This window comes from Lytechinus pictus, chromosome 13 (assembly GCF_037042905.1).
Source record: "Lytechinus pictus isolate F3 Inbred chromosome 13, Lp3.0, whole genome shotgun sequence".
Lineage (NCBI taxonomy): Eukaryota > Metazoa > Echinodermata > Echinoidea > Temnopleuroida > Toxopneustidae > Lytechinus > Lytechinus pictus.
Genome location: NC_087257.1, coordinates 13,895,996 through 13,968,084, shown reverse-complemented (window position 1 = coordinate 13,968,084; position 72,089 = coordinate 13,895,996). Strand labels below are relative to the sequence as shown.

Genomic DNA, 72,089 nt, shown 5'->3' with positions numbered 1-72,089 from the left:
AATTGACAAGCAAAAAAAAAAAAAAGAAAAAAAAAAAAGATCTTCACGTTCAAAAGAGGGGACATAAGTCTTTTTTTTTGGTTGCATTTTGACATTACAAATTATTAATTTGGCTTCTCAAAGGGGGGGGGGGGCACGTCCCCTAGCTGGATCAGTTGTAAATCGTCAGGGGGCAGTCTGCCCGGTTCCATGACAATTGCTCCGCCGACATTTGCTCCGCCGACAATTGCTACGCAAAATACGACAACTGCTCCGCCGAAAATTGCTCCGGACATGCAGTTGCTCCGCCGACAGTTGCTCCGTCGACACTTGCTCCGCCGATATGTGCTCCGTCGACACTTGCTCCGCCGATATTTGCTCCGCCGACATCTGCTCCGCCGACATCTGCTCCGCCGAAAATTGCTCCGCCGACAATTGCTCCGCCGATAATTGCTCCGCCGACATCTGCTCCGATTATACGACAATTGCTCCGCCGATATTTGCTCCGCCGACATCTGCTCCGCCGTAAATTGCTCCGATAATGCGACAATTATTTTTTTTTTTATTTGTACTTTCATACGCATAACAATTTTAGCACAGGCTGAAGGCGTCAATTTACCATGGAGCATAGCTCCATGAATTTACAAAGTAAACTTAAACTATGCTTGCATGATATATTAAATGTCATACACTGGGGCCGCGGAACGGTTTTCAAAGTGAGGGCTGAGTCAAAAGTGGGGGCTGTCCATGCTAAAAATCACAATCATAATATGGTCATTCTTACGTTTTTTGTACACGGCTTTGGAAAATTGGGGGGCTAAAGCCCCCCGGCTCCGCGGCCCCTGATACATGCATATAGAAAGAAATAGAAAAAAGGGGTAAGCATAAAGGAGGGATAGATATTCTTAATGCTTATTCATGGTGGGGGGGGGAGCATTTGTGTAAGTTTTATTACGTGCCTGGCGATTAAAATGAAGAAAAAAAAACGCGTTTTCATGTCATTATTATAACCATATAGCTCCATGTTATAACAGTAGAAACAAATTAGACATACCCCATTCTTAGCGTCAAAATCGCTCAGACTGGCGAAATATGCTCCGAAGTGGAGACATTTGCTCCAGGTGAAATTCAACGGTATACCCCCGGGGGGGGGGGCACTCAGTATATAATGCATAGTGGGTATGTGCCGCGGAGGGGACCCCCATTTTTACACTCAAATTTTCGTTCCAAGGCATAGCATTTCTGTCTTTTTGAGAAAAAGAACAAAGAAAGCCGCTCCAAGGCATAGCATTTCCTTCTTATCGAGAAAAAAGAAGAAAGAAATCCGCTCCAAAGCTTCGCATATTTTTCGTTACGCCGTTCCGGTCGCATTGATAAGCGTCCGTAGAGCGCTTTTCGACCATCGCCTAAGCGCGAGCGCACCCGGCAGAGGCCGCGCTAGCTGCGTCATGCACGATTGCCCGTTCCATAGGGATGCATACGCACTCACAGAGATACGGAGATCCGTTCCGAGGACCCCCGTTTTCACAAACATTTGTAGTTCCGAAGCCCGTTCCGAGGACCCTCCTTTTTACAATAAGCCCGCTCCAAGGCCCCCGTTTTTTGCCTCGTCCGCGGCACACCCCTACCACTTTTTTGGTCGAGTGCCCCCCCCCCCGGGGGTATACCCCACCTTATTTTGTCGAAAACCTGTACTGTAGTCACGCAAAATGTTTACTGTCGGCAAATTTTGTGCCATACAAACATGACCAAGACATTAAGTAAGTAAAAATTAATATTCAAGAAAATACCAACTTGTGAAAGGCTACATGTCGTGTCACCTTCTCGGCACACCCCTCCACTCTGGTTTTCATATCCTCTCGTACACACAGTGCTCTCAGTCTGGTCTCCACATCCACATCATGTCATACACACCGTAGGTTTTTAGATTATGATAATACTGTATATAATAGTGAGTTGCTTTTTTGTTTTATGTTGATCATGATTGTTTTCTTCACTGATAGAAAAAGGATAATTAATTTTTTTTTAATAATCCAAAAATAAAATCCATATGTTCTGTTTTATATAGTTATTAGTCAAGGTTACTTTAGTTCGCATTAGTTCTCATTGTTTATACGTTCTAATTCTTATGCATTATACCGATTGATATTGTACTTTAAATTTGACTATGTATTGTTACTTTGATTTTGTTGTGCTTTGTGAACGGAAAATGAATAAATCTTAATCTAAATCTAAATATGGTCCGCCAATAGTCGAATTATATTCATTATGATGTTATAATGTAAGTAACAATTTGTTGTTGATGGGGGATATAATTTTACACGTAGTTTCAAAAAATAAAAAAAATCAATCAAACAAGATTTTCTTCTATAAATGATATACCTTCATGTGTATATGACCGCCTATGTATTTTCCAAGAATGAACTATATGAGAAGAAAACGTGTGTTCATGTACTTATTATCATTATCATTGTACCACCATTATCATCATCAGCATCATTATCAGCATCTTCATCATCACCATCATTGTCGTCGTCGTTTTGCTTATGCGGAAATCAAACAAAAATGATTGTGAAAAGGGTTATGGAGGGAAAGAGAGAGAGAGAAAGAAAGAGGGGGAGTGAGTGAGAGCTTGAGGAAAAAAGGAGGTGTATGACTTATTTTTTCTGAATATCGCGATTTCTGTTTATTCATGGGATTGAAAAAGAAGGATAAACTTAACAAGTTCTTGTCATTATATTTTTTTATTTGATTTACTGATCAGAACATGAGATAAATGAAATCATGAAGACTGTAAGTTCTCGACAGTTTTATTAACGTTTTCCAACCAAAACTACACTTTAATGACTGCAAACACCTTCATTTTCACACACTCGCAACTATGGACACAGTATACATGTAATTGAGAGTAGTGTCATTTTCAAAACCTTTCTTAGCTGCAAGGAATACTGAATCTCATTTCCACAATGTGCATCTGAATGCACAATGCCTGTGTTTCTAACATGTACCCAAATTACCCAATTTAAAGAACACATGTTAAGATCTAATGAATCAGCAAAATAATCCACATTCTATCATGATCAGCAGGCATAACAGCCTATATACTCTTCAATACTTCAATTACAGTTTGTCGAAAGAAATAACACAAAGAAAAAGAAATATATAGAATTGTAACTCTGGTAAATATATCCAAAATATTAAATTAACGCATCGTGCTCTCATTTCTTTTACGAGATATCCCCCCCCCCCCCGAGATATGCTTTATGTTTACAATTTTAAAAAGGCGTATAAATGTCCCCCTTCCATGTCAATAACAGCTCGTGCTTTGTGCTCGCATTATAAATTCAGTGAGATGCGTATTGGGTTTCATGAATTTGTAACTATATAATTGCTGGTATATATATTATTGTCTTTTAAAAATAAAATTATTTGTTTAGACGTAATGAGAGAGATACATACATATATTCATTTATTATAATATATTTATATTGTCGCTTTGCACAGAATAGAACAAAAATACAACCGAAGTCTAGTTTTATAGTAACTCACCAGTAGCGTAATGAGCCAACAACAAAAAATGGAGGGGGCGAGACAAGGATGACATTTATTTTCCTTTCCTTTATTCTTTTTTTTTTCATTGGTAGGGAGAATGGGGGGGGGGGGATCCGTGACCCAAAGCACGCCCCTCCCCCATCTGTCCGTCAGTGATGATCATACTTTCGTTTGAAACAAATTGAAGGAAAAAAAGTGCAAGGGTAGATAAGGCCGAAGACGTAAATAAAAATTATTGATACAAATATTAATAGTTATAATACTGATAAATATACAATAAATCAAGCGGTCACCAATAAAAATAAACAACGTGAAAGAACAAAACGAGAAAGGGAGAGAGAGAGATCCCGCGCGAATGTATGGTGTATAAGTTGCTGGAAAGCAGAAGAGATATTGTGTCCAGCACCCCCCCCCAAAAAAAAAAAAAATTCTCTCCCCGCTCAAGACCGGAGTGAAACCAATGATAATAATATATGGACAAAAATCCAGATTCACAATTTCAATGGGGAGTGTGTCATTCCCCTTCTCCGTTACAATTTGTCAAGTGGCAGCGGCAGGGAGAACAATTTGTTTTGTTTTTTAAGCAGAAAGCTGTGATGATAGGGGGAGAATAAAATAAATAAAACATTAACGAATAACAAGAACAAAACAACGACAAAACAATTTGTATCAGGATGAATTTCTTATCATTTGACATAGACCAACTTGGAGAAATAAGATGTTCATGCAATTGTCGTATAATCGGAGCAGATGTCGGCGGAGCAAATATCGGCGGAGCAATTGTCGCGGAGCAATTGTCGTATAATCGGAGCAATTTTCGGCGGAGCAAATATCGGCGGAGCAATTGTCGTATAATCGGAGCAATTGTCGTATAATCGGAGCAATTTTCGGCGGAGCAATTGTCGTATAATCGGAGCAATTTTCGGCGGAGCAATTGTCGTATAATCGGAGCAATTTTCGGCGGAGCAATTGTCGCGGAGCAATTGTCGTATAATCGGAGCAGATGTCGGCGGAGCAATTATCGGCGGAGCAATTGTCGGCGGAGCAATTTTCGGCGGAGCAGATGTCGGCGGAGCACATGTCGGCGGAGCAAATATCGGCGGAGCAAATATCGGCGGAGCAAATATCGGCGGAGCAAGTGTCGACGGAGCACATATCGGCGGAGCAAGTGTCGACGGAACAACTATCGGCGGAGCAATTGTCCGGAGCAATTGTCGGCGGAGCAACTGTCTTATTTTGCGTAGCAATTGTCGGCGGAGCAGATGTCGGCGGAGCAATTGTCGGGTCACCGTCTGCCCCCACCCCCCTTTGGTACACTTGTTCCATGCTGATACAGCGTATATCAGAGTATAGATCTAGAGACTAGACTAGAACTAATATATATTTTTTTAGATCTAGGACTGGTTCTGTATACGGACTAGACATATTAAACCATGGTAAATAAAATCAAACGTAAAGTTCGGAATTTACCGGTTCGAAGTTAACCACGGCATTAGTCGGCTATTACTATTTAGTATTAGGCATTAGACAGGTCCAGATTTGAGGTAAAGTTAAAGCGCTAGCCTAAGCTAGCCCTAGCCTAGCACATGTCTTGCCATTAATGGCAGCTAGTTTGATAAGTGTTTAAGAATTGGATAGATCTAAGCCTGTAAGGCCTATGTAACTATGTAGGTACCGGTACTTTGGCGATGCTAATTCATTCTGAGCAACTGAACGTAAATGCTTACGACCGGCACTGGTTGAGGCAAAGTCCACGCGCATGCGTACTCTTAATCCGAAGACGCAAGTCATGAATATTCATATGTTGCAGGGACCTGAGAAGCGGGGGTGCTGGGGGTGCTGAAGCACCCCCAAAAATTATCCTGGGGGTGCTGCGTGTATTATTTTCCATAGGCAGCACCCCCACGAAATCAGGTTCCCCCTGTATTTTTTTAAATATGTTATAATGTACATAATTATCACATCCGACAATCGAAAATCATTTACATAGTCGTTCACATATTCCAATAACATCCCTCATATAACGCGACTCAATCAAGCTCCGGCACTAGCTCCGTCGCACGCGATACGGACATGGCTGTGATTGGACTTGAAACTTCGAGGGTTTTATGCCGAATCAAGTGTGCGCGCGCCCGTGTTTTGTAAAAAAACAATTACAAGTCAGACAATAGAAATCAAATTTCACAGTCTTTTTCGCCCAGCCCCATGGCCCTTGGAAGCGGGGGTGCTGGGGGTGAAGCACCCCAAATTTTGGGGATGCTGCATGTGTTATTTTCCATAGGCAGCACCTCCTTGAAATCTAGTGGTAAGTTGATGAATGACAGAAATGTAATGAAAATAAACGATATTTTGTACACCCCCCTTCAGAATTTTCCGACACAGTACTTAAAATAGTGTTTAAATTCACCCTTTTACAGATCGGAATATCAAATATTTTCTGCTCGCGCTTCGCGCTCGCATTATTCATTTTTTAAATAAAAAAATGTATTTACAATGCTCATGCAGATACTAGGGCTAACTCTTAACACGCGCATGCATGTTTATTCAGATACGCAGCTTGTTTTTGGTGCTACTCCGGGCTGAAAATATTTATATCAAATACAATGTTATGAAAATCTGATAACAAATAGTTAAGTTATTTAATTCTAAAGTTTAGCAAAAGTTTATGAAAATGGTGATATGCATGTCGTCATGAATATTTGATAGGTGGATTGACATGTGCGGAAATCTTTAAAGAAAAATAGAATAAACTTAAAAGAGGGTAGGGGCTATTTTATCTCCGCGACGTTGATTTCATCATTATTTCTTGGTGAATTAACTACAAATGTTGACATGAAAATGAAGAAAAATTATATATTTATTGAGAATAATACCTTAACGTTATTCCTGTACAATCAGGAAGTATTTCATGAGACTTTTCTTGACTAATATTGTCTTTAAAATGATGCTTGAAAAGAGGAAATATAGACTTCGAAAAAAGATGAGAGTATTGTCATTTTTTTTTAAAGAAATCTCTGTAAAGACGCGCAAGCGTATATTGCAAGCGTATTTGAAGTCAATAAATTGACTCAATCTCACTCCTTTGCCACACCTCCTGGCGGAATGGATTTTCATTGGTTGAGTGATATGAGAGAGCTATAAAAGCGCATTTCTAATTGCATATTGATTAAAAAATAGGTGTGTCTTACAGAGATAAAATGAAGATAAAATTGTTCTCAGAATACCAATTCGGAGAGATTTTAAGGGTATTTTATCTCACTGATTTTAACGGAGATAAAATATTTTATTTTATCTGAGATAAAATGGATCTCAGAATACCACCCCAGGGCCTGGAAAATTTGACAAGCAAAAAAAAAAAGCAAACAAAAAAAGTTTTTCACCCAAAATATAAGGGGTGGTATTCTGAGATCCATTTTATCTCAGATAAAAAAAATATTTTATCTCCGTTAAAATCAGTGAGATAAAATACCCTTAAAATCTCTCCGAATTGGTATTGAGAACAATTTTATCTTCATTTTATCTTTGTAAGACATACCTATTTTGTAATCAATATCCAATAAGAAACACGCTTTTATAGCTCTCTCATATCACTCAACCAATGGAAATCCATTCCGCTAGGAGGTGTGGCGAAGAGGTGAGATTGCGTCAATTTATTGACTTCAATACGCTTGCACTATACGCTTGCGCGTCTTTACAGAGATTTCTTTTTAACAAAAATGGCAATACTCTCATCTTTTTTTCGAAGTCTATATCGCATCTTTTCAAGCATCATTTCAAAGACAATATTAGTCAAGAAAAGTCTTATGAAATGCTTCCTGATTGTACAGGAATAACTTTAAGGTGTTGTTCTCAATGAATATATAATTTTTCTTAATTTTAATGCCAACATTTGGAGTTAATTCACTTAAAAATATTAACGAAATCAACGTCGCGGAGATAAAATAGCCCCTACCCTCTTTTAAGTTTATTTTATTTTTTCTTCAAAGTATAACTTGGGCGCAAGCACATCACCCGCGTTGCAATGGCCAGATACGCGATGGGTATGTCTACGCAGCCACTGCTCTGTTGCGTATCATCATAGATACGCAAGATAAAATTTATACGCAAGATAAAATTGTAAATTTAATCTGAGAGATAAAATGTCATCTCAGAATACCAATTTCATTTTAAGAGATAAAATAAAATATTTTAAAGATAAAATGACCTCAGAATACCGCCCAAGGTCATTTAGTCCAAAAGGTATTATTTCGATTGTGAAGTGATGTATTTTTCTCCATGGAAGACCAAAAATAGTAGGGGGACATTTGATATTGTGTCCCCCTACTATTTTTAGTAGGAGGGACACGTCCCCCTGTCCCTTCTGGGATTTCCGCCCATGCAGGTTGAAGATATCACATCCCCACTATCCTGTTTCTTGTGTTATTACATGGAATCAAAATTGTTTCATTTTTTCATACCAGTGTAAATGATATGTCTCCCTAAATTATGTATAATGAAAGACTAAATCAGTTGTCAATTCAACTGTTTTTGGTTCTTGAAGGGAAAATATTAAATAAACCTAACTTTATATAATAAAATACAAAAGAACAAGTGGGGATATGACATCATCAGTTTGCTCATTGAATATAAATGAAGACATGCTTAAAACTGTTTCACCGGAATAATGCTAATCTTTAAAATGCAATAACTTTGATATTCCTTGTCGGATTTTGATCATATCTTTATTATTCTGTTCGTCTGATTTCTCTTTATCTGTTCAAACAATATTAAATTCAGTGTGGAGTTTCAGATCAGAATATCAAAAATTTTCTGCTCGCGCTTCGCGCTCACATTATTAATATAAGAATATATCCAATTACCAATCTTTTTCTTGATTTACAAAACGTGAATAGAATGTCCCAATTATATATGTAGGTCTGAAATCTATTTTGTTTATGCTCGCGCTTTGCGCTCGCATCAATTGTATAGTTATATACCTATCCTGTTCCATGATTAGAAAAGTGCTTAAGATGTCCTGTTTTTAGGTCTGAAATCTCATTTTCATTTCCGCTCGCGCTTCGCGCTCGCATCAATTGTATAGTTAAATACCTATCCTCTTCATTATCAGAAAAGTGCTTAGAATGTCCAGTATTTAGGTCGGAATGTCAATTTTTTCAGCTCGCGCTTCGCACTCGCATTATTTGATTGTTGATATATGTATCGTCTTAATGGGTAACTGAAAACAGTCCTTAACACTTCCCTCGATCAGACCAGAGCGTATATAAAAAATATCTGCTCGCACTGATCACGTTTGCAGTTATTATTTGTTACATACGCATCTTGTTCAGGACCACAAACATTGCTCAAAATGTTCAATTTTTCAGGACAAAATACATGAATTTTCTCCCCAAGAAAAATCGCTCGCGCTTCGCGCTCGAGTTATCTAATTATATATCTTTGTTCTTTTAAAGAAGAAACCTAAGAAGTGACTGTCATATATATGTATATATATATATATATGTGTGTGGGGGGGGGTTGGGTGTGTGTGTGGTGCCCTTAGAGGTGTGTGTGTGTGTAATTATGGAAAATTCGATTGGGTCCCCTCCCCCCACATTTGAGGAGAGATTTCAGCACCCCCACTGAAAAAATCGTTCCCAGGTCCCTGATATGTTGGTCCAGAACTCGGTGGGAAAAATAATTTCGCGGCCAGGACAGCGTCAGGACAAGGCGCAGAATGTAAAAATTTTAATCCGCGACCCTTCCGCAACCTGTCCGGACATTCCTAGGGGTGTCCGCACGTTGTCCTAAACCCTTCCTGGTGTTCGGGAAATCAAAATTTGTCCGCATCCAAATTTTGGTCGAGACCAAAATTTGGACGCGGATTTTGAATTCCTGACACCTTCGGGACCCTGTCCTGACGATGTCCTGATGATGTCCAGCCCTTCCTAAACCCTTCCGCGTGTTCCGGAAACCATCCACGATCAGGTCAGCTTCACGAAGCAAAGAATGATGACATGCGGAATGTGTCAGGAACATTCGGACTAGAATAAGAAGGCAAGAGGAATGCGCGGACAGGAGTAAGAAGGCAAACGGAATGTTTCAGGAATGTGCGGATATGCAGTGAGCGAGTTGACGAAAGCAGCCAGCAGTGGTCATTGTAAAAAGAAAAGAAAAAGAAAGAGGCAGCGTATCAAATGATTAAAATCATGAACAATATGTTAGATGCATTATCCTGCCAATTAGATGATATGATAAGATGACATATGTGATACATCATGGGGCGCGTTTCCATATAAGAATATAACACTGTTCTGACATGTCAGGCGAAAAGATATATTTTTCCTCCCATTCATTCGTATGAAGGCATAAAATATGGACATGATGGATGAATTTCGATTTGAAAAAAAAGGAATTATTGTAGCAAATGTAATAGGAATAACTACTTTGAAAATTGTATTTTGATGACGAAACACTTTTATATTCTCGCCAGCTCTCGAATGGGTCAAAATCAAGGTTGTTTTGGAAACAAGTGCTTTCTCATTTAATAACTTGACGATAACTTCCTTGTATATCGGGTGGTTGTCCATATATTATTCTGATTATCCGAGTCCTTGATTTACCTCTCGGGACGTTGTCCTAAGTTTGTCCGGCTTTGTACTAATACGATCTGCATGCTGTCCGCGCCAAACACCGAAAAAAATATTCAGACATTGCTGTCCTAAAACACTCCAAATAGTCCAGGATAGGCCCCATAGGAACTTGACCAAACCTTGATTTTTTATATATTCATTATTTTTTGATGGTTTCTTGTCAATTCGAGGGTGCTGATTACGAATCTGGATGATGCCACTCGTGTAACCTTGAGCATTTTCTGCAAATTGGCAAAATCCAATATGGCCACCAAAATTTGCAAATTACCCATGAAAATCCTAAAATTGTCCACACATTGGCTATGAAATGCATGAAATCGTGTGGCAGGAGTGAAGTACTCTCTGAAAAAATAATTTTTGACAAAATATTTATTTTCCTGATATTCAAAATGGCCGCCATAGGTCATTGTATACTCTATTATGTACAATATAAATAGGGAAAAATAATTTTCACAAAAACTAGCACTAAACCTAAAAAATAATCGCGATGTAGGAAAGAAGTAATATATGCAAATCATCATTACTAACGAGATATATCATATATTATGTCATATATGGGGATATTGCTGTATTTTGATATCTAAAATGGCCCATAGAGTATGTACAATGGCAATGGCCGGGGCCAAAAAATGACAAGAGTGAGCACTAAAATGCATATTATTAAGAAAAACGAGTGGGTTTGTAACTTTACATACATGTATGAATTCGTTTATCTCTTGGCTCATTCTAAATTTGCTATAATCGTTAGTATCGATCAGGAAGGAAGTGTATATTATCATTTCAAGGATTGTTTGGTTTATGACTCTCATTGACTTTATATGTTTTCCACAGACAAATGGTAACAGGTGACATTGTGATTAGTAGCAAGTTTTTAAGAGTACAAGTGTACAACAATCACAGCCTCTTCCCCCTGATGTTCAAAGTATGCTAAAAGATCCTCTCACCAAATACATAATAGTTGGTGAGATAGAGAGAGAGATTCTGATTCGGAATAACTTTGTATACGCCGTTCTTGGTGAAATAGGTAGGCCTTGTAGGGCCTTGTACTAATTAACCTGCATAGGACCCGGCCTCTATTATTTATCACTGGAATCATTATTTTAAAGATTTCACTGTCCACTTTTGGTATCAATCCATTTTAATTTATGTAGGTGTGGTTAATCACTGTACCCAGGGAATGAAAATACTCCTTTTCATTTTTTTTACAATTTCACTTTGAATTTTACAATTCCGGATTCATGGTAGGGCGCCCTCTTTAAGCGATACTCAAGTCACCAATTGAATTATTAATTTTGTACCCCGAGCACATACTTTTCTTGTTTGTTTGCCTGTTTGTGTGTTTGCTGTTTGCTAATATTTTTAATTATTGCTGAAATTTTTCTAAAACTAGTTTCTGAAAATTTGAAACCTATTGTAGAATTAGAAACATGTAATTTCTTCTCAAATGTTAACAGCCAATCAGAAAACAGTATTTTAACGACGTCATCAATATTTGAAAGTACTTTTATTGAATTCTACGGGTGAAATTACCCCTACGTACCAAATTTAATCGTACAAATTTGTGAATAATGGGTTTTGGCGCACTTTGGGTTCATTCTGGCCCACTGTGCACAGTGGGCCAGGAGAGAGCAAAAGTGCGCCAAAACTAATTTTTGGTCATGGAACAAATTTTGTTTTTTTTCATGTTCTAAGCAAAGATAAGAACCTGTAGAATGCCTCCATACAATATTTCTCCATTAAATTGATTTTTAGTTGCCCAGTTTTATTCAATATTACCGGGAAATGACTCTTTACGGCTACCGCATGTGTAAATGACACGTTTTAGATATTTCACTGTTTTAACAAAACGGATTGCTTAATTTATTTATAATTCACGGTGCTCCAAGTTTGGAGTGCCGGTCGTAAGCATTTACGTTCAGTTGCTCAGAATGAATTAGCATCGCCAAAGTACCGGTACCTACATAGTTACATAGGCCTTACAGGCTTAGATCTATCCAATTCTTAAACACTTATCAAACTAGCTGCCATTAATGGCAAGACATGTGCTAGGCTAGGGCTAGCTTAGGCTAGCGCATTAACTTTACCTCAAATCTGGACCTGTCTAATGCCTAATACTAAATAGTAATAGCCGACTAATGCCGTGGTTAACTTCGAACCGGTAAATTCCGAACTTTACGTTTGATTTTATTTACCATGGTTTAATATGTCTAGTCCGTATACAGAACCAGTCCTAGATCTAAAAATATATATATTAGTTCTAGTCTAGTCTCTAGATCTATACTCTGATATACGCTGTATCAGCATGGAACAAGTGTACCAAAGGGGGGTGGGGGCAGACGGTGACCCGACAATTGCTCCGCCGACATCTGCTCCGCCGACAATTGCTACGCAAAATAAGACAGTTGCTCCGCCGACAATTGCTCCGGACAATTGCTCCGCCGATAGTTGCTCCGTCGACACTTGCTCCGCCGATATGTGCTCCGTCGACACTTGCTCCGCCGATATTTTCTCCGCCGATATTTGCTCCGCCGATATTTGCTCCGCCGACATTTGCTCCGCCGACATGTGCTCCGCCGAAAATTAGTCCGCCGACAATTGCTCCGCCGATAATTGCTCCGCCGACATCTGCTCCGATTATACGACAATTGTTCCGCGACAATTGCTCCGCCGAAAATTGCTCCGATTATACGACAATTGCTCCGCGACAATTGCTCCGCCGAAAATTGCTCCGATTATACGACAATTGCTCCGCGACAATTGCTCCGCCGATATTTGCTCCGCCGAAAATTGCTCCGATTATACGACAATTGCTCCGCGACAATTGCTCCGCCGATATTTGCTCCGCCGACATCTGCTCCGATTGTACGACAATTGCATGAACATCTTATTTCTCCAAGTTGGTCTATGTTAAATGATAAGAAATTCATCCTGATACAAATTGTTTTGTCGTTGTTTTGTTCTTGTTATTCGTTAATGTTTTATTTATTTTATTCTCCCCCTATCATCACAGCTTTCTGCTTAAAAAACAAAACAAATTGTTCTCCCTGCCGCTGCCACTTGACAAATTGTAACGGAGAAGGGGAATGACACACTCCCCATTGAAATTGTGAATCTGGATTTTTGTCCATATATTATTATCATTGGTTTCACTCCGGTCTTGAGCGGGGAGAGAATTTGGGGGGGGGGGGTGCTGGACACAATATCTCTTCTGCTTTCCAGCAACTTATACACCATACATTCTAGTCTAGTTCTATACGATTTTAAACGAATCTATTTGCACCACGATATAATACGTTCTATTCCGTGCGTACGCCCAGCCGAGTGTGCGCGCAAAACCGAGAACCTGTACTCCGAGGATGCATAGGCCTATAGTTATTTCACTCAATGTGCATATCTTGGTTAAATCTGTGGGTATGATGTTACCATCATGATATATGAAAGAAGGTGCTAATGTACCAAATTTCAAACTTCAAAACAATACAGACTAGTTTTTCCACTTTATTCAGATGGAATAATTAATATACAAGTTTGAATGATATATTTTATATTCTTCTTCATCTACACATGTAATTACATAGAGGTAATTTGTCTTAGTATGGGTATTGAAAATTAAGACTCATAAATGTAAACTCTCATTCTTGTGAATGGATCACATCACGGTACATTTTACTGTGGGCACTTGTAAATATATCATTTTCAATGTCTTCTTCACATATTTCACTGTCAGAGAGTATGACAAAAAGGGTTGAGAAGTACATGTACTTTGTACAGATTAGTACAGAGCTGTGAACGGGATAAGGAAAACAGAATAAAAATCATTAATGATTTTTAAAAGTAGATTAATCTCAGGCTCACAAAAATTTTGTATGCGGATTTTGATGCGTGCAGTGCATCAGATTTTGGAAGAAAATCTTTGCAGTTGTCCTTGGAACTTTTAGTTTATTTATTTAATTTACATGAACATCTAGATAATGCGTACAATTATTTTTGTTGTTCAGCTACATTATAATCTAGCTACATGTAGCCAGGAAATGATATTGCCAATGATGTACATGAAGCCTCTTCGATAAATAAAGGCACCTTTTCTCATTACATTTGAAGTACAGTATTTATGAAATATATTTTTGCAGCCATTATGAAAGAGCATTATGTTCAGATCTACATGTAACTTGCCAGTTAATTAAATTGCTAGTAACTATTCCATTGCAGTGTAAGTTTTACATGTCGTTTGCATAGGCGGATCCAGCTTTTGGCGAAAGGGGGGGGGGGCACACTGCCGAGCGGCGCACATAATTATTTTTGCACTTCACCGGCGCCATAAAAGAAAATGTTGAAAAAGGGGTAAAGTCTGACCCTGTCCAATGCTTTTTTCAAAATGTAGGATTTTCAGTCATGCCATTTTGCATGACCACACGCAGATAATATTTCCGGGGGGGGGGGAAACTCGAACATATTTTTGAAAAAATAAAAAATAAAAACGATAGAGTAAACGGACCGAGCTGCTCAATGGGGCGATTATTTTTTTTACAAGTGTAATAAAAGTATTTGGTGCACATCTCACATTTGCACATTTTTCATAGTTTTCATGAAATGTTAAGGGAAAAAAATGTGTTTTCACAACAACTGATCGGGAATTTGCCCCCCCCCCCCCTTCCCCCTTGCTGCGTACGAACATTCCCTGAAGTCCACTTAAACATATATCATTATAACAGAAAATATACATGAATTTAAACATATAATCTTTCTAAGACATATATAGAGAGAGATTGAAAAACTTATTAAAGAAAGAAACAAACAAATTATGCATGTTATGTGCGATTTCAAAATCTCGTGTACTAACCCTTTTATTGCGATGAGGCAAATACTTGTGTATATTAATTGAGATACAATGTTTTTTTTTACTATATATACACAGGGGCGTCGATCCTTTTTTCAGATTGGGGGGGGGGGCAAAATCATTAATCAACTTTCCAAAGGCGCTCGATCACACAAAACAAACTCACACACACTCATATGTATATATATATATATATATATATTTCAGCGCGAGCTGAAATTTTTTAGTATACTGACCTGAAAACAGGGAAAAGGTGCCTTTTTAAAGACTGTTTGTAGTAACTCATGAGGAGAATACATATCTCACTACACAGATAATGCGAGTGCCGAGGGCGAGCTGAAATTTCTTTATATTCTGACCAGAAAGCTTGATATCTTATATGCATTTTGGTACCAATGATTAAGATGGGTATCTAAAAAAGACAATAGATGCGAGCGCGAAGCGCGAGCATAAAATTTTAATATTTCGATCTGAAAAAAATGAGTTTAATGGACGTTTTTAAAAAAGAACAAGATTATATCCAACAAAAGATTATTGCAAATCGAAGCGGGACTTCTTTTGAGGTTTAGAACTGAGAACGGGACATTCTATTCACCTATATAATCATGAAAAGTATGGGGTTTTGCTACAGAAATGGTGCGAGCGCGAAGCGCGAGCTGAAAATTTTTATATTGCAATCTGAAAAGCGGACAATTTGAGCACGATTTTAAACAAAGAACGAGTTGTGTAGCTCAATCTTGCTTGCTGATTTCTGTGTAACATTACCATCTTATTTTATTTTTGTACATGCGGAATTATTGGGGGAGGAGGGGGTGGGCAAAACGATATATGATCGACGCCTCTGTATATACAATGATACTACATCATGAATCATTCGGAATACATCACCAATCCAGGTTTATATATTATTCAGTTTTCATGTACATGATGTATACATCATGTACAGAATTTAGTATATATTGTGATGCTTTTCACTAAATCTAATGCAATTTGTAATGATGAGTAATTTTATCTAATTAATTTGATGAAACTGGATATGATGGTTATGACCTGAATTCAGAAAGAGATCCTTCAAGACAGAGCTTTGGAAATAGTTCTCCTGTTTTACAGGTATCGTTATCTTTGTTTTTAACTTCTTCCTGAGTGATCAGATGAATAATATTTAACTTAATGGAAGATGAAAATAAATCAAATTTTGTGGCGTAAACATTTAAACGTTAAAACAAAGATATTGACAAACTGTATTAATACATTGAAAATGATATTTAGTGGTTTAAGGTCTAACGAATATACGTCTGGTTGCGTAATTATACACTCCCTGTAATAGCAACGGGTTTTAGCAAAGTTTTGGACTAAAATATCGAATCATCTTCATAAAACACTTTAGTAGCTGTCTTACACTAAAGGCCATACAGGTGGCACAACGTGGAATGTGTAAAGAAGAAAAGTGACTGACCTTTTTTATTAAAGCATTGGAAAATAAGATCAAAATTAAAGGATTTGCTCTACGCTTTTGTATGATTCTGGGATATTTTTCAATAACAAAATTTTAGATTTTATGACATCTGTGTGAAACTCCCCCGCCCCAGTCCACTCTGTAAGGGCATGTGATAAGCTTTGTTATGACCATTCAACAATAAAATGTATAACCAAGTGCCACTGACCATTCTTGACCGGCGCCGATCTAGATTTGGTTGGCAATAGGCCCTTCTTAATTATTCTACCGGCGCCTAATTATTGGAACCAGGGGACGCTGATTATTCTTGACCGGCGCCGATTTAAATTTAGGTGGCGCCGGTTAAGACAAAGGCAGCGCCGATTTGTCTTGACCGGCGCCGATTTAGAACAAGTAGTGCTGATTATTTTTACCGACGTCCAGACGTCACGTAAGATTCAGGCAGCGGCAAATGATCGACTGGCGCCGATTTAGAACCAGGAGGCGCCGATTATTCTTGTCCGGCGCCGATTTAGATTTAGGTGGAGCTGATTATTCTTGATCGGCGCCGGTTAAGACTCAGGCAGCGCCGATTTATAATCAGATGGCGCTGATTATTCTTGACCAGCCCCGATTTAGAATGGCGCTGATTATCCTTGAACGGCGCCGGTTAAGAACTCAGGCAGCGCCGATTTTTCTTTACCAGCGCCGATTTATAACCAGATGGCGCCGATTATTCTTGCCCGGCGCCGATTTAGATTTAGGTGGAGCTGATTATTCTTGTCCGGCCCTGATTTAGATTTAGGTGGCGCTGATTATCATTGATTGGCGCCGGTTAAGAACACAGGTAGCGTCGATTTTTCTTGGCGCCGATTTATAACCAAATGGCGGTGATTATTCTTGTCCGGCGCCGATTTAGATTTAGGTAGCGCTGATTATTCTTGATTGGTGCCAGTTATATGCTGGCAGCGCACAGCTGATTATTTTTTACCGGCGAAGTTGTTGGGAAAAGGGTAGTTAAAAGAAAAGATAAGGAAGATGATATGACATTATTGTGCTTTGCTGGGGGATAGTATTTCCTTTACTGTCGCTAATATTATATCAGTGTATATTTTTTTTAAGCGGCGCCTTTTCTTTTCTTTCCTTTATTTTTATTTTTCAAGCAGCGCCTTTTCTTTCTTTTACTTTTCTTTTATTTTTTTAGGGGGGGGGGGAGCGCGCCCCCTGCGCCATCCCCCTGGATCCGCCACTCGTTTGTGATTTTTTTTATTTAGAAGCTGTAGTATTAAGAAGTAAATATCTTAAAGTCACTATAGCGTATCTAAGGGGGGGGCAGTCTGCCCCCCTGACGAGCCACAACCCATGCATGCAAAGGACGTATCCTGGCCCCCTGACGAGATTGAAAGGCCTTTTTTGCCCCCCCCCCCCTGACGAGCTTGAAGACCTTTATTGCCCCCCCCCCTGACGAGCTTGAGCTTGAAGACCCTTTTTTTTTGCTTGTCAATTTTTTTTTCAGGTACGAAGTTCTTTATTTCACGGTGATTGAATACTTTTTTTTTGTTTTGTTTTGCCCCCCCCCCCCCTGTGGAAAATTCTAGGTACGCCACTGTTTCAATTCAATTCAAATTTATTTATTTCACTTCCATCAAACCAAAACAAATTGTGTACCATATATAAACATAAATATTTGTATCCGTTGTAAACAAAATTAATGATACATCTGTTGTGAAAAAAACACTTAGACAATTTGGGCAACACATTGTAGGTTTTAAATATGTATACTATTTTTCAATAGAAATTAAATTAAGATGGAAATGGAGGGACCCACTAAAAAACAATGCTTGTACAATGTGGGCCCCTCAAGAAATAGATAACACAACAAATAACAAAATAACAAAGTAAAAATACAGATAATCAAATGAGAAAAAAATGAATAAATGAGAGGGAAACACTCACAAAATAAATACAAAGTTATCAAAAATATATAGTTTGATAAAGGACAAAACAACCCGTCATCAATATCTACCCTTCCCCACCCCCCCCCCCCCCCAGAAAAAGAGAAGAAAAGGGGGAGAATGCCCTGAGAAGATGGATGGGTGCTGCTGTACGTAGATAGAACACATGCCTCAAGCAAACTGGATTCAATGATGTGTATTAAAGGAGAAAAAATATATAAAATAACCTGGAAAGAATATAATGCACAAAAAATATGATTGATGCCGTAAACAAATAACCGGTAGGAAGGCGGATAAGCGGACAGGAGATGAGAAAATAGAGGAGAGGATATACACAATAATGAGCACATCTGAGAAGGACTTGTGTCAGATTTTTTTTTTTGAATAAAAAAAGGATAATAATTATTTTATGTTTTAATTGTAGTTTAAAGTAATAATGATGACTTGACAGAGATGATGAATTAAACTTAATTTGGGAGTATATTATAAGGTTTTAATAGAGATAATTTGAATTTAGTCTTAAAAGAGTTCAAAGATTTTGCATTTGTTATATCATTATGAAGTGAGTTCCATAACTTCGGTCCATCATATATAAATGTGTTCTGAGCCCGCAAAGTTCTTAAAAGTGGTAAATGAAATTCACCCAATCGCCTTGTTGGATAGTTGTGAATGGATTGATTTTTTTGAAACATTGAATTAAATACATTTGGGAGGTTGTTGTTGTTATAGTTATACATAAACTGACCGAGATTAAAGTGATTAAAGTGATATACTGTACGTACAAATATGACCGACTTGTTTCGAGTTTTGTTTTACCGCATTCAGGTCATGGTTCTTTATGATTTTTTTGTTCCAGAGAGAGTTTACTCAGTCCACTTCAACATATGCAAAATGGAGACAATTACTGTATTCTTGTTCTACTGCAAATGCCAATTATTGTTTGGTCAGCCATACTATGAAAAAACTGTACATTTCAGATCAAACTTGCCAGTTAAAGGACAAGTCCACCTCAACAAAAAGCTGACTTGAATAGATAAAGAAAAATCAAACAAACATAACTCTGAAAATTTCATCAAAATCGGATGTAAAATAAGAAAGTTATAACATGTTTAAGTTTCGCTTAATTTTTCAAAACAGTTATATGCACATCTTAGTCAGTATGCAAATGAGGGGACCGATGACATCATTCACTCACTATTTCTTTTGTATTTTATTTTATGAAATATTTTGATTTTCTCGTCATTGTCTGTGAAACAAAGTTGTCTGTGAAACAAAGTTTCATTCCTCCCTGAACACATGTAATTCCATTATTCTCACATTTTGTGGTTCGAGCAAAGGGGTACTAATTGTCGAATTCGTAAAAATTGAAATATTGTATTATTCAAACAATAAAAAACACAAGAAATAGTGAGTGAGTGACATCATCAACTCTCTCATTTGCAAATCACTGAGTTGAGTATAGAACTGTTTTGTGAAAAATAAGCAAAACTTTAAAATGTCATAACTTTCCTATTTTACGTCCGATTTTGATGAAATTTTCAGCATTATTCATGTTTGATTTTTCTCTATTTATTAAAATCAATTTTTTCTTTACCATATTACTGTCATGTGAACAAAGGAAGCAACTCTGTGGAACAAGTTTATGAGGAAATGAGTAAAATTGTCATTGTCATTTTACATGTGGAAATATAGAATTTCTTGTTTTTTTAAAGAAACTTGGGGCCATGTGACTTCAATTAAACTGGCATCATGAAGAGCTTACATAATTAACCCAAATCAAGGGGGGTGGTCAATTTTGAAGGATAAAAAGTTGCTACCCTCCCAGTAGGAACACTCAAGAAGACATCGTGGCCTCGGAGGAAACTTTTTAATTCGAGAGAACTTTGTTCTGTTGGATCTTCAAAGTCGTTGTTCCCAACTGTTTGGACATAGGCCTATGCAGGATGGAATCTCTGATAGAATGACGTTCATTTTCCGTCGCCATCACACCATATAAAAACAAGTGGAATGCCTCTGGCCGTCTCACCTGCATCACGCGATTCAATATAGCAGCAGTGCTGATTTTGAAAACTACTATAACTCGCACAAGATGTTCAGTGATACTTGGTTACTCTGATTTCCACGTTTTATGAACTAGACCAATACACAAGTATAGAGATATGATGGCAATTCAACAAAAAACCCCAACGTGGCCAAAGTTCTTTGACCTTACATGACCTTTGACCTTGATCATGTGACCTGAAACTCGCACAGGATGTTCAGTGATACTTGATTACTATTATGTCCAAGTTTTATGAACTAGACCAACACACTTTCAAATTTATGGCTGTAATTCAACAAATACCCCAATTTGGCCAAAGTTCATTGACCCTAAATGACCTTAGACCTTGATCATGTGACCTGAAACTTGCACAGGATGTTCAGTAATACTTGATTACTATTATGTCCAAGTTTCATGAATCAGATCCATAAACTTTCAAAGTTATGATGGTAATTCAACAGATACCCCCAATTCGGCCAAAGTTCATTGACCCTAAATGACCTTTGACCTTGGTCATGTGACGTGAAACTCATGCAGGATGTTCAGTGATACTTGATTAACCTTATGTATAAGTTTCATGAACTAGGTCCATATATTTTCTAAGTTATGATGACATTTCAAAAACTTAGCCTTAGGTTAAGATTTTGATGTTGATTCCCCCAACATGGTCTAAGTTCATTGACCCTAAATGACCTTTGACCTTGGTCATGTGACATGAAACTCAGGCAGGATGTTCAGTAATACTTGATTAACTGTATGGCCAAGTTTCATGAACTAGGTCCATATACTTTCTAAGTTATGCTGTCATTTCAAAAACTTAACCTCAGGTTAAGATTTGGTGTTGACGCCGCCGCCGCCGTCGCCGTCGCCGTCGGAAAAGCGGCGCCTATAGTCTCACTCTGCTATGCAGGTGAGACAAAAACGAAGATAACTGATCAATACCTGTATGCACACTATAGCTGATTTTGGTAAACAAGCAAGAAACTGAATTTGGAAACCGCGCGCAGTATACAATACACAATACAACCAGGGAGTCTCCCTGATACAACAGCACGATACAGTACACAAATCTATGGCTTATGTTGTGCTGCTTTGTGCGATCCGATTGATTCTGTAATCCATATACGATAGTCTACGCTTATAAACCCTATTGTAGGTATCAGGGGAAACATACACGATACGATTCATTTCTGATGTTTTTGTGTGTTTAATTTGATTTCTTTTATCAATTATTTATAACAAAAAGTCCTTTCTTAGGTAATTGATATTCATTTTATCGGTAGATCACACCATATTTCTCAACCGAGTAATCTTCCCTGCTGTTAACAAAGACTAGCGGCTGAACGGGAGGCGTGTCCACTTTTAACGACTTTCCCTCAAAAATCTGAGGGAGTGACGTCACCGCAGAGCAACTGGTCTAGACGATTTTTCCTCGGAGTACAGGTTCTCGGTTTTGCGCGCACACTCGGCTGGGCGTACGCACGGAATAGAACGTATTATATCGTGGTGCAAATAGATTCGTTTAAAATCGTCTAGAACTAGACTACATACATTCGCGCGGGCTCTCTCTCTCTCCCTTTCTCGTTTTGTTCTTTCACGTTGTTTATTTTTATTGGTGACCGCTTGATTTATTGTATATTTATCAGTATTATAACTATTAATATTTGTATCAATAATTTTTATTTACGTCTTCGGCCTTATCTACCCTTGCACTTTTTTTCCTTCAATTTGTTTCAAACGAAAGTATGATCATCACTTGGACGCGGATTTTGAATTCCTGACACCTTCGGGACCCTGTCCTGACGATGTCCTGATGATGTCCAGCCCTTCCTAAACCCTTCCGCGTGTTCCGGAAACCATCCACGATCAGGTCAGCTTCACGAAGCAAAGAATGATGACATGCCGGAATGATGACATGCGGAATGTGTCAGGAACATTCGGACTAGAATAAGAAGGCAAGAGGAATGCGCGGACAGGAGTAAGAAGGCAAACGGAATGTTTCAGGAATGTGCGGATATGCCGTGAGCGAGTTGACGAAAGCAGCCAGCAGTGGTCATTGTAAAAAGAAAAGAAAAAAAAAGAGGCAGCGTATCAAATGATTAAAATCATGAACAATATGTTAGATGCATTATCCTGCCAATTAGATGATATGATAAGATGACATATGTGATACATCATGGGGCGCGTTTCCATATAAGAATATAACACTGTTCTGACATGTCAGGCAAAAAGATATATTTTTCCTCCCATTCATTCGTATGAAGGCATAAAATATGGACATGATGGATGAATTTCGATTTGAAAAAAAGGAATTATTGTAGCAAATGTAATAGGAATAACTACTTTGAAAATTGTATTTTGATGACGAAACACTTTTATATTCTCGCCAGCTCTCGAATGGGTCAAAATCAAGGTTGTTTTGGAAACAAGTGCTTTCTCATTTAATAACTTGACGATAACTTCTTTGTATATCGGGGGGTTGTCCATATATTATTCTGATTATCCGCGTCCTTGATTTACCTCTCGGGACGTTGTCCTAAGTTTGTCCGGCTTTGTACTAATACGATCTGCATGCTGTCCGCGCCAAACGCCGAAAAAAATATTCAGACATTGCTGTCCTAAAACACTCCAAATAGTCCAGGATAGGCCCCATAGGAACTTGACCAAACCTTGATTTTTTATATATACATTATTTTTTGATGGTTTCTTGTCAATTCGAGGGTGCTGATTACGAATCTGGATGATGCCACTCGTGTAACCTTGACCATTTTCTGCAAATTGGCAAAATCCAATATGGCCACCAAAATATGCAAATTACCCATGAAAATCCTAAAATTGTCCACACATTGGCTATGAAATGCATGAAATCGTGTGGCAGGAGTGAAGTACTCTCTGAAAAAATAATTTTTGACAAAATATTTATTTTCCTGATATTCAAAATGGCCGCCATAGGCCATTGTATACTCTATTATGTACAATATGAATAGGGAAAAATAATTTTCACAAAAACTAGCACTAAACCTAAAAAAAAATCGCGATGTATGAAAGAAGTAATATATGCAAATCATCATTACTAACGAGATATATCATATATTATGTCATATATGGGGATATTGCTGTATTTTGATATCTAAAATGGCCCAAAGAGTATGTACAATGGCAATGGCCGGGGCCAAAAAATGACAAGAGTGAGCACTAAAATGCATATTATTAAGAAAAACGAGTGGAATGCTGACTGAAAACATCATTGCCATCATTGCCATTAATATGCCATTTATGTGATAAATGCAGTATTTTGACATTCAAAATGGCCGCCAGCCATATGCCCTATATTTAACATGTACAATGCGAATGGACAAACTAATTTTCACAAGTCAGAATCATAAAATGCATATAACTGTGATATACGAGTAAAAATATTGTCTTAAACATGATTTCTAACTAAATACGTCACATATTGGTCGTGGAGGTAATAAATGCTGTACTTTGAAATCCAAAATGGCTGCCATAGGTCCTAAAATTATTGTGTAAATTGTAACATGGGATTTATAACTTTGACAGAATTTGGCTTTGCTTGACTCTAAATATTGCATATAGTTGTGAATTGTGAATTGTGAAAGGGTGAAATATTGTCTAAAACCTTGGTTTCTATCGAGATATATCATATCATGTGTAATTAAGTTGATAAATGCTGCATTTGAAATGGCCACCATAGGCCCTTATCGTAAAATATACAATTTGAGTGGAGATAAACAATGTTCACAAAATGGGCATATGGCAGCCATTTTGAATGTTGAAATACAGTATTTATCACCTAAATTACATAAGATATGATATATTTTGTTATAAATCATGTTTCCAGACAATATTTCACTCATACATCACCACTTGGTCAAGCAAAGCCAAATTCTGTTGAAATAATTTGTTCCCATTCACATTGTGAATAATACCATGAGGGCCTGTAGCGGCCATTTTGACTTTCCAATAACAGGATTTATCACCTAACTGGCAGAATAAATGATATATCTTAATAGAAATTATTCTTTTAGACAATATTTTACTCATTGATCACTATTACGTGCATTTATGGTGCTTAATCCTGTGAATGTTGGTTTCCCACTTTGCATTGTACATAATACTGTTAAAGTGATCATTTCACTTTGTTCTGATTTTAAAAAAAAATCTCATTTTGGTTCTTGAAAATGGGCTTAACATTAGGCTTATAGTGTAGAAATACCATCCCAAAAGTTTCAAAGTATTATATCCACAGGATCAATTTTAAAACCTTAAAGATGTAAACCAAAGTTTGAAAATAATTGGGAGTTGGTTTCAATGACTACGTTTATACAGTGAACCTATGCACAACACCCAAATTCTATATGAACACAGCATGGCCTACATCATACAGTGTGTACAAGGTATACACTGAATGTACAGTGCAGCTAATAGCGTGTGTGTGAAAATAGGAGATACACACAACAGAAGGCAGTCAAAATAGCCAACAGATTTTTTGAATTGAAGTAAACTGGTCATAAGCTTAACCTGTCTACTAGACGGTTCTCAAAATCAAGCTAATAAATTGCTACTTGTATCTAAATTAGAGTTTTTCATTCTATATTGTGGTCTGTTTCAGGGTTTTTGAGGACAAATAAATGCACTCATACACACGTTTCCTCTCAGTTTGAGAATTGTTTAAATCAGCTGCTCACAAAGTTAAACGATCCCTTTAATGTATATGGCGTCCATTTTGAAAGTCAAAATACAGTATTTAACACAAACTTGAAACCTGAATGATATATTTCGTTAGAAAATATATTTTTAGACAGTATCCCATTAATTTATAACATATATATGCATTTTAGTGCTCTTTCTTGTGATTTCTTTGCTCCTCTTTCTCATTGTGCATAATACTTTTAGGGCCTTTGGCAGCCATTTTGAATATAAAAAAAAAATCATATATATGGCACATTAATAATATATTTCGTTAACAAATATGTTTTTAGTCAGTATTCCACTCGTTTAATCTTAATAATATGCATTTTAGTGATCACTCTTGTGATTTTTTTGGCCCCCATTGCCATTGTACGCAATACTCTTTGGGCCAGTGGCGGATATTTTAGATATCAAAATACAGAAATGTTCCCATATACGATATAATAAATGATATATCTCGTTAGTAATGATGATTTGCATATATTACTTCGTTCATACATCGCGAGTTTTTGCACTTTAGTGATAATTTTTTTGTAAAAATTTAGTTTTCCCTATTCATATTGTACATAATAGAAGTATACAAGGGCCTTTGGCGGCCATTTTGAATATCAGGAAAATAAATATTTTGTAAAAAGTTATTTTTTCAGGGACTATTTCACTCCGGCCACACAATTTCATGCATTTCATAGCCAATGTGTGGACAATTTTAGGATTTTAATGGGTAATTTGCATATTTTGGCGGCCATATTTTTTTTGCCAATTTGCAGAAAATGCTCAAGGTTACACGAGTGGCATCATTCAGATTCGGAATCAGCACCCTTGAATTGACAAGAAACCATCAAAAATTATTGTATGTATAAAAAAACAAGGTTATGCCTCTTCTATCCTGGACTAAAAGACATTCCCAGGAATGTCCTAGGACAAAACGCAGACAGTCCTGGTTATGTCCTCGGACAAGTTCATTTGCATAATCTTTTTTGGGATTTGGTGCGGACAGCATGCCGAAATGACAGAAGTTGCTTCCGCAAGCCTTCCTGGTCTTGTCCGCGCCCTAGTGGAAAACCGCCTAAAGGGGTATTAGCTACACAACGGCCAAAGACAGGGTTGTTTCACTGTTGAACGAATTTTGTGGGGATGCAAATCTTGGGTTGCATTCATTACGTTCTGTGGGCGCCACTACGGCCGCGAATGCATCGGTCAATGATAGATTGTGGAAAGTCGACGGAAGATGGAAGAGTGATAAAGCCAAAGATGGCTATGTTTTGGATACATTTAAAAATAAGCTAAAAGTCACTAAATCATTAATGCTTTGAATATACGGTATCAGAAGTTTATGATATGTCATGACCAATATTTCAGGAAATTAATGTCGCATAACTGAAAAATAACGGTTGAGACATTATATTGATAGGCATCTCATACATAATTTTTGTTTTGTCATTATTTCGGAGGGGGAGGTAATCCATGTTGTTAACAAAATGTTTGGATGGAACATATCTTTCATACCAGTTTGTATAAAAAAAAGATTCGTTTTGATATAAATTTAGTTAAATAGTGGAAGTTATGCATTTGGTTTTATTGGTGAGATCTGTTTAGAAGCTCTTTAAGAAGACATTTAGTTTGTTAGAGTGCATATGTTTATATTAGATGCTTTGAAAATCAATATCGGCAATCGTTAGAAAAAGAAACAATAATATTGTCGTGGTTTCCTGTTCTTATGGAAAAGAATCATTATTTCAAAATCGATAGGATTTCAAAAATCCATTTTCAAAATTCAATTTTCCCGTTCTTTTTGACATCTAGGTCTTTCTGGCAGGCTACTCCCTGATTATTGATGTAAAATTGTTGTTTTGTATGTTTCTTTGGGATAGATGAGCGAGAAGGGGGTACGGTAAGGATTTCAGGAAGTGAATATACGATCGACACAAAGTGGAATCGCATAAAAGATTACACATTTTCCATATCCTGTGGGTGAACACATCTCGTCCTTTCAGTGCAGATTTAATTGCATCAACTTGCAAATTCCTAACGATCAACTTCAGTATTTTAGAGGCATATTCAATGCTCTTTGATATTTCGTCGTCACTCGTATTTGAATCTTATTTTGAATGATGATTCCATTGAAATATAAGGCTAAGGGCGAATTTGTAGCACGTGTGAAACCAAACCAAAACACGATTAGAATCACGAACACTTGAATTCCAGTTAAGTTTCACTCGAATCACGGTGCGAGGTTTGCGTGTGAAAGGCTTGACCTCCAAAACATATTTTGGGGGCGGAGCTTATGTGATCTTTCAACCACTTCCGTAGATAATATAATTTCATGCACTCGTCGTAGTTTGTTTTTGCAATACAGTGCTTTGATTGACAAGTCACCAAGGGCACATAGCGCCTTCGTTCCTGCCTTTTGACAAGGCCTCGCGACTGACTTGGCACTAGTCCATGTCAAGCGGTGGCTGAGACGACACTAGCGGCCGACGATGAAAACGGGCGAGACCGAGTAAGCGCGAGAGCTAGCGACTTTGACTGAGCCCGAAATTCGCTAAAGAATTAAAACTCAAATCACAGTTTTCGAGTGAGCGTGTGAAAGGTACAGTGATTCTAAGGACGAATTGCGACCATCATTATAATAGTGATTCAAGATTCACGTGTGAAAAGGCCCCAATATTAATTAAAAGACAATCATTGGAGTCTAGTTACTTTCTGTCGAATCTCTGTTAAAGCCAAACCCGTCTAAAGCTTCAATTAAGGGTCAGTAATATGGAAAATATTATAAAAGTGGTCGCTGGAAATTGTTACCGCCAATCATTAGATATTTCGACTTTGGCATTTTTGCCGCAATAATTTGAATTTTGCATTTTGCTTCCTCTCACTGTGTGAAAGTGATGACTCAATACCAGTTTTATCTCAGTATACAAAATTAAGTAATTTGGTAAATAAAGTAGGCCTACACTAATGAAGATATACAAGCTAGGATTATGAAATGAATTTTGAAGATAATAAAGGACATGAACTGGTTTAAAAGAACAAATATATCAAATAAATTGAGGTATAAGTTGCATTAAACAAAATGTGATATATCATGTGTACAATCAATTACGACTGCAATTTGCCCAGTACATTGTTATTACGGAATACGAGGCACTGGGACTCATCAAAGGAGTATTTCTATAAGTGGCGGAAGGGGGGGGGGGCGCGGGGAGGCGTCCCCCTAAGCTTCAGGTCAGGGGGACATTCCCTGCCTCCCCACCCCCACCCCCCCCCCCCCTTAAAAAGGAAGAGAGGAAGAAAAAATAAAGGAAAACAGGAAGAAAGAAAGGAATAAAGACAGAAGAAAGGAAGAAAAAAGAGAAGAGGAAAGGAAAAGGATCAACGATAACAAGTGTAGGCCTGCTGAACGGCTGAAACAAGAAACATTTTCCTATATAGAATAGCGAATAGAATACATTTTTTTACCATGGAAAATAGAACACAAAGTCTAAACTCGTTTCTTATACGATTTTGTTCAGGAAAAATGACAAGATAAAAAATCGTACCTAAATGAAAGTGGTATCAATTCCCTCCATTATGTAATTCGAGAATTTCTTTATTACTCTTCATAATGCAATGTTATAATAAATACATGTAGAACGAATAGTAGTGAAAGGAATGGAAACACAAAAATATTGACATAAATAGATTTGCATCTGAAAATGCGCGCAACTTTCCAGACTCACTCTCTGCACTAGGCTAAGCGCGCTTTTCCTCACTTTTCCTTAAAACCCCTCATTTCCCACATTCAAATTCAATATGGTTTATTGCATACATATTTCACAGAATTAAAAAAAAAAATGAATAGATAGGCTTACATGCGATTGATAAAATATAATGGAATAAGAACTATCAAAATTATTATAAAGAACCATTAATTATTGCACTTTATGTTTATATAGTGTTATACATAAGAAGAATTGTAAGAGCAATTGCATTCATTTAATTTAGCTATTTTCTCTTTAAGGATATTAATAGCATAGGATAATTTAGAATGTTCCAAAATGTCCTGGCAGTAAAGCTTATTATGCACTATATTTAATGAGATAGAGTAATTTCGGTAATTTCTGCTATTTGCAAAGATGATGATAGAGAAGGCTACACAATAGGCTGAGGAATTTTGTTATTTTAATGTAGACAATAGAGCTTCCTCGGCAGTGGAAAAGAACGATAGGATTATCTATGTTATTTACATCTTGTTGATTTCACTGAGGTCATTCAAGAATGTTTTAGAAATAAGACTGCTCTAGAAATGGGCAGAATGTTCTTTTTGTAGACAATTCTAGAAGCCTCTAGAATAGTGAATAATTTGTATATAAGCTGTCAGTTTCTTCAAGGATATCATCATATCAGATCAGAGCTAAGAGTTTCACGCCAGAGTTTATGTCTGAGCACACTTTATTTCCACCTGGAATATTTATCTTCTTTGGAATGTTTCCCCCGCCATCAGTGAACGATTTGCAGTTATTCTGAGAAAGGATTGTTCAGTTCTTATCGACATCATCAACCTGTTTTAATGAACACCCTTCAACCCATGGATTGCTGAAATTGACTGTTAATCATCATGAACATCGTCTTCACGGACATTTCAACTCGTTTCAGTGACTTATCTTATTCATCGTGCTTCACATTGGCGGCGGAGTAGAGAATTATCTTTTGTGTTGGGGTGGGGGGCGGCTATTGTTGCGTCCCACCAAACACAAAAGATAATCATCTGCTCCGCCGCCTATGGTGCTTTAACATCAGTTTAATTATGGCCATCATTGTGAACTTTAATTTACGGAATCTTCGCCAAACAACTTTGATTATTACTCGGATATATTGCACATCTGTCACCTCAAGAGATGTACATGTAAGATCAATATTTATTTATATCTTGTTATTATTGTTATATTTCGTGTAATTAAAAAAGGGAATCAAGTTAAAAATTTTAAATATTTATTGTTGTTTGTTGCAGTATCGTAACAAATAATTTTGGGAGCTTGTCCGATAAAAACGAAAGCCAATTTTCCGGGAAACGAAAGCCACTTTGCTCGAAAAGCCAATTTAAAATCGAACCCCATTTCCACAGAAAGCCAATTTGAGACGAAAGTCGATTTGAAACAAAAGCCAATTTGAATTGAAAACATTTTGAAAAATTTTGGAAAGTTCTAGAATATACTATACTGTGTTAATTAATTGCTTGCATTTCTGTAGATTCCACTATGTCTACATTTGATGTTGAAGAATTTCTTGCAATGACAGAATTGTCATATGATCATTTGAAGTCACTGAAGAAAGATGTTTTGATAACAGTTTGTGATCATTTGGGTGTATCTGTAGCCCCGAGTTCAAAGAAGGCAGAGATGATTGACTTGTTAGATAGTCACATCAAGCTTACAGAGGAGTCTGAAACTTCTGTCATTGTTTCAGACGAGGCTCAGATTCAACTGGCAAAGTCTGAAATGGAAATGAAAATGAAAGAGAATGTTGAGAAGGAAAGAATCAGAGAAAACATTGAAATGGAGATAATGAGATTGGAGTACCAGTTAAAATTGAAGGAAATGGAGTTAGCTCATGCCTTTACTAAATCTCCCCAAGGCTTTGATGTGGCGAAGAACATTTGCCTTGTCATATTTTTTGTCATTTGAAAAAGTGGCCAAGAGCCGGAATTGTCCTGAGGAATACTGGACTCTTCTCCTCCAAAGTGGTTTTTTTTTTTAAGGCTGCAAAAGTCTATTCTTCACTCTCTGAAATGCAATCATATGACTATGCTACAGTGAAAGAAACAATTCTCAATGCATATGAGTTGGTACCAGAAGCGTACAGACATAAATTTAGGAACATGCAAAGACAATCAGGCCAGACGTATTTTGAATTTGCTAGGGAACAAGAGATGATGTTTGATAAGTGGTACAGATCACTGAAAGTTGATAAAGATTTTGTTCACCATAGGGAAATTGTCCTAGAAGAATTCACAAAGAGTATTCCCTTTGGCATTAAATCTCACTTTAGAGACCATAGAGTTACTAAAGTCAGTAAAGCAGCCATAGTAGCTGATGAACTTTAGGTCACACATAAGGGTAGTGGAGATAGGCCTCCTTTCAAGAATTATTGGGAAAAAAAAGTAAAGGGTCATTTGAATCCCACAATAAAACTGGTGAGAGAAAATATGCTAGCAAGGACAAAGACACTAACAAGAATCAGTGGGGGCACATAATGAACTAAACGGTCTGAGAGTCGTAGTTCCAAAATTTTTACTCATTGTCATAAACCGGGACATTTGAAAGAATCATGTTGGAAAGTGGTTGTAATGCCAACCAAAGTTAAGAAAGACATGGGTTTTGTCAAGCAAACAAGTGTTCCCTCGATGGAGTTTGTCTCATCAGAGCCCAATCGAGATGTTGAGAGTGTTTCTTTGGTATTTGCTGATAAAGTCAAGCAGGTTGATGAAAGCCTTAGAAGCTTTTTGTATGATGGTGAAGTATCCCCTTGTTCGACGGGTGTTGCTAGTAGGTCAGAGGTGATCCTTAGGGATACAGGGGCTGCACAGTAACTGATGGAGCCAGGGGATTTGGCTCTTCCTCCGGAGAGTTCGGAGAATGCCAAAGTCTTAATTCAAGTTATTGGCCCAAATTTCATGTCGGTTCCAAATTTCATGTCGACTTAAGGTGTGACCTTGTTAGTGGTCCTGCGACTGTTGGTGTCGTTCCAGAATTACCCGTGGAAGGTGTTGATTTCTTGTTAGGTAACGACTTGGCTGGAGATAGAGTTGTTGCATCTCCAGTGGTTTCGGAGAAGCCGGTTCAGGTAGCTGAAACTGAAATGTTGTAGGAAGATTTTCCAGGATTTTCCCGGATTGTGTTGTTACTAGGTCTCAGACTCGTAGAGCTGAAAAGGATGATGCGGATTCTGCTGATGTAGAGGAAAGTACTGATGTCTGGTTAGCTGAAACATTTTTTAAGGATTTGAATGGGGATAGTGTTGAAGGCTCTGTTACTAACAATGATAGTTTGTTTAGTAAATCCTCCCTTGTACAGGCACAACAGGTAGACCTAGAATTGAAAAGCTTGTCACAGAAAGCATGTTCTGAGGCTGAGGCTGATAAGGTTTCTGGGTGCTTTTATGTCAAAGATGACATTTCGATAAGGAAGTGGAGACCTCCCTGGATACCAGCTGGTGAAGACTGGTGTGTAATTCACCAGGTAGTAGTTGCTCCCTGTTACCACACAGATATTCTGAAAATGGCTCATGAGTTACCTATGGCAAGTCATGTCGGTATTCGGAAGACAGAAAATAGAATTATGAGGCATTTTTATTTGCCTAAGATGCACAACGATGTGGTGCATTTCTGTAAGACATATCATACATGTCAGATTATTGGTAAGGCACAGCCTTCTATCAAGCCTGTTCCATTGATACCCATTCCTTCATTTGATGAACCTTTTACTAGGGTTCTTGTTGATTGTGTTGGACCCTTACCCAGAACGAGGTCGGGTCACAGATTTCTCCTGACGATTATGGACTTGTCTACACGTTTTCCAGAGGCGATACCCTTGAGGAGTATCACTGCAAAAACAGTGGTACAGGCATTAGTGCATTTTTTCACTCGGTATGGTCTGCCTAAGGAAATTCAGTCTGACAAAGGGTCAAATTTCATGTCAGGAATATTTCAGCAAGTTATGACGGAGTTGGGAATAAAGCAGATCAGGTCCTCTGCTTATCACTCGGAGTCCCAATGAGCGTTAGCGCGCTATCATCAGACCCTGAAGACCATGATTAGGGCTTATTGTGAAGACTATCCGGATGACTGGGATAAAGGGATCTCATTCCTACTGTTTGCAACTAGGGATTCCCCTAATGAATCCACAGGTTTCAGTCCATTTGAATTGGTTTATGGTCATGAGGTTAGGGTCCCCTAAAGCTTATCAAAGAGAGATTTATGGTTCATGATGATGATGTAAACCTTCTAGACTATGTGTCAAAGTTTAGAGAAAGGCTCTCAAAAGCTTGTGATGTGGCTAAGGAACACTTGAAAGACTCGCAGGGATAAATGAAAACTGACGCAGACAAAAATGCAAAAGAGAGAAGTTTTCAAGCCTGGAGACAAGGTGTTAGTGTTGTTGCCTTTGCAAGGTGAGCCCTTGAAAGCTAGGTTTAGTGGTCCCCACCTAGTCAAAAAGATATTGAATGATGTTAACTATGTGATCAGTATCCCTGATCGAAGAAAGTCTCAAAGAGTTTGTCATGTTAACATGTTGAAACAATACTTTGAGCGAGAGGCTAGTCAGCCAATAGGTACAACACAGGTCAAAGAAGACAAGAAACATGTAAAAGTACATGAAGATGAATGCTATGGGAAGACAGATAATGAATTGTCTTATACAGATGTATCTAAGAACGAACCATGTGGTTTAAAGTTGTCTAATTCAGAGTTGTTAGAAAATATGGATGAGGCATTAAAACACCTGCCTAAAGATCAGATAAAAGATATATCTGACCTGTTAAAGGACTATGAAAATGTGTGTAAAGACAAACCAGGTCGTACACCTTTAACTGTACATGATGTAGATGTAGGTGATGTAAGACCTATCAAACATAATCATTATACGCTCAATCCAAGCAAGTTGGAAATAGTGAATAAGGAAATACAGTTTATGTTAAATAATGACATAATCGAACCGAGTCAGAGTAGTTGGAGTTCTCCTATTGTAATGGTTCCAAAGCCAGACGGCTCTCAGAGATTTTGCATTGATTACCGGAAGGTAAATGCAATAACTAAGACTGACTCATATCCAATGCCTAGGTTACAAGTTTGTATTAATAGAGTTGGAAATTCTGCCTTTATCACAAAGATAGACTTGCTTAAAGGATATTGGCAAGTGCCATTGACTGACCGAGCCAAAGACATATCAGCCTTTGTCACACCTGAAGGCTTATTTCAATGCAAAGTCATGCCTTTTGGAATGAAAAATGCACCAGCAACATTCCAAAGGTTAACAAATCAAGTAATTGCTGGACTTGACAATTGTGTCGTATACATAGACGACATCCTTGTGTACAGTGATACTTGGAATGATCATCTGGATCTTTTGAGAGCACTGTTTGACAGGCTGGATAAAGCCAATCTAGTAGTGAATCTGATGAAGAGTGAATTTGCCAAGGCAAAGGTCACATATCGTGGTCATGTGGTTGCTTAAGGGCAAGTGCTACCAAGAGAAGCCAAGATACAAGCTATCTTAGACTTCCCAATTCCCACAACTAAGAAAGAAATGCATAGATTCTTAGGTATGAGTGGCTTCTACAGGAAATTTGTTCCAAATTACAGTACAGTGGTTAGCCCTCTGACAAACTTGCTGACGGCAAAAGAGAAGTATGTTTGGTCTGACGAATGTCAGAGATCATTTTATAAATTAAAGGCCATTTTGGTGAATGAGCCTGTTTTGGCAGCTCCAAACTTCACAAAGCCATTCAAAGTAGCAATTGATGCATGTGATGTTGGGGTAGGAGCAGTATTGCTCCAATAAGATGAAGAAGGCATCGAAAAACCAGTGTGCTACTTCTCTAAGAAACTCAATCGGTTTCAGAAGAAGTACTCAACTATTGAAAAAGAGGCCCTGAGTCTCGTACTAGCCCTTCAGCAGTTTGAGGTGTATCTAACCAATGGAGAGATTACAGTCTATACAGACCACAATCCTCTTGTGTTTTTGGAGAAATTCAAAACAAAGAATCAAAGACTGTACAGATGGAGCCTAATGCTCCAACCATTCCCTTTGAAAATTGTACACATAAATGAAAAGAATAATGTAATTGCTGATGCTCTTTCAGAGTATAAAAAGTGAAATTATTCATACTTTTGACTAAGTGTGTCATTTGAAGAAAATGTCTTTGATGTTCATTTATTCAAATATGTTAAGTACTATACCTTTGTACACGATAACTGTAAACAATTTATCAAGATGACTTTGAACAGTTAAAAGGAAAAAAAAGTAATTTTAAAGAAACCTTTACTACGGTAAACCTTTCTTTTCCCCAGTGGGGAGTTGTTATATATAAGAAGAATTGTAAGAGCAAGTACATTCATTTATTTAGTTATTTCCTCTTTCAGGATAGCCAAGAATGATAAAGAACATTCAAGAATGTGTTTGTAAAAGCTTTTGTTCTGCAGGCCTCTTGCCTATTTAACATGTTTAAAGGCCAAGGAGTTTTATTTTTTAATAGGGAAAAGCAAACAATAGATTCCTCAGGCAGTGGAAGAGAACAATAGGATTCCAGTGGTAGTGGAAATGAACAATAGAATTAGCTATGTTGTTGATTTCACTAAGGTCATTCAAGAATGTTTTAGAAATTGTAGACTGCTCTAGAAATGGGCAGAATGTTCTGCATCAGACAATAATAGAAGCCTTTAGAATAGTGAATACTAGAATGATCTAGAATAGTTGAAATGTGCATATATAGCTGTAGTTTCTTCAAGGACATCATCATATCATATGAGATTACTTGATCATATCAGATCACTTCATCACATCAGATCAGAACTCAGAGTTTCACGCCAGACATTATGTCAGAGCAGAGTTTATTTCCACCTGGAATATATTTATCTTCCGTGGAATTATTTGCCCGCCATCAATGAACTGTTTGCAGTTATTTTGAGAGAGGAATTCTCAGTTCTCATCGAGATCATCAACATCATCAACCTGTTTAATAAACGCTTTTCAACCCATGGATTGCTGAATTCGACTGTTAATCATGATCAACATCGTCTTCACAGACATTTCCACTCGTAACAGTGACTTTTGTTATTCATCGTGCTTCAACATCAGTTTCATCATCGCCATCATTGTGGACTTTTATCTTGATACTATCATTTGGATTATCATCGCAATCTCAAGAGACGTAAGACCATTCTCAATTTATGATTTGTAAATGTATAATTAATTTCCTGTAATAAAATAAGGAAATTCAACTTCAACACTCAAATATATTTCATTGTTATTTGTTGCAGTATCGTAACAATGTTTAGTGTTATTTGTTGCAGTATCGTAACAATAGTACATCATTAGTTTTTTTTTTTTAATTTTATAGAAACTAACAGAAACAAAGAAACCCCATGGTTATTGGTTGTTGCCTGGTCTCATTCTTAAAACAAAAAAAAATAATGAGATTAACTTCACAATTTTAGAATTGATTTCATATATATCTTTTTTAAATACCCTTTGGAAATATCAGAATTATGAAGCTGCCCGGGGCTTTGCTCCCTGGACCCCACCCGCCACGGGCTTCGCGCTACGCGAAGAATATAACATGAAAAAGGGGAAGAAGAGAAAAATTAGAGCAAGATAAAACCAAAAAGAAGAAATTTGAATAAAAAAGGGGAGGGGAAAAATAAGAAAATAAAAAAAAATCGGGTCGATATAAAATAAAATTTGCTCGCGCTCGCATTCCCTGTACAAGAAAAATAATCTGCTCACGAGGATTACATAAGCTTTGAATATCCCATTTTAAAGTTATTTTGCACAAATCATTTTGCTCGCGAATCAAGTTTTCATTGCATTCTGTTCTTGCTTACAAAACATTACTGAATGTAAAAATGTACGTATTCTCTTCATGAATTACAATAAACAAAAATTGAATCAAGTATTTCCTTTTCAATTCAGTATATTACTCATTTTTATCTCGCTCCTTACACTCGCATAAAATGCTTAATTGGATACCCATTCTCTTCATGATTACCAAAAATGCTTAAAATGTCTAAATTTTAGGTCAGAATATCATAAAATTTCATGATTACCAAAAGTGCTTAGAATGTCTTAATTTTATGTCAGACTATAACAAAAATAAGCTCATACTTCGCGGTCGCATAAAATGTTCAGTTAGATAACATTACTTACTCATGATTACCAAAGAGCTTTGAATGTCCCAGTTTAGGTCATAATTTCAAAGATTTTGAGCTCGTGCTTCTTGCTTGCCTAAAATGTTATACAGTTAGATACCCATCTTGTTCATAATAATTAAAAATGCTTAGTATACAAATATTCAAATTTCAAGTCAAAACATCAAAATTTGTAAGCTCTAGCTCCGCGGTTGCATAAATTGTTTATATGCATATACCTATCCTGTTCATGGTTACATGATGTGTTTAGAATGTCCAGTTTTGGGTTTGGAATATGAATTATTTTCAGCACGCGCTACGCGCTCACATAAAATGTTTAGTTAGATACCCTTCTTGCTCATGATGACCAAGAGTGTTTTAGAAATGCTCAAATTTCTGGTCAGAATAACGAAATTGTTCAGCTCGCACTTCACGCTCGCATCAATTAGTGTTTAGATCATAGATACCCATCCTGTTCATGGTTTTAAAAAGATAGCTAGAATGTCCAGTTTAGTGTCGGAATATAAAAATAAAAAAATCAGCTCGCGCTACGCGCTCACATAAAATTGTATTTAGATAGTCATCGTGTTGATGGTTCAAGTTAATGGAGGCCGCTATCTTTCGATAAGTACTCAGGGGCAGAATGCTATAACACGCCTGCCTTATCAGATATCCAAGACTTGTTTGTTTATGGGAATCAAGTTTTACAAAGTTCCATCGGTTATTTAACACAGTTTGACAAATCTAAGTTTACGTTCTATGGCGAATTTGAAGTCGACAATGCTGATAAAAATGGCGGGTTTAGTAGTACAACCCTTTACATGAAATTAATAAATGCTCCTTTATCCCTGAATATGCTGCTCTCTTTGTCTAAATTCAACATGATGTTATACAAGTTTTGAAACGTTTTGATACTTTTACCGATCTATCGATTTTTCAAGCAAACAACACGTTGAAAATTTCCGCTCTATAAAAAGCATTCGATTTGTTTTAAGAACATATTATAAAATAGAATAAGACTGCTATACAAAATAACTAGTCATCGGCATCTCGATTATTGCAGCACAAATTGGATGAAACACAATTGTACAAATAACACAGTGTCATGAATATACATCCTCAAAAAAAAAAGCTTCAAATACCTCAAAATAGATTGTTCGTAAGTATCCACTGAGCCTCGCCATTGAAAGACTTTTGTATGAAACCATTTCGATCGATTTTCCCCTGATTTTGTAAGATGTAGAGATAAATGAAAACCTGTTTATTAAGATACTTAGATGGATAAACAATTTGCTACCTAACGTTTTAAGCAAAAAAATAAAAAAAGAATAAAATCGTCAAATCGTCCCTTGATCGGGGCGATCCTGGGGGCAGTGGAACAACACCCCCACCTTTCTGAAGCATCAAAATGTTCCCTTTCTACTTAAGAAAAATATCCTCTTATAAACATGTTCAGTACCTCTTTCCATCTTAGAGAACTCGTTTTGTAAGTTAACAGAGTGTCTCCTTTCTTCTTTTAAAGGGGAATGAAACCTTTTGAACAAGTAGGCTTGTGTCGAGACAGAAAAATCAAATAAAGTTTGAGAAAAATCGGACAAATAATGGGAAAGTTATGAGCATTTGAATATTGCAATCACTAATGCTATAGAGATTCTCAAATTGGCAATGCGACAAGGATGTGTGATGTCACATGTAAACAACTTTCCTTTTAACGGACTATAAAATACCCTCAAAATGTATCTTTTTGTTTTTTTCTTATGGTAATACAAACTCTTTATCCATGATATATTCTTTAAAAATCTGTGTTACATGCCCTCCTATAGAAAAAACACATGATCTACTGATAGATGTGATAAAAAAGGCAATTTAAGTGAAACATATACTAGTACTAAAGTAATGGGGAGAGTTGTTCACAAGTGACATCACACACCTTTGTCGCATTGCCAATTTGAAGACCTCCATAGCATTGGTGATCGCAATACTCAAATGCTCATAACTTTCTCATTATTTGTCCGATTGTTCTCAAACTTTCGTTGATCTGTTTCTTTGATTTTTCTGTTTTTACACAAGCTATCTTGTTCCAAAGTTTTCATTCTCCTTTAAGTGTCTAATCTCGTATGACATTAGCTGCCCTTCTTATTTCGCTCTTTTCATATGTCCGATCAGCACCCGTTTTCCTTTAGCGTTCTGTTCCCTTCTGAAAGTGCAGCTATCAATTCGATAATCGCTTTCAAAATGTTTTTATTCCCCTTTTTTTCATATCGAAGTTTCTCTTCGTCCTTATTTGTCTATGATAAACACCATTTCAATGTCTAGTTTGTCCAAAATTTTCAGTCTGTTAAAGTAAGGTAAGCAATTAGCACCATCTCCTTTTTGCAGGGAAAGCAAAACCACGGGCCTCCCACAATTTCCCTTGGGAAGAAAGCTCTTTCTTCCAAATGAAAATGCGACCTTTGTAAAGGACACTTTTTAATCAGCGCATTTTCGCCCTAGAGTTGATTATCCTTTATTTGTTATATATTTCATATTTCGAAACATTTCCCTCTTTTTATTCATTTTCGTTTTTCTTCTCAGAAGGGCCACATATACAGTATTTCTCCCAAAAAAGACGAGTCAAAACGGACAAAAAATGCAGGGAACCTTTTTGGGGAGGGGGTCTATGGGGTACACCCGCATCCTTGGGTACACGCCTGATAGTGTTGCTTTGTGAACGACTTAAAAGTTCATATTTTTTTCAAACTGCATATGAAGCTTACAATTATTATGATTATTCTACATTTGGTGATAAAAAAATTCCCTTTAAAAAATCGTCAATCGAAACACACAGCTTCTTCAGGCATGTCAAACAGAAACGTATACTAGTATTGTGAAATAATTATTGTTTTCATTTTTTAGACATGTTAGAGTAGGTAAATATTCTATTTTTTGTATTGTACTTTTTTAATTCCCTGTGCCACCCCAACTTTCAAATACCGCTCCGCCGCCCCTGTTCCTATCAATTATCAATAGCAATATACATTATTTTCCTCCCCAAACCCCGCACAATGTGAAATATAGCATGATTTGCAATGGCAGTCAAGTTCTTAGTAACCTCCATCATCTTCCTCAGTCCTGTTAGTTCGTTGTTTTTTTTTTCTTTAGGGGTGCCACATGATCATAAACTTGAGGGACTCCAAATTGACCCGAAAGTAACGAGGCTCCAAGAAATTTAGCAAATTTTAACATACGGGGTTCTGAAGCGTCCTTAGGAGCGCCAAATCAATAATTAACATTGAAGTGCTTTATTCATGCTATAAATTGTAAGTTGGAAGCCGAGGTTTTGATTATTTGTCTCATTTTTATGCATCATGTACATGATTGCAAATAGAGTTTAAAATGTCTCATCCCTAAAAATTTCAGCGCGGGCTTCATGTGATTCGGATCTTGTTAATTGTTAAAAGAATATTAAAAATGTCCCATTTAACACGTCTGCATATAAAATGTAAAATTAGCTTGAGCTTTGCACTCGCATTATTTGATTAGTGATATCATGTACCCTTTTCAGGAATTTCTTGAACTTTAAAACGCTAGACCGTATCTATCATGTTGTTAATTAATGATAATAATAATAATAATAATAATACTACTACTACTACTAATAATAATAATAGCGGTATATTTACCCAGGGTAGCCACTTCGGCTCCAAAAACTGTTCTCCCAGCGGGCCCCGCTGTTATATTTTTAGTTACTGTTTTTTTTTACCTATGGGATAGTGGACAGTAGTTACTGCTTTATTTATAGGAAAACTAGCAAAGTTATGAGGGACTTATTTCAATCTGTAAATTATCTTTCTCTATTTTTTTTCAGTAAACCTTTTTTTTTTCCACATACACCTAGGTATGATGGATATTGTGTGACAAATATTTCTTTTTTTTTAGTAAAGCTCGTTTTAGAGTTTTGGGGAAGAAAAGCTTTTGGAAAATGCAAAACCAGAATAGATTTAGTATATTTAGGTGTGTAACTAATCTTCATTCTCGGACTGCACAATACGCCCACATCAAAGTAAAGAGGAACTAGTTTTCTGAAAAAACATGACGATTTTTTTAAAGGGACGCTTTCATACGTCACTGACTATTCTCTTTTTCAAGCAAAACACCTTCCTGGAGAAGAAAATATCTGATCACTTGGGAAACACAATGTCATTGCTCTCTTTAACTTGGTAGTAAAAGGTGTTTTTTTTTTATTTATTTAGCTCAATTGAAACTAATTGTATCCATTATGCTGAACAAATAGTCTGGATATATTGATATAACAGCTTTGATGTTGCTTCTTTGCAATATCTGACGATCTGATCATTGATAAATGTAACAATGGGTGGAAAATATAGATAGATAAATTTTATTTTCTCACGGTAAAAAACCCAAACAGAATACAGTGTCTGATTTGCTTTGGGACCGTGCCATGAATGAGACACAAAGTAAAAGGCATCCAACAGTGATATACATAAAGCCAGCAATATTCATGGAAATCAATCAAAATCGTTGTTGAAAGCCTACATATGTTTTTTTTTCAAATCCCCATTTATAGACATTTGATTTACATTTCTGTCTTTTTCTGACCAACTAACTTATATCTTTTTCCTAATCTTCTCTTAAATTGGGAAATTTAAATCCTCAAAATAAATAAAGACATCCGTAAATAAAGAATTATCAACTTTTTACGCCAATAAGGCTTTATCAAGCATTATTTGATTAAAGGAGAATGAAACCCTTGAAACCAGCTGAATCCATATCAAAGAGCAAAATCAAAGAAACATATTGTTGAAAGTTTGAGGAAGATTGAATGAATAATAACAAAGTTATGAGCATTTGAATATTGAGATCACTAATGCCATGTAGATCCTCCCATTGGCAATGCGACCAATATCTGTGATGTCACACACGTACAACTCCCTCATTGCTTTAGTACTTATTTCACTTATATTCTAACTTTTATAGAATCTATCACAAGGTGAGGTGTTCTCTTTATGAGAGGACAAGTAAAGAGGTTTCACAACATTATATCATTGATGAATCGTTTGTCATATGATTAGAATGAGCAAAAAGAGATGTTTTGGGGTATATTTTCAGTGTCCAAAAGGGGAGAGTTGTTCATCTGTGATATCATAGATCTTGGTTGCGTTGCCAATGGGAGGATCTCCATAGCATTAGCGATCTCGACATTCAAATGCTCATAACTCTTCTATTGCTAGTCCTATTTTACTCAAACTTTTGTTGATCTTATTCTTTGATTTTTCTGCTTTCACAAAAGCTAACTTGCTCCAAGAGTTTCATTCTCCTTTAAGATCAAATTAAGCCATGGAAACTAAACAATCAAAACAAAAAATAAAACAACAAAAAACGTTTGTATAAAAAATAATAAAAACCCTTCATTGTATCGACATGATACTTATAAAAGAAATCGTAATTTGATAAATAACAAAACGAGAATATTATCAGAAAAAAAGTTTGAATGCGCTTAACACAATCTCAGATCATTGTGGAATATGATTAATGACGTAATGGATAAAAAAGACAAGCGATTATATGAGTATCGAACATACATGACATTGCAAATTTTTCAACTTTTATTGCCACTGGGGGATATTCCCAGACTATACTAGCATTTCCAGTTTGATAATCAGAACAATTTTCAACAATATTTGTCAATTAAGCCAAACTCAAACAATGGAGACCTCGGTGGATGAGGTCATATAAAAAGGGGGTAACAGAGTCACATGACCTGCCGGAAGGAAGACATCCGACCGGGACTCCAGGACATGTAATTCCTGGGGTGCGGTTCCCCTATACACTTATCATATATTCAATTATAGTTACTTGTGTGTCTAGTATGTCAAGATGGAAAGAGGTTTCAAGACTTGAATTTGAAATCTTGGAGGGGGAACCTGGTCATGTGACCTGCCGGGAGGAAGACATCAAGCCGGAATTCCAAGCCAGGAGAAGTTAGGAAGTTGCGGTACCCATTACCGTTTTTCATGTTTTTATTGACCAAATTAGTACACAGTCCCTCCCCCTGGTGTTGAAACTTTGTGTGAAATGAGATTTAAAAAAAAAAACATCCAAAAGAGGAATCGCTTTTTATCGTTCTGCAATCCTCATAGTGGCTGCTCTGCCTGACACTGCCGGCCTTCAGACGGCTAAGGAATGTAGAGCGATAAATCGCTACCGCTATCCGATAAGTGTACCCCATCGCGATAATACTCCCTATGATCCTGTATGCTAATATTGTGATGCAGATAAGATGTCCAGAACATTCTCCTCACATTCCCCCGGGCATATTTGTTGACAGTCTTGCGGCAGTTGTTCAACGCCGTCTGGGAGTGCGGACCATCAGCTCTGCCTTAGTAAAATAGCCGGGGGACGATTTCTGAAAAGCAGATGTGGCTGTCCGGAAGCAGCTGTCTGATGGACAGGAGATTCTCCTCAATCGCATGCCTGCAGTTCTTCACTGGGTGCTTACGGATGTTGTTGGTGCCCGCTTGAAGAATCACCACATCCGGGGCAGCGTGATGTTTAAGAAGAGACCTGGCCAAGGTCCTGCATTTCAAGCCCACCCCTTCCGAACCACCGGACCTGGCTCCCTAACGCGACCTCAAAGTTTTGGAGACCCATAGCCTTAGCCCCCTCTCCGGCCCTTTGCTCTAGGCTGTCTCCAACGATCAACATCTTTCGGTTGCCTGTTGAGCCTGCATGAATTATATTCTCACGAGCATCATATATCTTTCAACTCTTTGATTACCCCCCCCCCCCCCCGACAATACATATATAGTTTCTCCCCCGCTACAGCCTCCAATTTTTGTTAACTTCATATATCGTGTTTTATCCATCTTTCCCAATGTTCACGCATATACATGCTTACATATTTTTGTCCTATTTTAGATTTCGAATTCACTTTCTTATACTGTATCATTTGTTATATACAATGGAATACGTATTATCAGTAAATGACAAACTTTTAACCCTTCTTTCTCCTTGGTTCTAACATACATTGAGCTCCCCTAGTCAAGAGTTTATACCCTCTTGTAGAAACCAAATCATTTGATGTTTTGCATCGACTTTATTAGGACCCCTTGGAATTTTCAGTTCCCCTCAAGGTCTCACATAAGCTTGAAACGCTCTGCTCCGCCACATCCCATTTCTTGAAGCTATTATTCTTACACTCCTCGAATGGCCGCTGTAGTAGGAACCCCAATTCAGAAGGAATGACTCTCATATTTCGCTTCTTCAAGGCCCGTGACTCCTTAAGACTTTCTCCAACACTGCTGTACACTCGCACCTGGTTAGCGGCGACCCATTTGCGTGGCAGAATAGAGAGTGCCTTGCATCACTGGCCTTATTTCTAAATATTGAATCACCGCCTCTACCGGACGGCTGCTGTACAATCCATTTCCCTTTATTGATCTGTCTTCCAGAACGGATGGCAACCAACAGGTAAGCTTCCTTCGAGCTTAGGAAACACTAACGTCTAGGTCAAGGAGGGTCCTGTCTCCGGTCCTACTTGTGCCTTATACCGTGAATTCACTAACCCGCAGCATCCCGAAAAAAGCTAACAGAAATGATGCATGAAACATGATGGCCTCATAATGAGTTACACAGATGAGACATAGCTTAGGTGAAATATTTACAAGGATGTCCCATGTTATAGGCCTGCGCCAATCCTTTCTCTTCATGCCACGCCTGCATCCTCTAATCATCTTCCTTATCAAGAAATGGTTGGTTGGGTCAAGCCAGTTGTACATCTTATGCAAGTATGATAGAGCTGCCACATGTAGTGTTATTGTAGATGGTGCTCTACCACTCAGTGACAGGTGAATGATAAATGACAGGACCTGTTGGGGAGTTGCTGGCCAGGATGAATCCAGCTTGCTCACCAATCAGAATCGTTGAAATGAGTTAATAGCTCTTTGGTACGAGGTCTTGGTTCCCCTAGTTGTTGCATCTCAAATAAGCCGCCATATATCCTGTTCTATATCCGCCAAATGCATTCTGGTATTGGTGTTGAAGCTGCATCCGCCTGTGGTGCCAGCATGTGGAACCTGCTGATCTGTAAGCGGGAGAAAGAGTTAGCGATATCTTATTCTTTTGTGGCGATATAAACTGCCCTAAAGGGATGGTCCGAGCTGAAAATGTTTATATCTAAATACATAGAGTAAAATTCACAAAGCAATATGCTGAAAATTTCATCAAAATCGGATAAAAATAATGAAGTTAATGAATTTTAAGGTTTATAAATATTTTTTGAAAAGAGTTATATGCACATTTTCATGAATATTCATTAGGTGGGCTGATGATGTCACATCCCCACTTCCTTTTATTATGTTATTACATGAAATCATAAATGTTTCATATTTTTCAAACATTAGTAAATGATGTGTCTCCGTTATAATGAAATAAGTTGCAGCAATAAATAACTAATGCACTTAATCAGTTGTCAATCCAATTTTATTAGTTCTTTGTAATTTTTTTTTGAATTAACCTAATTTCATATAAGAAAAATTACAAGTGGAGATATGACATCATCAGCCCACCTAATAAATATTCATGACGACATGCCTAGAACTGTTTTAACCGGAATAATGCAAATCTTTAAAATTCAATAACTTCGTTATTTGTTATCCGATTGTGATCAAATTTTCAGCATTTTGCTCTGTGATTTTTACTCTATTTATTTAGATAGAAATATCTCCAGCCTGGACCATCCCTTTAAGCACTGTCTCTCTCTTCATACATTGGAGATCTAGGGTACGTACTAGAGACATTATTCTTGGGCAATGTGATGTCTGTTTGTTGATGACATTCTTAACCGCCATATTATCGGCATGAAGTCTGATTCGCTTCCCTGCTAGCCCAGAGCCTCATACCAACAGTGCTACGACTATAGGGACCATCTCTTTCCATGCAATGGAAAGTCTTCTGATAGGTCAGGGGGGTGGGGCAACTTTCACGAAACCATTTGCTATGAAAGTAATCACCGAAAGCTATTTACCACTCATGTCAGTGGAGAGGTCTAGTTCATACGCCACGCGCCGCCCCACAGTGGGCCAGAATGAACCCAAAGTGCGCCAAAACCCATTATTCACAAATGTGTACGATTAAAGGGATCGTTTAACTTTGTGAGCAGCTGATTAAAAAAATTCTCAAACTGAGTTGAAACGTGCGTATGAGTGCCTGTATTTGTGCTCAAAAACCCTGAAACAGACCACAATATAGGATGAAAAACTCTAATTTAGATACAAGAAGCAATTTATTAGCCTGATTTTGAGAACCGTCTAGTAGACGGGTTCAGCTTATGACCAGTTTTCTCCAATTCAAAAAGTCCGTTGGCTATTTTGACTGCCTTCTGTTGTGTGTATCTCTTATACACACACTATTAGCTGCACTGTACATTCAGAGTATACCTTGTATACACACTGTATGTAGGTCATGCTGTGTTCATCTAGAATTAATGTGTTGTGGTGCACATATTCCCTGTATACACATAGTCATTGAAACCAACTCCCAATTATTTCAAACTTTGGTTTACATCTCCAAGGTTTTAAAATTGATCCTGTAAATATAATACTTTGAAACTTTTGGGATGGTATTTTTACACTATAAACCTAATGTTTAGACCATTTTCAGGAACCAAAAGGAGAATTTTTTAAATCAGAACAAAGTGAAATGATCACTTTAAATTTGGTACGTAGGGGTAATTTCACCCGTAGAATTCAATAAAAGTACTTTCAAATATTGATGACGTCGTTAAAATACTGTTTTCTGATTGGCTGTTAACATTTGAGAAGAAATTACATGTTTCTAATTCTACAATAGGTTTCAAATTTTCAGAAACTAGTTTTAGAAAAATTTCAGCAATAATTAAAAATATTAGCAAACAGCAAACACACAAACAGGCAAACAAACAAGAAAAGTCTGTGCTCGGGGTACAAAATTAATAATTCAATTGGTGACTTGAGTATCGCTTAAAGAGGGCGCCCTACCATGAATCCGGAATTGTAAAATTCAAAGAGAAATTGTAAAAAAAATGAAAAGGAGTATTTTCATTCCCTGGGTACACTGATTAACCACACCTGCATAAATTAAAATGGATTGATACCAGAAGTGGACAGTGAAATCTTTAAAATAATGATTCCAGTGATAAATACTAGAGGCCGGGTCCTCTGCAGGTTAATTAGTACAAGGCCCTACAAGGCCTACCTATTTCACCAAGAACGGCGTATACAAAGTTATTCCGAATCAGAATCTCTCTCTCTATCTCACCAACTATTATGTATTTGGTGAGAGGATCTTTTAGCATACTTTGAACATCAGGGGGAAGAGGCTGTGATTGTTGTACTCTTAAAAACTTGCTACTAATCACAATGTCACCTGTTACCATTAGTCTGTGGAAAACATATAAAGTCAATGAGAGTCATAAACCAAACAATCCTTGAAATGATAATATACACTTCCTTCCTGATCGAAACTAACGATTATAGCAAATTTAGAATGAGCCAAGAGATAAACGAATTCATACATGTATGTAAAGTTACAAACCCTTTTGGGGGGATAAATACTAATAATGATAATGCAACTTATACATGTAATAGAGCCCACGTATATCCCATCTCTGTCCTATACACATTTCATATTTTGTCAGAAAACTGCGTGAGACCTATCACATCCCTAGTCATGTGTGTTATAGCGATATAGAGTAGCCCCTACTTGGTTTATGAACAACAAAACAAATATATATAATCTACCCGGGAATCTTACCTTAAGAATTAATCTTCTCAGGATGACAGCATATCAGATATGGAACACGGGATGGAACAGTTTGGCATAAAAATGAAGTTGTGTTACATGTATTATCATACAGTTAGTGGAATTGGAAATGAAAGCTTGCCTTTACGGATGTTTAACGAAAATATTTCAAAGGCAGACACCAGTCACAAGAGCCAGACACTTGAGCCAGACACCCCCCCCCCCCCTATCTCTCTCTCCCAGCACGCGACGGGGAGTTTGTTTAGTCACCCGCAACGTTCGGCACGCGCATAATGGGACACTAACTTGGAACGATTTTTGTGATAAATACGGCGAACATGTGGTTGAAAAATTGGTTATATCTCCAGAAAATGCACGTATATGCAGCTAAATTTGGTATCAGTGTAAAGGCCCGTTTACACCGCATCCGGCACGGCGACCGTGCACGGCACCACGGCAATCCGGCACGGCAAAAAAATCGATCCCCACTAAATCCTATGAAACTGTTTCCACTTCAACGGTGCCGTGCCGTGTTGTAGAACACGGCGTAATTTGCCGGATTTGCAGATCGATCAGCAAGCCATTTTCAGAGCACGGCACACGGTTTTTTCACTTCTGGCCAATCACAGTCCAGATAAATTACGTCATTGCCCACATATTTTCTGATCAAGCGACAAATCGCCTGCGGTGAGAGTCTATGGGAGTTTACGTGTTAAATGCAAAATCGCACGCACACGTAGGTCTACGTGTATTACCTATGAAGAGAGGTGAAGGTTAAGGAGGACTTGATCTTGCCATTCTTGGTCTGGTAAGCAACTAATTAAGAACAAGTGTCATTTCGCATACTGTAGAACTGAGCCCCAGAAAGTAGAGCACAAGATAAAGGGCAAATAATATAAGGCCGGAAATGATAATCTGGGATAGGGCCTAACGTTAGATCTATGTTAGTTAGACTCGGTCTAACGTTGTTAGTTAGATCTACTAGGCCTACTAGTACCGGTAGTAGTAGTAGTACGGTACGGTACCGGTACGTCTGACGTTAGAAATGTTAAAACTCAGGCCTAACTTAAGATCTAACTTAGATAGGCTAGATATATATCCTATAGGCTATAGCCTAAGTCACATCTAACGTAAGGTCTAACGTTACTCGTTAGGCTTTATGAAGTTTATGTTAGATTCGATACGGCATTAGATTGGCCTAACCTAGACTAGATAAAGTTAGACTTGATCTAGATTAGACTGGAATCTAACTAACATTAGGCTGAACTAGATCCTAACTTAGATCTAAAATTCTAAGGTTAGACCTAGGCTATAACGTTAACAAAAGTTAGACCTGTACGTTGTTAGGCCTAATCTAGTCTAGTCTAGTCTCTAGATCTAACGTTAGGTCTAACGTTAGACCTAAGTAAGTTAGACCTCAGGCTCTGAACGAAGAAGATGAATTTTAAGATATATATATTGACTAGCCTAGCCTAGTATTTGAGAGAGGCACTGGGTCGTTTTGTCAGCAGCAAGAGTGGCAGATAGGAGGGTGGCAAGGAATAAGAGGGGATATTGATAATTGAGTGGTGAAAGTAAAATGAGCGCACTTTCCTTTAATTAAGGCATTATCCAGGGGCAGCTCAATCGGGAGCGATGCATGGGAAGGGGTTTGGGTTGGCACTGCACTGCACTGCACTATAAAAAACGGAGTGCTATTTTAGCACTTAAAGTGCTTGTATAGTGACTGCACTACGAGTGCTGATTTTCTAGTTTAAATTTGAACTAAAAATCAGCACTAGTACAGTCACTATACAAGCACTGAAAGTACTAAATTAGCACTTCATTTTTTTACAGTGTGGCTTGCCCGAAAAAATCCCCCAGAACAAAAGTGACCCCTTTTCAATATGAAATATGTCCTTTGTGTGCTGGCATAACTTATTAATCTGCACATTTCTGTCCCAAAATTTGATTGCTCTAAGCCTTTATTTGTGTAATTTCATTTTTTTTCATTGATTTTTTTTTTAATTTAGTATTATTATTATTATTTTTTTTTGGGGGGGTGGGGCTGAAGTGATTGGGTATGTATACCTTACAGAGCAGACATAATTTGTTGACATTTTATTCAACAAACATTTTATGCCTAAAAAAAAAACATTATATGACTTAGCTTATAGGCCCTCATGGAGGCAAAAAATTGTGCTTCTATCTTTTTTTCTTAGCATGACCCTATGTACTTTTCAAATGATAAAATGTATTATTTCAAGCTCTTGAAGAAATTTCTAGACGATCACTTTTCTCTACAACAAAATCATTTTGATTAGGAGAATTTCTATTGTGCATTTTAAAAAATGGGACCCTGATCAGCAAGCCATCCAGTTACAATGTAAATGTAAGAAAATGCTTATTGGACACTGGCCTTTCCCTAATCGCTTTTGCAATTCTTCCTTAAAACCTTTATTATTATTATTATTATTTGCTAATAAAATTTATATGGAATGTGTTGCATGACAGATAACCGACATGGAGGAAGCCCTTATCCTAGAAGTGTAGGAAAATCCAATCCTGTATGACAAGAGATTGGAGATGTTCAAGGATACAGAAGAAAAAACGATGTATGACATGACATTGGGCGTCAGCTTGTAATCTCAGGTTGGTATTGTTTAACGTCATATTAATTTTTTTTTCAAACTTCACGATTTTTTCACTATCAATTTAAAGAAAAATATTGTACAATGTACATCTTTAGAAAAGAGTTATATTTGTATGTGGATGTTTGAAAGCAAATCAAGTTCACAATCTAACAACTGTAGCTACCTTCCGGTTGTTGTAATTCAATGAATATCAATAGTAAGTTTTGGTCTTTATTGCTATTTCAAACATTGTTTCCACATGTGTAAGATGGTCTATAGTGTTTTAATTTTAAAAAATAACGGAAAGTAAATGAGACATAAGAGCAAGGGTGTGTAAATGCAGAAAGAGACCTTGCTTTGTGATGTTGACCAGAAATTTTATACCAACCCCTCCTCACAAATACGTAATATAAATATCACGTCACTTTTACAAGCAAAAAAAATGAAGGAGGCAAAATTCTTTACTTTCAAAAGCACGTTGTCCATTTTCCCATTAAAATATTTCGGGGGGGGGTGTGGCTTGAGATGAGTCATAAACAGAAAAGAAAATTTTTAAAGGTTATAGGAATTAAAGTTCGTGTTTTTTTTTTTTAAATCATCTTTAGGTGACGTAGCGAGGTGAGGGACAACTTCCTAAAAGACGACAGAAAATGGAGAGGAAGAGTGGTGACGGAGCTCCCTCAAACACAGCACGTAAATACAAGTACAGTGAGGCAATGGAATTCCTAGTTCCTCACCTACATAATCGAGAGTAAGTTATCCAGAAGACGGTCGGGCAACAGCTATGGTATTAATTTGCACTTTGTGCACTCTGCAGGGTGGATATGAGAGCTCTCGTACAAACTATACGAATCAATTTTATTGATGGTTGGCTCATTCTCTCATGTTTACATCAACCCGTTTCCTGTAATTATTATATACATCTACATTTTCATTCAATATGATTGATCATATTTGTACCTGACTACATGTGCAAACTGAAATAGTACAGGTTATTGGGTGTTGCATTTTCTTGAAGTGAAAGCCATTTGCCTTCTGAAAAGTAACCCGCCCCTTAAAAAATAATATAATAGAATAAAACTACAGACGTTAAGAATATTAATGAATTGAAGAACAGACAGACTGTATCGACTTGTCACGATATTTTAGTATTCAGTATTCTGAGTAAAACATATGAAATAAATTTGAATATATGATTTTTCTGTCAACAGAACAAGTTCAATCTTGGATCCTGTGTTTGATGTGGACACACCAGGAGAAGCCTGTACCAAGCAGAAAAAAACTGAGCAGGAGAATGGTGGGTGACATCTGTCCACAACGTGGGTCAGGCTTCCTCGTCATCATCCTCAGGCACGTCCGCAACATCAGTCCAGTCTTCAAGTCCCAACTTCACTTCAAATCGAGGACACAATGTTGCAGTATTTTCAAAGCACCGATAGTCATGGTGACAACATAACTGTAGATCAATATTTCTCCAGCTTGTCCCCTATTGTCCCACACTGTAAAAGTTACCTCAATGCCAGCTCCATTGCTATGAGATTAAATTTCGGTCTTCCTAACATTGAACATACTACTATAGGAATTAAAGGTTTAGTGTCATCTAAACCTAAGTCGATTCCTATTGATGTTATAAACATCTCACAATTTAAGAATCCAAATATGTTTCACCGCTAAAAAGAGAGCTGATATCTTATTCCCTCTGACCATGGAGCTAATAGCTCTATGCTCTGACATCACTCAATACTCATCCGATTGTTAGCTAACAAAGGGACAGTGGTTTGTAGTTTGCCAGAGCTAACAACCTGTTAACAGTCTCAACATAAAAGATGCAATGTCAGACATGCAGCATCACCAACAAATTAAAAGCGGTGTATATGATTACATCTGAATGACTTATGATAAATCCATATGAAATAAATCATTTGCAGGAAATTTACAACTTTAATGACTGATATCGTATTATAAACAACTGCAACATAAAATGTGTTATTTTAATTTCCACTTAAATTTTTCACTTTGACATCTCCCATTGTTACAGTTGCAAGTCAGTCTCAATTTGCAGAAATTACGATTGTGAAGGATTATGATCTTCCTCTTTTGTAGATCTGGAAAATATCGTCTGAGCATGTTCACCATTTATTAAAAATATATTTATTTCTTAAATTATACTTGAATTTAAAATCAGGATTTGTTCACAGATAAGAGAAGTTGAACATTTTGCACATCACAGAAATTTGGTTCATGCAAACACATGTATTAACATGATCACTAGTAATGCACTATCAAATATCAATACATGAAACCAGTTACTGTGAAAATAAAAATGATGGGTACTGGACGGAACGTTTCTGGACTAATGTTTTATTTTGGAAACAGAGATCTAGGATTGTTTAAAATATGACAAAATGTTAGAAACAAAATTTCATTTCTAAACAGAATGGCAATGACACTCCTGGGGCCTGTTTCATAGAGAGGTACAACTATCATAACTTTGTCTTTAATATGGCGCAACATCCAATTATAATTGTGGTTTCCATGGTAGTTGCCATAATGTTAAAGTACTTTTAAAATGGGCCCCTGGACATGAAGAATACTGACAAAAGAAAGTTGATGGTTAAATAAAAAGAATACATTCATCTTCTAGAAATTTTTTGACGCCCCATGCATTTTATTTGTTTATATATCTCGTATTATTTTTTTTCTGTAATAAATTGATGAGCATCACTTTTTTTTCAACAACAAATATAATGTAGATTGCTGAAGAATCTCAAATACATTTGGAGCTGAACTAAACTAAAAATAAAGATGTCGACAAAATTAAGTCCAGTGTTGCTCTTATTTATGGGGCCAGACCTCACTTGGCATTGCTTTTAAAGAACAAGTCCACCCCAACCAAAAAGTTGATTTAAATAAAAGAGAAATATCCAACAAGAATAACACTGAAAATATCATCAAAGTCGGATGTAAAATAAGAAAGTTATGACATTTTAAAGTTTCGCTTAATTTTCACAAAATTTTATTTACACATCCTGATCGGTATGCAAATGAGGAGACTAATAACGTCATTCGCTCACTATTTATTTTGTATTTTATTATATGAAATATGAAATGTAATTTTCTTCTCATTGTCAAGAGAAACAACAATTAATTCCTCCCTGAACATGTAGAATTAGCATTGGTTTAGTCAAGTTGGTCATTATTGTCAAATAAATGAAATATTGTATTTTTCAAAGAATAAAAAAAGAAATAGTAAGGGACATCAACTGTCTCATTTGCATATCACTGCGGTGTGCATATCACTCTTTTGTGAAAATAAGTGAAACTTTAAAAAATTCATAACTTTCTTATTTTACATCCGATTCTGCATGAATTATGCTAGTTTGACTTTTTTCTATTTATTCAAATCAACAGTTTTCTTGGGTGGATCTGACCTTTAAACAAATAATATACCGTATTCAAATATGTTCAGAAATAACTTCGTATAACCAATTTAACTAATAGAAACAGAGAGAATAGAAAAATCGAGAAAAGTGGAAGAACTGAGGGTGAAAGGTGAACCATTGAGCACGAGGTCATGAATGAACAAGAATGTTCTGAATATAAATGAGAAGACAATAGAAACATGTGGAGTTGGAATGGCAATAGAATCTGATGTATAAACTAAGGAATGAGATGAACAGGTGACAATGGCATAGAAATGGGAAGTGAAGTATGGAAAGCAAAGTGTATAATAAAAAGAGTAATCATGACAAAATTCAATTACATTTAAATAGAACGATCCATTCCCGTATAGATGAGTGAAAAACAAAGAATAATTGTGTCTGTCCAATGAGCAGTTCGTCAGATTGATGCTTCTTGGTGGAATTCAAGACAAGATTAATTTATACATAGGACATAGATACACGAAAACCCAAAAATTACTTCTTGCCACGCCTGAAGCAGGCTTCTTTGCTTTGGGTTTTCATGGGTACATTGGACGGTTTTTGCCTGCTGGACGGGATCCGAGCACGGTATTATTGCCGTGCCGTGGGGCAGTGGAAACTGGAAAACAGCACGGCGTGCCGTATGCCGTGCCGGAATGCCGTGCACGGTCGCCGTGCCGGATGCGGTGTAAACGGGCCTTAAAGCATAAACTATAACAGAGACCGTCATGGTATTTACAGCGCAGCAATCGGCAGCAATTTGTAAAAGAATTGCTCATGAAAAAAAAAAGTTGCTAAAACCGCCCATTGTGAAATGGTTTCGTCCAAAATTGCCTCTGAAGGGATTATCATTTTATCTTGAAAATCTTTGATCACTTAAAACAATCATTCATCAAAAAGCACCGTGAATTAGAAATAAATTCAGCAATCCGTTTTGTTAAAACAGTGAAATATCTAAAACGTGTCGTTTACACATGCGGTAGCCGTAAAGAGTCATTTCCCGGTAATATTGAATAAAAATGGGCAACTAAAAATCAATTTAATGGAGAAATATTGTATAGAGGCATTCTACAGGTTCTTATCTTTGCTTAGAACATGAAAAAAACAATATTTGTTCCATGACCAAAAATTAGTTTTGGCGCACTTTTGCTCTCTCCTGGCCCACTGTGCGGCGGTGATGACCATGGCGGCGGCGAAGTCAACATAATATCTTAACCGATGTTAAGTTTTTGAAATGTCATAACCTTTAGGGTATAGATGTCTATTTCATGAAACTTAGGCATGTTAGGATTAAACAAAGTCTATTGAGACAGGTCATAGCTACAAAAGGTGATGGTTATTCAACATGTCGTCAAGGCTACCTGGAAATCCAACAAAGCGTCCACAACGGCAGTCATTGTACCATCAACTCCAAAACTAAAGTAAATCCTCAAATTCAAAATCAAAATCATCAAAAAGCTTTCAAAGCAAATAATTAATCAGGACATGTTAACAAGATAGTCAGTGAGTGTGTCAGAGAATCCAAGATGACCTTCCAAAATGGCGTCTATAATGGACGTCTGGACGTTGTATCTTTGAAATGGTCCAAATTCATATAATATCCACCTGGTAGAAATAACCTTGGGGTCTACCGAGAATAAAATAAAACATATAAAAACATCAAGGTTCCATAGGGAAAAATTACATTGGAAAAATTTCATGTTTTATCAGTGGTGCAGTTTTGCAAAAAAAATGATGATAGCTTAAAAATAGTTATTTCTTTAAAATCTGGCTGCAAAAGTGCATATACTATCTACCTAGAAACATTTTTGTGTCTTTCTCATGATTTCAAAAGGTCAAATGATACAGGTGAAGACGAATTACATGGATACACCATTGTCCATTTTGTAAAAAAAAATTGAAGAACGCTCCAAAAATCACATTCGAATTGGCCACCATTGATAAAAGAACGACAATACTTCATATCCCATCTAGTGCCACTATTTTGGTGTCTCTGTTTTTAAGACTCATGAAAATGTGTTTTACAAGAATTCGTGACATAATTAGATGGTGGTGCAACAATAAGTAAACATCCGAAAAACAAACTTTAAAAACTAAGGTACACTTTCACATAAAAAGTTCCATAATTCACTGATAAGTATTTCAAGACACGTAATTTTGTCCTTAGGACTATCCTATGGTTTCAAGATTAGGGGACAGCGGTCATTTTTACGCAATTTTAGAAGTCGCTTTGGACTTTTTACGACGAAAAGAAAAACTTAACATCCTTTATATTTGTCCTGTTTTTTTATTTTAGTCTTCAAACTACAATAGTGTAGATTTTGTTCACCTATTTATGACTATGTTTAGGTGATGGAAATCTTTTTAGACTCATTTTGAAAGCCATCTTTAAATAATAGCTTAAATGGACTGCTTCATACCATTGTAACTAATCAAAAAGTATTATTTATCCCTTGAAACCATAGTGTAGACACCAAAATCATATCTCCAAGATGGATACTAAATAGATCATGTCAATTTTTAAGTATCAGCAGCCATTTTAGACTCCTTAATTGGAAGACATCTTGGATTTTTAGACCTACAGGACCATTGATTGCCCTTGTAACTTATCTTAATGTATTACTTGACCATTGAAACCAAGGTTTAGACAACATAATCATATACCCCAGGCGGATATTAAACAAACTATGTCAGTTTTTCGGTAAGAACGGTCAATATAGACTCATTTTTTTGAAGCCATTATGTATTTTTTGACATACTGGAACCACTAACTGTAACTTGTAACTTGTCACAATCTAATAGTTGACCCTTTAAACCATGCGTTATACTAAAAAATCATATTTTCCAGGTGGTTATTAAACAAACTATGCCGGTTTGTAATTAACGACAGACATTTTTTTGCAAAGTTTGCAAAAATGGTTTAACCATATTGGATTTTTGGACATGGAGGACCATCATGGCCATAGACTGTCTTTATCACTTGTCCCAACGTATTTCTTGACCCATTAAACCATGGGTTAGATGCCAACATCATATCCCCAAGGCAGATATTAAGCAAACTATGTCGGGTTTTAAGATAACAACAGCTATTTTAGACTCCAATTTTGAAAGCTATCTTGGATTTTTGGACATAGTGGACCGTTGACTGTCCTTTTAACTTGTCCCGGTTTACTTTTTTACCCTTGAAAATCACCAATGAATAAAACCCAAATGAAAGACACTAAAATAGGTAATAGATGAATTGGGAATTTTTAGGCCATGGCAGCAATTTTTACGCAATCTTAGATTTTCAGGTACCCTGGAGTGCTTATGTTCACTTTTTCCTTATACGCCCTCCACCATTGAATACATGCATGCATCGAAAAATGTGTCTAGGGTAGATGAAGTGCCGATTATTTTAATTTTCAGTTAATGGCGGCCATCTTAGACGCCCTCTAGAAAATAACCACTTTCCCGGATCCGAATTTTGGTGGATTTTTAGTATGTTATTCCTGAGATCAAATAGGACCAAAAATTATTGACAAACATTTTTGTTACAAGTTTTTGGGGTCAGAATAGAGTAAAAAAGGTGTAGAGTGGCGGCCATATTGTTTTTGCCAATTTGAGGATTCTAACATCAAAATCAAGGTTGGCAAGCAGCAAATTTGGACTCAGCGCCCTCAAATTATGCTTAAAACACTTCTCAATTCAGCATTAACATGATTTGCCTAAGGCAGTCTACTTTTCTCAAATCTGGACCTGACTACAATGATGATTCAAGATTCTCGTTTGAAAAGGCCCTTATACACTGGTACATCTTAACAAATCTTACAACTCTTTGCCACATGTATAACACCTTTACTAACACATATATTAAATATATAACACAAAGGCCTTGATAATACATGAATAGATTTCTTGACGACGTAATTTTGTATGGAGTCATAACAAGGTGCCTTGCTATTCTCCATGAATACAAAACAGCTATGATCTATTTTTCTGTAATTGGTTTTAAGAACATACTGAAAATTAAGCTTTACATAAAAAAAGTATTCATAACCATTACAATTGATACTGTTGGCAAGATTTTTACTAATATTACAAAGTAATTTTTAAAAGATTCCGCAATCATCGAAGGATCCTGAATAAATTCATTGTATTCTTTGAAAGTTTGAAAATTTTCAGAGCGACTTTAAGAATTTATAATCATGATATTTTTTAATTATTTCCCATGTTTTGGTATTCCCTCTCAAACTTAGAAATTTAGAAGAAAAGTATTTATTTTGTTAATTTTTTGTTGCATTCAAATATAAATTAAGACTATTTTTACTTGGATTCTTTGCATATCTCTTATAGCTTGTTTTTTTCTTCCAATACATCTTCTTCAGATTATTAGCAAACAATGGGTTTTTATGAAATTGCATTACTATTGATTTGGGAAATGGAAAACAAATTCATGCAAGCCCGTGATTATATCAACACATGTATCATGCGATATATCAGGATCACATTCAAAATGGGAAAAGGTATATTCAATCTTGATTACACTTTCAGCTACCTTTGTGACCAAAATACCTATATTCTTTATTTAATTTGTCTTTAATGAATATCCATGAAGCCTTAATGTTCTTGTCTGCAATAAATATCAACGAAATAAAATTACCAGTGTGGTTTTTGGTTTATTGTTGTTCTACTAACACACCAGGAAGAAGTTGGAAATAAGCATGCATATTCAGAGATAAGCCAAATTCATTGGCGCACTGAAGACGCCCTTTTTCGTTACGTGGGCATGGTAGAAAGAAAATGAACCATAAAACCATGCATTCCCACTTCTTCATGCAGTTATTGTTAGGTGTAACATAATACATTTACCGCCGTGGAACTATTTTAAGCTTCTCGCTGTTTACAAGAGAACCGGTTTCTGATTCCTGTGATCCTGTTTGTTGCCTTTCACCAAAGTTGACGAATTTGCGAAATCAGTCGTATAAATTGTCACGAAGCCGTAAGCGTAAGTTTGTATCTGAAGCAAATTATTAAAATAAATGTTCATTGATGTTCTTGTGTTTACGTTTTACATCTTCATCCTCATCTTTAATGATTTAACTCATGCGCTATTGGTGAGTATTATTGCCATAAGCTTTGAATGGAAAAAAATTAACATTAAGGTTATGAAAATTGCGTTTGATGTAAACGGATTGTATCTACCAGTGTGACAGTCGGCTTTTGAATAAAAACGCAATGATTGGATATATATAATAATATTTCAGACATTACTTCCGAATAATTTTTCAGGAATTTAACAAATGAAGGTATCGACAGCGCAAAACAGAGAATTGTCGACGATTTATAATAACTTTAATTTTCATGAATACAATAAACAAAGTACTTATCATCGTAAGGCTTAAAATATGCTAAGTCATCTTATTTAACTCAAAGGATTCCTTATTCACGTATGAGTGAGTTCAAACAATCTGGAGACAGGATACCCAAAGTCATTGGTCGGGGGTATCAGATTTTCAATAAGGAAATCATATGACTAAAAATGTTTAAACTTTAGTTTGAAAGTTCAATTGATAATACTTACAATATAAACATGAATATACTCACACATATGTACATGTATATATATGTATGTATATTTACATATATACATATATATATATATGTAGATATATATATATATATATATATATGTGTGTGTAAAGTTATACGTGTACAACAGCTTTGGCAACTCTTTTTATTTAAATATTGTAAAGAAATGGATGAAGAGAACAATGGTAGGCGTAGCTTAAATCAAGGTTCCCCAGAGCTATCTACCCTTTGGAAAAATTGGCAATGCCGAAAAAATGTCTCTGCCGGGAATCGAACCCGGGCCCCCAGCTTTGAACGCCGGTGCCTTAACCACTAGACCACAGAGACGGGTTAGTGGCTAGGGCGACCCCGATCCGATTGACCGTCAGATAGACAAATTTTCGACACTATACCAATTATAATTTCCTTTGTCGGGTGAAGGTGGGTTTCGAACAATGACAAGCCGCCATGCTTCAGCTGGATCAAAGCTATTGCTTTGATACAGTACACGTAGGGGGAACGTATACAAATGTGTAAAGTTATACATGTACAACAGCTTTGGCAACTCTTTTTATTTAAATATTGTAAAGAAATGGATGAAGAGAACAATGGTAGGCGTAGCTTAAATCAAGGTTCCCCAGAGCTATCTACCCTTTGGAAAAATTGGCAATGCCGAAAAAATGTCTCTGCCGGGAATCGAACCCGGGCCCCCAGCTTTGAACGCCGGTGCCTTAACCACTAGACCACAGAGACGGGTTAGTGGCTAGGGCGACCCCGATCCGATTGACCGTCAGATAGACAAATTTTCGACACTATACCAATTATAATTTCCTTTGTCGGGTGAAGGTGGGTTTCGAACAATGACAAGCCGCCATGCTTCAGCTGGATCAAAGCTATTGCTTTGATACAGTACACGTAGGGGGAACGTATACAAATGTGTAAAGTTATACATGTACAACAGCTTTGGCAACTCTTTTTATTTAAATATTGTAAAGAAATGGATGAAGAGAACAATGGTAGGCGTAGCTTAAATCAAGGTTCCCCAGAGCTATCTACCCTTTGGAAAAATTGGCAATGCCGAAAAAATGTCTCTGCCGGGAATCGAACCCGGGCCCCCGGCTTTGAACGCCGGTGCCTTAACCACTAGACCACAGAGACGGGTTAGTGGCTAGGGCGACCCCGATCCGATTGACCGTCAGATAGACAAATTTTCGACACTATACCAATTATAATTGGTATACCATTGTTCTCTTCATCCATTTCTTTACAATATTTAAATAAAAAGAGTTGCCAAAGCTGTTGTACATGTATAACTTTACACATTTGCATACGTTCCCCCTACGTGTACTGTATCAAAGCAATAGCTTTGATCCAGCTGAAGCATGGCGGCTTGTCATTGTTCGAAACCCACCTTCACCCGACAAAGGAAATCATAATTGGTATAGTGTCGAAAATTTGTCTATCTGACGGTCAATCGGATCGGGGTCGCCCTAGCCACTAACCCGTCTCTGTGGTCTAGTGGTTAAGGCACCGGCGTTCAAAGCTGGGGGCCCGGGTTCGATTCCCGGCAGAGACATTTTTTCGGCATTGCCAATTTTTCCAAAGGGTAGATAGCTCTGGGGAACCTTGATTTAAGCTACGCCTACCATTGTTCTCTTCATCCATTTCTTTACAATATTTAAATAAAAAGAGTTGCCAAAGCTGTTGTACATGTATAACTTTACACATTTGTATACGTTCCCCCTACGTGTACTGTATCAAAGCAATAGCTTTGATCCAGCTGAAGCATGGCGGCTTGTCATTGTTCGAAACCCACCTTCACCCGACAAAGGAAATTATAATTGGTATAGTGTCGAAAATTTGTCTATCTGACGGTCAATCGGATCGGGGTCGCCCTAGCCACTAACCCGTCTCTGTGGTCTAGTGGTTAAGGCACCGGCGTTCAAAGCTGGGGGCCCGGGTTCGATTCCCGGCAGAGACATTTTTTCGGCATTGCCAATTTTTCCAAAGGGTAGATAGCTCTGGGGAACCTTGATTTAAGCTACGCCTACCATTGTTCTCTTCATCCATTTCTTTACAATATTTAAATAAAAAGAGTTGCCAAAGCTGTTGTACATGTATAACTTTACACATTTGTATACGTTCCCCCTACGTGTACTGTATCAAAGCAATAGCTTTGATCCAGCTGAAGCATGGCGGCTTGTCATTGTTCGAAACCCACCTTCACCCGACAAAGGAAATTATAATTGGTATAGTGTCGAAAATTTATCTATCTGACGGTCAATCGGATCGGGGTCGCCCTAGCCACTAACCCGTCTCTGTGGTCTAGTGGTTAAGGCACCGGCGTTCAAAGCTGGGGGCCCGGGTTCGATTCCCGGCAGAGACATTTTTTCGGCATTGCCAATTTTTCCAAAGGGTAGATAGCTCTGGGGAACCTTGATTTAAGCTACGCCTACCATTGTTCTCTTCATCCATTTCTTTACAATATTTAAATAAAAAGAGTTGCCAAAGCTGTTGTACATGTATAACTTTACACATTTGTATACGTTCCCCCTACGTGTACTGTATCAAAGCAATAGCTTTGATCCAGCTGAAGCATGGCGGCTTGTCATTGTTCGAAACCCACCTTCACCCGACAAAGGAAATTATAATTGGTATAGTGTCGAAAATTTGTCTATCTGACGGTCAATCGGATCGGGGTCGCCCTAGCCACTAACCCGTCTCTGTGGTCTAGTGGTTAAGGCACCGGCGTTCAAAGCTGGGGGCCCGGGTTCGATTCCCGGCAGAGACATTTTTTCGGCATTGCCAATTTTTCCAAAGGGTAGATAGCTCTGGGGAACCTTGATTTAAGCTACGCCTACCATTGTTCTCTTCATCCATTTCTTTACAATATTTAAATAAAAAGAGTTGCCAAAGCTGTTGTACATGTATAACTTTACACATTTGTATACGTTCCCCCTACGTGTACTGTATCAAAGCAATAGCTTTGATCCAGCTGAAGCATGGCGGCTTGTCATTGTTCGAAACCCACCTTCACCCGACAAAGGAAATTATAATTGGTATAGTGTCGAAAATTTGTCTATCTGACGGTCAATCGGATCGGGGTCGCCCTAGCCACTAACCCGTCTCTGTGGTCTAGTGGTTAAGGCACCGGCGTTCAAAGCTGGGGGCCCGGGTTCGATTCCCGGCAGAGACATTTTTTCGGCATTGCCAATTTTTCCAAAGGGTAGATAGCTCTGGGGAACCTTGATTTAAGCTACGCCTACCATTGTTCTCTTCATCCATTTCTTTACAATATTTAAATAAAAAGAGTTGCCAAAGCTGTTGTACATGTATAACTTTACACATTTGTATACGTTCCCCCTACGTGTACTGTATCAAAGCAATAGCTTTGATCCAGCTGAAGCATGGCGGCTTGTCATTGTTCGAAACCCACCTTCACCCGACAAAGGAAATTATAATTGGTATAGTGTCGAAAATTTGTCTATCTGACGGTCAATCGGATCGGGGTCGCCCTAGCCACTAACCCGTCTCTGTGGTCTAGTGGTTAAGGCACCGGCGTTCAAAGCTGGGGGCCCGGGTTCGATTCCCGGCAGAGACATTTTTTCGGCATTGCCAATTTTTCCAAAGGGTAGATAGCTCTGGGGAACCTTGATTTAAGCTACGCCTACCATTGTTCTCTTCATCCATTTCTTTACAATATATATATATATATATATATATACACCAACATACCTCACAAAGAAGGTATCAAAGGTATCAAAGCTTGTCAAAAAGCGCTGGACTCTCGAAAAAACCCATACCCACCCACTGACCACCTTATCCGTCTCCTACACCTCACATTGACCCTCAATAATTTCAAATTCAATGGAACCCACTACTTACAAATTCAAGGCACCGCCATGGGTACGCCCGTAGCCCCCTCATATGCTAACATATTCATGGGTACAATTGAAGAAAAACTACTCCACGGACAAAAATCCATCTTGAACGGCTCTTGGAAGAGATATATCGACGATATTTTTTTCATTTGGACCGCATCCCCCCGACTTCTCACCAAATTCCAAAATGATACCAACTCCCTCCACCCCACAATTAAATTCACATTTGAAGCATCCCGCTCTGAAGTCCCTTTCCTTGACACAACTGTAAGAATGGACAATAACTTAATAGAAACTGACCTACACACCAAACCCACCGACTCCCATGCTTATCTCCTCCCATCTTCCTGTCACCCCCCTCACATCTTCAACAGCATCCCTTACAGTCAAGCACTCCGCATCACACGCAACTGCTCCCAACCCATGCGCCGCGATTTCCACCTTAATGCACTCCAACAACACTTCACACAACGTAACTACGACCCCAAACACACGAAGGAACAAATCGACCACGCACGTCAAATCCCACGTGACCAATTACTTAATAACACCAAACGCCCCCCTTCTTCCCGAACCCCCCTAGTAGTTACCTATGACCCCATCACAGCTAAAATCCCTCGAATCATCCACAAACACAACCCAACATTATCAGAAAACCAGCTACTTCATACCACCTTCCAGGACCCCCCCCCCCCCCCATGGTAGCCTTCAGGAGAGCCCGCACTTTACGTGACCTCCTTACAAAAGCGGCTGACCCCACACCAAAACACAACAGACACAAAGACAACGACAACAATAACAGCATCAACGGCTTCCGCAACTGCCAATCAAAAAGATGCATGTTACACAATTACACAACAGAAAATCAAACATATACCAGCACGATCACCGGCCAAACATACCCTATCAATTCACAACTCAATTGCAAATCTGAATGGATCATATACCTCATCACATGCAAAAAATGTCATAAACAATACGTTGGTAAAACAGAAAACACACTCTACACCAGATTCAGTAACACCAGATCAGAAATCCGCAACTACAACCGCACCACCAATCACAACAATAAAATCATCCCCTATGTCCTCCACTTTAACCTCCCTGATCATTCTATAAACGATGTTTCAATCATGGCCATAGAACAGATTAACAATAAATACCGCTCAATCATCTTACACCGAGAATCATACTGGATCACCACTCTACGCACCCTCACCCCAAACGGAATCAATGTTGATAATTAGAACCAATGACCCATTGCATGCCCCACACACGCACACACACGCACATACACACACGCATTCACTTCACCTCACTTTACCTCATACCTGCACACCCAGTCGACACACTCTCACTGACACTGGAATTATAGGTAACTACTTTTGTATTTGAATTTATCTGATCTTGTGTAATATATACATATTCATATATGTATGCATAATAATGTTTGGTAATTATTAAACCCGTTACATACCTTTTCGACCTATTTCATTGTTTAATTTACAGTCTCACCCGCCCCAACAGGCCACTTCATATAGTTTAATAGCCACATCTCTTTACCCCTATACAGTTTGGTATGCTTTTTAGTATCTTGATCACTTGATTATATCTGATTATTTGATTGATTATTACAATTTCTTTGCTCCTCATGGCTGTATGTTTATTTTGCTCCTGATGGCTGTATGTTTAATCTGTTATTTTGTTTATTATGTTGCTTACCGCTCAAACATCAATATAAATTACACGTATATATTTCCCCGCGCATGACAATGTACCCTTTTATGTCTCAAACTACAACTTGTATCACCAGTTACTTGAATACTATGTAAACGGATCAATACAGTTATGTACCCAAATACAAGATACAATATTGAAACGAGTTATCATTTTACTTGAAACATTATCCTCATTTTTTCACAGTATTACCTACACAAGACTCACTACTCCTCCTGATGAACAGAATCCCAAGTTAATTTCAATGCCGGTAAATACCTTGTCCTTTCACACACTTAAGTTTCCCAATCGTTTCTATTGTATTCCACCATCTCGTTCAAGTCATTACCCCCTCTGTTGTTATTTTTTGTTATCTTACTATAATCCTTCTGTTCTGTACTCAACCCCCTCTGTTGTTAATTTCTGTTTTTTTTGTTATCTTAGTGTAACCCTTCTGTTCTGTACCCTTTGTTACACATTTACTTTGTTATTTCGACCTTATTTGTATGGTTTGTTCTGTTTGTTTCAATGCATTATAGGCCTGATGAAGGCCCCATTGGCCGAAAGCTTGTAATAAAGAGATACATGGAAGCTACGTCTTGCGTTGATGCTGAATTATTTACAAGTATATATATATATATATATATATATATATATATATATATATATATATATATATATCGTAGCTACCGCACTGTTAGCAAAGTCTTTATGCATGGCTGATCGTCAAAAAAAAAGCAAGTCCGACACCTATAGCCTGTAAACAGGTAAAGATAGTTCATTTAAAAAATATTGAGTTTCAGCAATGTTTTAAATAAACAGAACAGTGATATTTTGGTTCTCTTTGTTTTTTTTTGCTATCATTGAGGTAAAAGTGCGGGTATTGAACTTTATATAAATATATATTTATATATATATATATATATATACATATGCAGCAATGGAAATGCACACCTGTGAGTTGACCTCAAGTCAGGACACTTCAAATCTCCTGACCTGAAGTCATGTTCGTAAACTTTTTTTTTCGATCTCAAAGAGTACTATATACCTTATCGTCCAAAGCGATTATGGTAGGGGAGGGTAGTCGCGTATTAGAACAACCACTTCGCGCCTACTGTACGAGTTGTATCTGCAGGCTGTAGCAGAGCTATTGATAGTGTAGTCATTTTCAAAGACCAAATATATAATTTTCAATAATGATATAAAAATTGTTTTGTGTTGTTTTTGCATTTCTTGTTCAAATTGTCATGAATGTGATAATGGTTCCAGGCCCTTTCCCTAAGATTCGTCAATTTAGACATCCGATTAAGTGCACAAAACAGGCCTACTACTGGTGGAGCTTGGGAGTGCCGTCCCTATCTCTCTAAATTTCTCTTCTTTTTTCTTTTCTTTTTTTGTTCTTTTTCGGTGAAAAATCTTGGTTTATTTGTCAAGTTAAAAAAAATACATGGTGAAGAATGCATTGTAGATATTAAAAATCAAATTGTACTTTAAAAAAGGAATTGATTGAGTAGGCCTGTATGTGCCTGTGTCAGAATAAGACTACATACCCCCCCCCCCCCCCCACACACACACACACTTACTGTTACTATGCAGATTCAGCCAACATGGAAAGGAAACCGTGAGAGGTGTGATCAAAATCCGTCATATAATCCACTGCAAGTCATGGCGTGGTCTTGTATTGTGACTTGAGGTTATTGTTGTTTGTATTTCCTTTACTTGAAGTTGACATGGCAGACATAGATTTACATGATTAGATAACATATTGCCCTATTTCATTTGTTTTATATTTTCTTTTATTTTGTGTTTAGGCATGTTAGGGGAAGGGTAATCGGTCATATAATTGACTACAAGTAATGACATGGTTTCGGAAGATCACTTGAAGTCATTGTTGCTAATATTGTATTTACTTAAAGTTGTTATGGCCATGGCTGTTATGGCTAACGTTTGGGGTTTCCATGAGGCGTGTGATTATATTATTTCATAAAAATCCACTGCAAGTCGATACATGTTCTCGTAGAATGACTTGAGGTCACTTTTGTTATTTTCTTTACTCTTAGTTGACATGGCTCACTTATTGATTTCCGTAATTAGATAACATATTTCCTTATCTCATTGGTTTCTCATTTTCCCTTTTTCTTCATTAGAGGGGGACAATTGGTACTAGCAGCGTACGCATAATTTTTTAAGGGGGGGGGTTCAAGAATGAATGAAATGTTGACAACCAAAAAAAAGGTCTTCACCATAAATTTTAGGTCGTTTCCTCCCCCCAAAAAAAATTGACAAGCAAAAATATAAATAAATTAAATAAAAAAAGTACTCAAACATTTTAGGGGGGTTAATTATTAGGTGGGGGGTTGGGTATCGAAAAAAATTTAGGGGATTTGAACCCCTGTAATCATCCCCCTGCGTACGATACTGATTGGTACTTTATTTAATTTTGAAAATTAAAACAGAAGGTTCCAAGCAGTGTAATGCGAATCCTTGATATAATCAACTTCAAGTCAGAACACGGTTTTGCAAGATGACTTGAGGTTATTGTTGCTGCTTTTGTATTAACTTGAAGTTGTTATGTCTTACTTTTGGGGTTTCAATAAATAAAAACATGTTACCCTATTCCAAAGATCTCAATGATCTGTACTTTAGTTATTGTATGTTCAGGGCTCTGGGAACGATTTTTGGCTGGGGTGCTGAAGTATATATATATATATATATAAATATATATATATATATATATATATATATATATATATATATATATATATATATATATATATATATATGTTTATATATATATGAAAGAAAGAAATGAGTGAAGAGAACAATGGTAGGCGTAGCTTAAATCAAGGTTCCCCAGAGCTACCTGCCCTTTTGGAAAAATTGGTAATGCCGAAAAAAATGTCTCTGCCGGGAATCGAACCCGGGCCCCAGCTTCGAACGCTGGTGCCTTAACCACTAGTCCACAGAGACGGGTTGGTGGCTAGGGCGACCCCGATCCGATTGACCGTCAGACAAACAGATTTTACTAAACCAATTTTAATTTCCTTTGTCAGGTGTAGGTGGGTTTTTTAACAATGACAAGCCGCCATGCCCCAGCTGGATCAAAGCTATTGCTTAGATACAGTACATGTATGGGATAAATTATACAAACGTGAGAAATTATACATGTACAACAGCTTTGGCAACTCTTGTATTTAAATATGTGAAAGAAATGAGTGAAGAGAACAATGGTCGGCGTAGCTTAAATCAAGGTTCCCCAGAGCTACCTGCCCTACCAATTCTTCCGAAAGGGCAGGTAGCTCTGAGGAACCTTGATTTAATTTTGATTCGATTTGATTTATTGTTTTCTTCTGCATCCATAACATTCGTATAATACATTTTTCATAACATAATAAACATAATATGCTAGCATTTTTGGCATGAATCATAAATAAAGAGTATTAAAAAGATAATTTCAGACAAAAATGATTAACTATATGATATTCACAATTTGCAGGAGAAGGATTGTCATCATAAGCAGATTGCTTGAAAAAAATGACAATCCCAAACTTATACTAATTGAATTAATTAATACATTTATAAAGCAGAATGGGCATACATTTTCAAATACGAAACATGTATTCATGCAATATTATAGTATGAAGATGATAAAGCTAAGGGTGACGGTGATATGATGATGATGATGATGATGAAGGCCATGAAGATGATGGTGGTCATGATGAAGATATTGGTAATGACTAAATCGAAGGAGGAATAAATTCACGATAAAAAGGATATGACACAGAAATTTTACTTCAAATATTCTGATAATAACATAGATTTAACGTTTGCCTTAAATGAGTGAAGAGACGAAGATTGTTTTACAGGCTCTGGTAGAGAGTTCCACAAATCTGGACCATGGTGTCTTATGGATCTTTGCGCAATAAGCAATTTAGGGTTGATTAAATGGAAATTTGAAGAGTTACGGGTAGGGTAAGAATGAATAGATGTATTCAGAGTATAAAAATTGTGGAATGAAGGTGGGAGCATGTTATGTACGTACTTAAACATAAGTAGTAAACTTTGAAGAGTATTTATGTCAAATACTGTTAGAGTCTTTAGTTTATGGAATAATAATAATAATAATAATATAGGGTATTTATATTGCGCACATATCCACCTTGTTAGGTGCTCAAGGCGCTCCTATATTACCCGGCTAAGCTAGGCGTTCATAGCGCACACAGCTTTTTAAGGAATTACTTCCTACCGGTACCCATTTACCTCACCTGGGTTGAGTGCAGCACATTGTGGATCAGTTTCTTGCCGAAGGAAATTACGCCATGGCTGGGATTCGTGTGTGATAAATATTGGGAATCAGTACAGATTCGAATTGCTTTTTTCTGTAATAAGTATATTTAAGCTTCGCCTACCATTGTTCTCTTCACTCATATTCTGCCCTGGTACCGCAGGCACCCTTCATCATGTACTCTCAAACTGCCCAGTCTTCCTTGAGAGATATGAGTGGCGTCATAATAACATGTTGAGGTTCATGCACAAAACATTTCTTGAAAATTTGACTGACTGGAATATTTATACGGACTTAGAAGGGCATTCAATCGCCGGGGGCACCATACCTCCCCACATTCTCACAACCACTTTGCGCCCATATTTAGTAATTTTACAGGAAGAACATAAAGAGTTAATTATCAACGAATTAATAATCCCATTTGAAACAAACATTGATGATGCACACCAAAGGAAAGTCGCAAAGTATGATCAAGGAAAAGGAGTACACGGTGTCATTCTACGCTGTAGAAGTCGGGGCAAGGGGCCTAGTAAACCGGAATAATAAACATCGCCTTAAAAAACTCCTCAGAACAACAAATTCAAAAATCTGACCAACCGAATTTGTCCATACCCTTTATAAACTCGCCATACTCCTCTTTTTCGATATTTTACGCAAAAAAAGAGCGAACCTGGGGGGAGGTACGACACTTGGACCCGTAACCATCCCCAAGGGCCCAAGATAATTTGCTTAGTTATGTTTTTTTGCGTAAGGCAAATGTACTTTACTTATTTTTATTTTATAACTTTGGGATGTCAATAGCTAATTAAGTTGATCTGAATACACAAAAACATATAATGATCACGTCCGTATATAATAATAATAACTAGGACGACACCGTAGTGGAAAATAGGATATGTAACACCTCTCATAATATTATTTGTACATTTCAGATTATACGCAATAATTAATTAACTCCATTTACATATCCAACTCTAATTTAGGAAATTTGATGATTTTTTTTTTCCTTTCAACGTGATATTAACGACAGCTTTAAACGATTATTTTCCTGCATTTATGTTACTCTAAATAATTTTTCTATATTGGTATATACGTGTTACTTGTTTTGTAATCCATGCATTGACCTGCCATTTGTTTGAAATTGAAACGGTGGACCTGGTCTCTTTATGTATATATATTATATCAGTGTCTTTGAACTTGAATAAAGTCATGATGAAACATTTTTCACATATTTAAATACAAGAGTTGCCAAAGCTGTTGTAGTCAGGTCCAGATTTGAGAAAAGTAGACTGCCTTAGGCAAATCATGTTAATGCTGAATTGAGAAGTGTTTTAACATAATTTGAGGGCGCTGAGTTCAAATTTGTTGTTTGCCAACCTTGATTTTGATGTTAAAATCCTCAAATTGGCAAACACAATATGGCCGGCATTCTACACCCATTTTTACTCTATTCTGACCCCCAAAACTTGTAACAAAAATGTTTTTCAACGGTTTTTTATACTATTTGATCTCAGAAATAACATACTAAAAATCCACCAAAATCCGCGTCCGGGAAAGTAGTTATTTTCAAGATGGCGTCTAAGATGGCCGCCATTAACTGAAAATTAAAATAACCGGCACTTTATCTACCCTAGACACATTTTCGGTGCATACATTTATTCAATGGTGGATGGCGTATAAGGAAAGAGTGAACATAAGCACTCCAGGGTACCTGAAAATCCAAGATTGCGTAAAAATGGCTGCCATATGGCCTAAAAATTCTTAATTGATCTATTACGTATTTTAGTGTCTTTTATTTTGGTTTTATTCATTGGTGATTTCAAGGGGGGGTCAAGAAGTAAACCGGGACAAGTTACAAGGACAGTCAACGGTCCACTATGTCCAAAAATCCGAGATGGCTTTCAAAATTGGAGTCTAAAACAGTTGTTGTTATCTAAAAACCCCAAAACCCGACATAGTTTGTTTAATATTTGCCTTGGGGATATGATGTTGGTGTCTAACCCATGGTTTAATGGGTCAAGGAATACGTTGGGACAAGTAACAAAGACAGTCTATGGTCCTCCATGTCCAAAAATCTAAGATGGTTTGCAAAAATGGAGTATAAAATGTCTGTCGTTAATTACAAACAGACACAGTTTGTTTGATAACCGCCTGCAGAATATGATTTTTTAGTATAACGCATGGTTTAAAGGGTCTCGTTAATTACAAACAGACACAGTTTGTTTGATAACCGCCTGCAGAATATGATTTTTTAGTATAACGCATGGTTTAAAGGGTCTCGTTAATTACAAACAGACACAGTTTGTTTAATAACCGCCTGCAGAATATGATTTTTTTAGAATAACGCATGGTTTAAAGGGTATCGTTAATTACAAACAGACACAGTTTGTTTAATAACCGCCTGCAGAATATGATTTTTTTGTATAACGCATGGTTTAAAGGGTCAAGTATTAGATTGGGAGAAGTTACAAGGACAGCTAGTGGTTCCAGTGTGTCCAAAAATCCATAATGGCTTCCAACAATGGAGTCTATATAGGTCGTTATTACCGGATAAACTGACATAGTTTGTTTGATATTAGCCTGGGGTATTAGTCCGGGGGCTGGGGGGGGGGGTTTATTCAGCTGATCGGGTACAAAAGGTTTGATGGTCCCAACATGTTGGCATGATATCAGTGGTCAAGGAAATATGTTGCTGCCGGGTCATATCCTGTACGGAAGGCCCAGAGGACCCCATTTTTGTCGGCCATCTTGGATTTTTCATGAAAATCAATTATTTTCATTTTTTCGCACAAACAAATTAAAAAATAAAAGTAAATACGCAA

The 72,089-nt window shown here is 37.2% G+C and overlaps 1 long non-coding RNA gene and 1 other non-coding gene across 2 annotated transcripts; one reads left to right on the top strand and one right to left on the bottom strand.

Annotated features, from left to right (window-relative positions):
* Positions 1-48,580: 48,580 nt before the first annotated feature.
* LOC135156356 (uncharacterized) lies at positions 48,581-52,377 on the top strand. The gene is made up of 4 exons (XR_010295481.1): positions 48,581-48,609; positions 50,295-50,432; positions 51,019-51,164; positions 51,625-52,377. It is a non-coding gene; the product is annotated as an uncharacterized LOC135156356 (long non-coding RNA).
* Positions 52,378-67,881: 15,504 nt separating this feature from the next.
* On the bottom strand, positions 67,882-67,952 carry TRNAR-UCG (transfer RNA arginine (anticodon UCG)). Its single transcript has one exon. It is a non-coding gene; the product is annotated as a tRNA-Arg (tRNA).
* Between the last annotated feature and the right edge of the window lie 4,137 nt (positions 67,953-72,089).